Source organism: Scardinius erythrophthalmus (assembly GCF_964197995.2).
Source record: "Scardinius erythrophthalmus genome assembly, chromosome: 10".
In the NCBI taxonomy this organism is placed as follows: Eukaryota; Metazoa; Chordata; class Actinopteri; order Cypriniformes; family Leuciscidae; genus Scardinius; species Scardinius erythrophthalmus.
This window is the reverse complement of record NC_138230.1, coordinates 19,577,873-19,649,961: the sequence shown is the minus strand read 5'-3', so window position 1 is coordinate 19,649,961 and position 72,089 is coordinate 19,577,873. Positions and strand designations below refer to the sequence as shown.

At 40.6% G+C, this 72,089-nt stretch overlaps 1 protein-coding gene across 1 annotated transcript; it reads left to right on the top strand.

Annotated features, from left to right (window-relative positions):
• Positions 1 to 27,613: 27,613 nt before the first annotated feature.
• abhd5b (abhydrolase domain containing 5, lysophosphatidic acid acyltransferase b) lies at positions 27,614 to 71,503 on the top strand (the record flags this gene model as incomplete). Its single annotated transcript, XM_081376534.1, has 7 exons — positions 27,614 to 27,678; positions 31,550 to 31,635; positions 31,716 to 32,124; positions 32,439 to 32,587; positions 70,933 to 71,044; positions 71,146 to 71,332; positions 71,417 to 71,503. The coding sequence occupies 7 exons, from the start codon at positions 27,614 to 27,616 to the stop codon at positions 71,501 to 71,503; spliced, it is 1,095 nt and encodes a 364-aa protein (XP_081232660.1).
• Positions 71,504 to 72,089: the final 586 nt, after the last annotated feature.

The following is a 72,089-nucleotide window of genomic DNA, read 5'->3' as shown; positions in this document are numbered from 1 at the left end:
GACGGTCCGGCCGCGGCGGGATCCAATCGTCGCTTCTCTCCTCGGGCTAGGAGGATTTTGGAGGCTCAGGCTTCACCGCGATCCTCTGCCGGGGTCCCCGGGGAGGCGGCGGTCTAGCGCGGCTGGTCGAGCGAGAGCGAGGGCGGCCACCCTGTCGTCGCTGCGAGGACGGAGGTCGAGCTGGACGCTGGGCAGAGCTTTGTGCAGGCTGGTCGGAAGGACGGCGTGCAGCGGGTCTGGAGCGTCGAGGCAGAAACAAATTCATTGCCTCAGAAGTCGTTTTCACCTCCGAAAAGCGGTCGACGATCCCGCTAACCGCTGGGCCGAACAGGCCGGTGGGGGAGAGGGGGGCGTTGAGAAACACCGCGCGCTCAGACTCCCTCATGTCCGCGAGCGTGAGCCAGAGATGCCTCTCTGTAACTGACAGAGAGGCCATGCACCTTCCAATGGCCTGGGCAGCGGATTTCGTGGCGCGAAGGGAAAGGTCCGTCGCGCTCCTCAAATCTGTAAGGGAAGCAGGCTCCGAGCGCTTCTCGTCCAGATCACGGAGGAGGTTAGCCTGGAGGATCTGCAGTACTGCCATAGAGTGGAGTGCTGATGCGGCCTGCCCCGCGGCGGCGAAAGCGCGGCCGACGAGGGCTGAAGTTGTCCTGCATGCTTTGGACGGGAGGGCAGCCTTTGAGTGCGAACGAGAGGGCGGGCAAAGGTGCGCTGCGACCGCCTCCTCCACAGGGGGGATGGAATTATACCCCTTCTCAGCGGCGCCGTCAACCTGTGAGAGCGTCGATGAGGCATGTGAAGACACTCTCGCGGAGAATGGAGCATTCCACGATTTCGAGAGCTCGCTGTGAAGCTCAGGCAGGAAGGGTGCTTTTCTGGACGCCGGCTGTCGGCGGCGTTGGTGAAGGAAGCAGCCGTCGAGTCTGTTCGGGGCTGGCTCTTCCGGGGAAGACCAGTCAAGGCCCAGCTGTTCGACAGCTCGCGTGAGGAGGCGTAAAAGTTCCGCGTCCTCGCCCGCTCGAGATCGGCCTGAATCCTAGACTGACGAGGAGGCAGTGGACCATTCCTCGCTGTCAGAGGCCAGGAGAGAACAGCTGTCCGCGGCAGTGAAAAAGGATATGACGCCGGATAGCGTAGCAGGCACGGAAGGCTGAAGGCGGCGAAGGCGGCCGGCTTCTTCAGGCGCTGTCCTAGGCTTGCTGGTCGCTGGTTTCAACGGCGGCGGCTTCTCTAGATCCAGCGATGCGAAGAGCTTCGCTGAAGACAAGAAAATCAGAATTTTAGCCTGTGAGCGCTGAATATATACACGCTGGCCACGCCCATTCTGACGGTTAGAAGGGTGTGGAGGGCGCGAAGCGCCCTCATTGGTTGCCGCGTTCAGAGCGCTCACCGATAGGCTTAAGCAGTTGCAGCCGAGCAGCCAATGAGCACGCTTATACAGCCTGCCTAGGTCTGTCGGCTGCTGCACTGCGTTGACAATGAATACAAAATTAAGGATAATTTTTTGGCTTCAGATCTCGAAGAAAGAAGACTTTCCCGATGCGTAAGCTACTTACGCAATACGAGAGAACCTCTCGTAAGAGAACACGTTTGAGATTTGTGCTGGCTACTGTATACAGGCCACCAGGGAACCATAAAGATTTTATCAAAGAATTTGCGGACTTTCTATCAGAATTAATATTGACTGCAGATAAAGTACTAATTGTTGGTGATTTTAATATACATATAGATAATGAAAAATATGCATTGGGATTGGCATTTAAAGACATTGTAAACTCAATTGGAGTTAGACAACACGTGTCAGGACATACTCATTGTCGTAATCATACTATAGATCTAATATTATCACATGGAATAGATGTTGATGCCGTTGAAATTCTGCAGCAGAGCGATGACATCTCAGATCATTATCTAGTCTCATGTAAATTACATTTAGCCAAGGCTGCAAAGCCGACTCCGTGTTATAAATATGTGAGACCTATCACTTCTGCCACTAAAGATTGCTTTATCAATAATCTTCCTAATCAGTTTCATCATCTCAGCATCCCAGATAGCTTAGAAGAACTAGATATTGCAACAGAAACTTTTAACTCTCTCTTTTCCAGCACTTTAGACACAGTTGCTCCGTTGCATTTAAAGAAGATTAAAGAAAATAGTCCAATGCCGTGGTACAACGAGCACATTCAGGCACTTAGGAGAGCAGCTAGAAAAATGGAGCGCAACTGGAAGAAAACAAAATTAGAGGTATTTCGGATTTCATGGAAGGAGAGATCGATTACTTACAGAGAGGCTTTAAAAGCTGCTAGTTCTGCTTATTTTTCAACCCTATTAGAAGAAAATAAACATAATCCTAGGTATTTATTTGAAACAGTGGCTAAACTAACTAAAAAGAAAGCTTCAAGCCCAGAAGTTTCCAAGCAACACAGCAGTAATGACTTTATGAACTTCTTCACTTATAAGATTGATAATATCAGGGACAAAATTATAACTATGCAACCGTCTACTACAGTATCGCATCAGGCAGTGCATTTTAGTCTCCCTGAGGAAAAATTTTATTCATTTATTGCTATAGGAGAGGAATAATTTTGCAAACTCGTTAATTCATCTAAATCGACAACATGTATGTTAGACCCTATACCGACTAAGCTACTGAAAGAGATGCTCCCAGAGGTCATAGATCCTCTTCTTACTATCATTAATTCGTCTTTGTCTCTAGGATACGTACCAAAAACCTTTAAGCTGGCTATGATTAAACCGCTTGTTAAAAAAACACAACTTGATCCTACAGAATTAGTCAATTACAGGCCGATCTCGAATCTGCTTTCTCTGTCAAAGATATTAGAAAAAACAGTATCCTCACAACTGTGTTCCTTTCTTGAAAGAAATGATATCTGCAAGGATTTTCAGTCCGGATTTAGACCGTACCATAGTACTGAGACAGCTCTCGTTAGAGTCACAAATGATTTGCTCTTATCATCCAATCGTGGTTGTATCTCTCTATTAGTGTTACTTGATCTTAGTGCTGCATTTGACACCATTGACCACAACATTCTTTTAAATGGACTCGATCATTATGTTGGCATTAGTGGAATTGCATTAGCATGGTTTAAATCATACTTATCTGACCGTTATCAGTTTGTAGCAGTAAATGAAGAGATGTCTTATCGATCACAAGTTCAGTATGGTGTACCACAAGGCTCAGTACTAGGACCGTTGCTGTTCACTCTGTACATGCTACCCTTAGGAGATATCATTAGGAAACATGGAATTAGCTTCCACTGTTATGCTGACGATACTCAGCTGTATATTTCTTCAACACCTAACGAAACTTACCAATTCACAAAATTAACGGAATGCATAGCTGATATAAAAAATTGGATGACTAGTAATTTCCTACTTCTAAATTCTGAAAAAACAGAGATTCTAATTATTGGACAAGCTTCCTCACGTAATAACCTAGAATACTGTCTAACACCTGATGGCTGCTCTGTTAAGTCTTCGTCGTCGGTTAGGAACCTGGGTGTGCTCTTTGATACCAATCTTTCATTTGAAAGTCACGTGTCTAGTATCTGTAAAACCGCATTTTTCCATCTTAAAAATCTATCATAAATTACGCCATATGCTTTCATTGACAAATGCGGAACAATTAGTTCATGCGTTCATGACATCAAGGCTAGATTATATATGATATGCAGATATGTTTTCGCTTCTGAGCCAAGTTCATTCACTTCACTCCACAGCCAATTCTGAGTTCATCTCTACTTTTCTTCGAAATGAGCCTCTCTCCAGGTTTTGGTGTGACAGCGAGTTCCAGCGAGTGCACACTCCCTGCTTATCTGTGCAGTGATTTGCCAGTGTTTGTGTGTTCATCTCCCTGGTCGCTTCAACACTTGCGGAGAAATCTCCTTTCACAAAAGAGCATTGCACGTCTTTTTTAAGATGTCTCGCCCGTGCACTTCTGGTTGCGGTCGCGTCATATCTGATTCTGATGGGCACAATCGCTGTCTTGCGTGTCTGGGCGTTGACCACGCTCATCCGCACCCCGATCTACGAGCTCCGCGAGAGCTGGTACTTCGGCTGGCGGCCAGGGTGAACTGAGGGTTATGGTGTGGAACAAAGCGCCGACTATTCCACGCTCCACACCCCCCTCTAGCACAGTGCAACCCGCGAGCGTCCTGCGTGAGCCGGCGGTAGAGTCTCTCGGCGTGCCGCGGGTCTCATTCGGCGCTCCAGATGAAGATGAGATGTCGATCGCTGCATCACAAGGTGGGCGTGATGAGGAGGTTACGAGGTCCTGGAAGGCACCCCTGTCTTCCCGTGATCGCTCGGCGGCCTCCTCCGCCTTTCCTCCTCTCGATCAGGCGGCTGCCAAAGGTTACACTGGGGTTCCCCGGTTGAATGCTCTGTTGCCATGCAACTATGTCCTCAGAGTGCTTCTTCCCGCGGCGACCCTAAGCACCCCTCCAAGGCCTGTAGGTTCTCCTCCACCCTTGTGGCGAAAGCCTATAGAGCTGCAGGGCAGGCAGCCTCCTCACTGCATGCCATGGCAACGCTGCAGGTCTACCAGGCCCAGTTGTTGTGTGACATGCACAAGGGGAGGACTGACCCAGGGCTCTTTGATGAGCTGCGTGCCGCCACCGACCTTGCTCTCCGAGCGACGAAGGTGACCGCACGCTCCCTGGGTCAGGTTATGTCCACATGTGTGGTCCAGGAGCGACACCTGTGGCTTAACCCTCTGGGGTCTGGGGTGTTTTTGGGGTCCTTGAGATGTTCTGACATGCCTTGACATTTGTGCTTTTTTCAGTTGCTTATAAACATATCAATGGCAAAAAAAAATTACACTCTATTTAGTACAAACAGGACTACCATGATATGTGAGCCACATGTATGTACATGTTTTCATTTTTGAGAGAATAATGTTTATGCATGGTTATTGAAAAAACTAAAAATGAAAGTTTCTGAAATAAGGCCACAAAACACATACTAAATATATGTCAATAAGACTTTTGACTATGTCGTCACCTAGTGTTTTTTCTTCAAAATGATGTGAAAATCATCCTGCCTAATCATTCACATAAAACGATACATTGATTTAAGTTTTGCAAAACACTTTTAGTTTGGAAAGGCAATATGCAGATGGGGCGTAAACGATCATGCATATTTAGTAGTTCACACCTGATGAGACAATGCCCCTGCATACTTAATGAGCCATTCATTCAGGTGTGTCACCTATAGCTAACTTAAATATACAAGCTTCATAAAAATGATCATTCTAGAAGAAAATTTCAGATGGCATTTAGAGGCTTTTGCATCTGAACTCTTCATATACACACACACACACACACACACACACACACACACACACATTTATACACTGCTCAAAAAAATAAAGGGAACACTTAAACAACACAATGCAACTCCAAGTCAATCACACTTATGTGAAATCAAACTGTCCACTTAGGAAGCAACACTGATTGACAATCAATTTCAAATGCTGTTGTGCAAATGGAATAGACAACAGGTGGAAATTATAGGCAATTAGCAAGACACCCCCAATAAAGGAGTGGTTCTGCAGGTGGTGACTACAGACCACTTCTCAGTTCCTATGCTTCCTGGCTGATGTTTTGGTCACTTTTGATTGCTGGCGATGCTTTCACTCTAGTGGTAGCATGAGACGGAGTCTACAACCCACACAAGTGGCTCAGGTAGTGCAGCTCATCCAGGATGGCACATCAATGCGAGCTGTGGCAAGAAGGTTTGCTGTGTCTGTCAGCGTAGTGTCCAGAGCATGGAGGCACTACCAGGAGACAGGCCAGTACATCAGGAGACGTGGAGGAGGCCGTAGGAGGGCAACAACCCAGCAGCAGGACCGCTACCTCTGCCTTTGTGCAAGGAGGAGCAGGAGGAGCACTGCCAAAGCCCTGCAAAATGACCTCCAGCAGGCCACAAATGTGCATGTGTCTGCTCAAACGGTCAGAAACAGACTCCATGAGGAGCATGCGCGGCGTGAGAGGTCGTAAAGGCTAGAGCTCCTCACGGCGTGTGAAACTTTGGCTTAAAATGCATCTTTTTTAAAGTCCCCCAACTATTAAAACGTACGTCTAATAACAAGCAAACCCAGACGATTGACTGGAGGGGAAAAAAGAAGTGAAAAAAAGAAGGAAAGCGACCCTATGTCGAAAGGGAGACCGCACACAAGGCAACAACGACAGAGAATGGCAGGCGCGGGAGCAGCAGTGGAAGCAACTGGCCTCGACTACAACTCCAGGTTTGATGGTCTCGAGTCCAAACTCAACAAGCTACTGCAAGTTAATACCTCTACTAACACACTGCTTGACTCCGCGGTGAAGAGGATTGAGGCTTTGGAAAACCGATTTGAGAGCGCGATAGCTGAGGTGCATGATTACGGTGTTTTGGTGGAGGCGCAGGTGAGCCGCACAGGTGCGCTCGAAAAGAAGCTACAAGATGCTTTGGATCGTATTGACCAACTGGAAAATAGGCATCGCCAGAACAACCTGCGCTTGCTGAATGTTTTGGAAGGTAGTGAAAAGGATTTGCCCATGTCCGCTTTCTTGATTAAAACTTTTAAGAATAAGTGGAAGCTGGAGCTTAAAGGGATACTCCACCGTTTTTTCATATTAAACTATGTTATTCCCTTAACTAAGACGAGTTGATACATACCTCTCTCGTCTCAGTGCGTGCACTAAATCGCTCTGTCTTGCGGCGAAACTTTGTTAGCACTTAGCTTAGCCCAGTTCATTCAATATGGGCCAAGCAGAGAAGCTACCAAACACCTCCACATTTTCCCTATTTAAATACAGTTACTCGCGTAGTGTAACTCGACCTAGGACGGTGACACAAAACAAAACGTTGCGCTTTTCTAAGCGTGTAAAATGGATAACTATATTGTTTGGCGGAATACCATAGCAAGCGCTTGGAAGCACTTCGACTTCGGCGCAGTAATATCTTCACTAGAGGGAGCGGGGGCCGGTGAGAGGATTTTTCACGAGTGAAGATATTACTGCGCCGAAGTCGAAGTGGAGGTGGAGGTGTTTGGTAGCTTCTCTGCTTGGCCCATATTGAATGAACTGGGCTAAGCTAAGTGCTATCAAAGTTTCGCCGCAAGACAGAGCGATTTAGTGCACGCACTGAGACGAGAGAGGTATGTATCAACTCGTCTTAGTTAAGGGAATAACATAGTTTAATATGAAAAAACGGTGGAGTATCCCTTTAAAGAAGAGGACTTTGAAAGGGCACATCACGTTGGGGCCAAGAGAGATGACACCGGGTATCCACGCGCTATCATTTTCAAGCTGCACCACTATCAGAAGAAGTTGTATATTTGGAAAGGAACCCGCAGACAAATAGAGGGTTGCAACTTCAAAGTAGTGCCTGACATGTCTGTGGTGGTGCGGGAGAAAAGGAAGGCGTTCTGGCCTCTGAGAGAACAGCTACATCAGATCGACATTAAGACTTTTCTAAAATTCCCAGTGACGTTGTATGTGGAGGATGGAGACCTCGTAAATACTTTCACCTCACCGGAGAAAGCTAGATTGGAACTAAAAAAGAAGTACCTAGGTATAAAATGACTTGATCTTGCAGAACCTGGTAAGAGCATTTACTCTTAAATCTCCGTTGAAGAAATTAGACTGGATGTAAAGATATTAAATTTGAATATAAAGAATATGTCCTAATTGTACAGTTGGATGGGAAAGTGGTTGTTTATTTTTTATTTTATTTTTTTTTTTTGTCTGAGGCAACATGGGATATTGGCAAAGGTTTATGTAAAGCAGATTGCTACAATTATATTTAATTTGGTTGTACATTCCCTTTACTAGTCATATATATATATATATATATTTTTACTTTTAAGTCAATGTTTGTTTGTCTTTTTTATCATTATTATTTATTTAAATTTTTTTTTCCTCTTTATTTTTATTCTTTTTATTTTTTTTATTTTTCTCTTTTTGTTATTTCTGATTTTACTTATTTTTGGGGCGGTACTACTTTCAGAATGGTGTGGATAATTTGGGAAACAATCTGAATTTGGTAAGATTTTTATTTATTTACTTACTTTTTTCTGTAATAAAAGCAGTTGTTTTTTTATTTGTATTAATTTTACTTTTTTTTTTTTTTTTTGGTTGGTTTTTGTTTATTATTATTATTTCTTTAAAGGGGGGGTGGTATTATTTGAACTATTTGGAAGTCATTGTTTCTACGCCAGATGGAGTTGGGAGTTTAAGCTCTAACAAAGCATGTTTCCTGGGAAGGAAGGGAGGGGGGAAGGAGGGGGTATATGTTATGTGTTTATATGTTATATACTGGTATGGATGGATGAATGTTTGTTTGAACTCTTTAGGTGCTTCCTAGTATTTTTGAACAAAGTTATTCCGCAGATGGGGTTGGGCTATGCAATTTGGCCTATATCATTCCATTTACATATAAAAAATAAATACAAAATTATATAAACTAGTAATTAAAATAAAATAAAAATGCATATAAGGAGTATAAAAGATATGTTAAACACATTTAAAGTAGTAACTTGGAATGTAAATGGAATACAGGAGGGTTCAAAAAAACACAAAGTTATTTATCACTTGGAAAAAATGTCCGCTGACATAGTTTTTCTCCAAGAACTTCATTTTAAAGCCGGTCAAATAGAGTACTTGAAAAGAAGATGGGTGGGGGAGGCCTTTGAGGCAGTATATACTGTACATCCAGAAGTAGAGGAGTTGGGATACTGATTAATAGGAGAATACCCTTTAAACTAGTGTCACAGTATTCAGATCCGTATGGTCGATACCTTATAATCAAATGTGAATTATTTGGGGAATTTCATACGCTCTTGAGCATTTATAGGCCTCCGGTTTCAAATATGGCCTTTTTAAAAGATATTCAAACAAGATTGGATAGTTCACAAACAGGTCTGATAATTATGGGAGGAGACCTAAATAGCATCTTTAGTGTTTGTGACAGTACAACAAAAACTAGGAAGGCCAATGTTCCAAAACATCTACAGAAATTTTTTTCTGTCAATGCTCTTCAAGATATATGGAGGACCTTACACCCAAACTCAAAAGATTACACTTATTATTCAAGTCCTCAGAATAGTTATAGTAGATTGGATTATCTTTTTGTGTCTCAAAGGGGAATTAATAATTGTATTTCATGTGAAATTGACAATATTATGATATCTGATCATGCTTCAGTTGTCTGCACCATGACTCCGAAGGAAAACACCTTACATCATAGAATTTGGAGAATGAATAGGAAATATTTAATGGATATGGAATTTGTTGCCTATGTAAAAGAACAAATTAATATTTTTATTTTAACTAATGTGCAGCAACCTCATCCTCAAATATCTGTATTATATTGGACTCCTTTAAAGCATATATAAGGGGGGTAATGATAGCCTTCGCAGCAAAAAGGAAAGCTAGTTTTGAGCGGAATATGGCTAAAATAAAACAGGACATTAATTTAATGGAAATACAACTTAAAAATGGAGACCAAACAATAAAAAGTAAATTGCAAGAAAAGAAAATAGAAATGGACACTATGCTGATGGATAAAGTTAAAGACTTTAGACACAATTCGAATAAGCTTAATTATATCTCAGCTAATAAATCGGGTAAACACCTGGCATCATTGGTCAAAAGGGTTGCAAAGACTCAGTCTATATCTTTAAAAGAGGAAGAATCAGATGATGTTATTACAAACAATGATATTATCAATAAAAGATTTAAGCAATTTTATGAACATTTGTATATAGCAGAGGTTAAAGATGACTCAGATTCCTTTCTTAAATCGGTCAAATTACAGTGCTTATCAGATCATCAAAAGGAAGATATACGGAAAGTCTTTGCAACCTTCGAGATTGAAGCTGCAATTAAGGCATTTCCCGGAAAAAAGGCCCCAGGAATAGATGGCCTCCCTATCGAGTTTTACTCAACATTTTGGCCAAATATTAGATCTTTGTTCCTGGAGGTGGTGAATTCATTTGTTAATCAACAAAAGCTGCCAGAAACTATGTATCTTTCAACTATTTCTGTGATACCAAAACCAGGTTGTGAATGTAATAAGCCTTCTGATTTTAGGCCTATTAGTTTAATCAATTGTGACAAGAAAATCATAACAAAAGTAATGAATAATAGATTGGCATTAATTTTACCTAGCATTATCCACCATAACCAAGCTGGGTTTATTCCTAATAGGGATCTTAGAACTAATGTTAGAACATGTATATCCTTAACACAATATGCAAAAAAACCATAATATAGATTTGACTTTGATGGCGATCAATGCTGAAAAAGCATTCGATCGCCTTGAATGGTCATATTTGTATAAAGTGCTTGAAACATTTGAATTCCCAATAGAATTTATCAATATGGTAGAAACAGTGTATAGAGCCCCCAAAGCACAAGTCTACACCAATGGCATTCTTTCTGAGGCATTTTCTTTAAGCCGTGGTACTGCTCAAGGCTGTCCATTATCTCCAGCGCTGTTTGCGATGGCTAATAAACCCTTGGCTGAGAAAATAAGACAGACAGATAACATAACGGGTATTACTATAGGCAAAAATGAATATAAATTAAGCTTATTTGCGGATGATTTGTTGTTGTATCTAAGTGATGTGGACATTTCAATCCCGAGTGTAATTAATATAATGAGCAAATTCTCAAAAATTTCAGGTTATAAAATTAACAGTGGCAAAACCGAAATTTTGACTTTTGGCCAAAAACCAATAAACCCAGAAGCATTTAAACAATTTAAAGTACAAAGCTGTAAAATTTAATATTTAGGTTGTTATATCAGTGCAAATAAAAAACAATTGTATAAGAGTAATTTTTTAACACTGAAAAATAATCTAAAACATAATCTCAATAACTACAGTGATCTCAAGTTGAATCTAATTGGTAGAATAAATCTGGTAAAGATGATTTGGCTTTCTAAGTTTATTTATTTGTTTCAATGTATCCCACTGACACCACCAAAAACCTTTTTCAAGGAAATAAATTCCATAATTACATCTTTCATTTGGGCTGGAAAAACCCCCAGAATAAAAAGAACTCTATTGTTTTGCTCCAAACGGGAAGGAGGGTTAAACCTCCCTAATATGGAACTGTATCAGATAGCAGCCCAGATGTTTTATATTGATCGTATTATTAATAATACTAATGAAGACCCATGGCTGGTTATCGAAAATCATCAACTACACCCAAATATTTTATTATCCATCTTGTTCTCCAAGAAAAAAGTAAAGACTGATAACTTTGTTGTCAATAGTACATTAAATATGTGGAAAAAAACTAAGCAGATTTTGGGGATGGAGATCGGTACTCCAACACATATTAAGATTTGGAACAATCCGTCTGTTAAAATTCAAGGTACTAAATTAATGTGGAAAACTTGGATGAATGGAGGTATCGAAACATTATCAGATATTACTAGCTCAAATAATATATCCTCATTTGATACACTGAAAGATAAATTTAAATTAAAAGATTTAGAGATATTTAAATATATGCAGTTAAAAAACTGGGTCAAAGAGAACTGTGATATAGTGAACGATGTTCCGGAAAAGATAAAGACCCTTTTGGAACAAAGTAAGAAAAAGAAAAAATGTATAAGTGTTATGTATGATTATCTCAATAATGTCGTAATCAATTGTAATCTGCTAAGTAAAATATATGAAGGATGGGACAGAGATATAAAGGACTTCAATGCCAAAACAAAATGGAAGGAGTGCTTAAATCTAACATATAAAGCCACAACCAACGAAAATCTTAGATTGATTCAATATAAGTTAATGACTAGAATTTATTATAGTAGGGACAAAATTCATAAGTTTGATGCATCTCCCCCCCCCCCCCCCCTGCTTAAAATGCGGTAGTAGTGACTATCTCACTCATTCATTTTGGTACTGTGAAAAAATAAAGAAAACCTGGTTTGATATTGAGAGATGGCTCTCTAACATCTGTAAGCAGAGATTTGTATTTACACCAGAAGCCTGTTTACTCCAAAATGTAACAAAAATGAAATATCCTATGGGATGGCAATTAATTTTCTCCTCTTTAGTCTATAAGAAGCAGTTGTTACAAAATTGGAAAAACACAGATACCCCAGGGTTGGATAAATGGGAAAATGTAATGAAATATTACCTAAACATTGAGAAAACTCTGTCAGTGGACAAAAATAAACAAAAACAGTTTAACTCGGTGTGGAAACCAATATTTGATGCCCTGTAATTAGCCCAACGCTAACTTAATTTATTTTGTATTTTATTTTTATTTGTTTGTAAATCTAACATGGCAATGTTAAGTTATTTCTTCTTTTTTCTCTCTCTCTCTCAACAGTTCACTCAAGGAGCACCACCAGTGTAATTTGTGTGTGTGTGTGTGTGTGTGTGTGTGTGTGTGTGTGTGTGTGTGTGTGTGTAAATGAGACATCATTATTATTATTACTTTGGTTTGTTAGCTTGTTTTGTTTTTGTTTGTTCTAATTTGTCTTTTTTTTTTCTTTTTGTAAGTGTGACTTGTCCTGTGTGTTGTAATTTGTCTGGAATGTATCTAAATAGTTTTATTTATCTTGTTTTCTTGTCTATTGTCCCTTGTCTTGTGTGTTAAAAAAAGAAAAAAGAAAAAGAGTGCTGTATGTATAAAGTGAAGGGGAATGTGTATTGTGAATTATTCATTTATTTATTTTTATTTATTTATTTTTTTCCCTATTGCACAGAGGATATTGTTTAGTACTGGTTAATACTTGGATAGACTTGGATGGAAAACCAGGTTGACAAGGTTGTTTGTCGTTCTGTCTCTCTGTCTTTCTTTGTACTTGCATAATAAAAACAATTCAAAAAAAAAAAAAAAAAAAAATGAGGGTGGTATGAGGGCCCGACGTCCACAGGTGGGGGTTGTGCTTACAGCCCAACACCGTGCAGGACGTTTGGCATTTGCCAGAGAACACCAAGATTGGCAAATTCGCCACTGGCGCCCTGTGCTCTTCTCAGATGAAAGCAGGTTCACACAGTCTGGAGACGCCATGGAGAACGTTCTGCTGCCTGCAACATCTGTGAAGAGCACAGGGCCCCAGTGGCGATTTTGCCAATCTTGGTGTTCTCTGGCAAATGCCAAACGTCCTGCACGGTGTTGGGCTGTAAGCACAACCCCCACCTGTGGACGTTGGGCCCTCATACCACCCTCATGGAGTCTGTTTCTGACCGTTTGAGCAGACACATGCACATTTTTGGCCTGCTGGAGGTCATTTTGCAGGGCTCTGGCAGTGCTCCTCCTTGCACAAAGGCGGAGGTAGCGGTCCTGCTGCTGGGTTGTTGCCCTCCTACGGCCTCCTCCACGTCTCCTGATGTACTGGCCTGTCTCCTGGTAGCGCTTCCATGCTCTGGACACTACGCTGACAGACACAGCAAACCTTCTAGCCACAGCTCGCATTGATGTGCCATCCTGGATGAGCTGCACTACCTGAGCCACTTGTGTGGGTTGTAGACTCCGTCTCATGCTACCACTAGAGTGAAAGCACCGCCACCATTCAAAAGTGACCAAAACATCAGCCAGGAAGCATAGGAACTGAGAAGTGGTCTGTGGTCACCACCTGCAGAACCACTCCTTTATTGGGGGTGTCTTGCTAATTTCCTATAATTTCAACCTGTTGTCTATTCCATTTGCACAACAGCATGTGAAATTGATTGTCAATCAGTGTTACTTCCTAAGTGGACAGTTTGATTTCACAGAAGTGTGATTGACTTGGAGTTATATATATATGTGTGTATATTTATATATGTGTGGCACTTAAAGTTTTTTTGGATTGACTTTGTGATCGCTGATCGATTGCTCCTGTCTGCCTCGCTGCCTGCTGTGAGTGTGTTTGTGTGCTTCGGTGCGGTAAGCTCCGTCTTAGCCTTATATTTCTTTGTTTTGAACCATCATTTTACTACCATTTCTAGTTGTTTATACTACTACATTTTACCCAACATCTCAGATTAACCTGACATCGCTAGCTTTTGTTATTAGTACTACTAGCACAAAACGCTAGTAATTCGCTAGCCTGCTAACGCGCCACCCGTGCGCTCAGCTATTTTATTTATTTATTTTTCTCTCGCGCGTCCGTGCCTTTGAGTTCATAAAAAGCTCAGGTGAGTAAGAATCAGTCAACAAACACGGTGAGTAATGTCTTGTCCTGTTATTGTCACTTGCACTTCATGTCACATGTTTAGCATAGGCTTCTCTGTCGACAATATAGGATTTATATGTGATAAATGTAAGGAGACAGTTAGGTTGACAGAGAAGATTTCAGAATTAGAAACACGCATCCAAACTTTAATTGAGGATAGTAAGAGTGCTAGTGCTTTAGATGTTTTGGATGCGCATAGAATAGTGAACACTTTACATGGCGTGGTTCCGGCTGAAGTAGAGCCCGTGCAGCCGGGCAAATGGGTGACAGTGAGGGATCGCTCTAGTCGCGGATCTAAAAACCACTCTTCCGTTCTGATTACCATAACAAATCGATTTGCCCCGCTCAGTGAAACACCCACTGAGAATGATTGTGCCCTAGTTATTGGCGATTCTATTACACGGAACGTGAAAATAGAGACACCAACCACCATAGTCACATGTTTGCCGGGAGCCAGAGCGCCTGACATCAAAGCAAATTTAAAAGTGCTGGCTAATGCTAATCGTAAATTCTCTAAGATCATTATTCATGTCGGCACTAATGATGTTCGACTCCGCCAGTCGGAGATCACCAAAATTAATATTAAAGAGGTGTGTGAACTTGCAAGTACGATGTCAAGGACTGTAATTTGCTCTGGCCCCCTTCCTGTTCGCAGGAGTGATGAGATAGTTAGTAGATTGTGTTCGCTCAACGGTTGGCTGTCTCGGTGGTGTCCGCTTAATAATATAGAATTCATAGACAATTGGAAAAGTTTTTGGGGCAAACCTGACCTGTTGAAAAGAGATGGTATTCATCCCTCCTGGGATGGTGCTGCTCTTCTCTCTAGTAATATGGCTCATAGTCTTAGAGCTCAAACATGACAATCTGGGGCTCAGGTCAGGAAGCAGACAGACTGACTTAACCGACTGTCTGCTAGCGGCCTCACGTCACCAAGGTCAGATAAATCCCATCACATAGAGCCTCTTTCACCTAGCTATCTTCATATAGAGACTGTGTCTGTTCCCCGAATTTGGAAATCCAAAAAACGTTTAAACCCAACTAAGGTTAAAAATTTAATTGATGTTCAACAAATAAAAAACAGCTATATTACAGATGAGCAAATGCTAAAGTTTGGGTTGCTGAATATTCGATCGCTTACTTCAAAAGCACTCGTTGTTAACGATATGATTTCAGATAATAACCTAGATGTGCTGTGTTTGACAGAAACCTGGCTAAAACCAAACGATTACATTACTTTAAATGAATCAACTCCGCAAGATTACTGTTATAAACATGAGCCTCGTCTGAAACGCAAAGGGGGTGGTGTTGCTGTAATTTATAGTAATAGTTTCAAAACCACTAAGAAATCAAGTTTTAAATATAATTCTTTTGAAGCATTGGTGCTTAATGTAAAAATATATAGTGTAAACGATAAATCACGTTTGAGATTTGTGCTGGCTACTGTATACAGGCCACCAGGGCACCATACAGACTTTATCAAAGAATTTGCGGACTTTCTATCAGAATTAATATTGACTGCAGATAAAGTACTAATTGTTGGTGATTTTAATATACACATCGATAATGAAAAAGATGCATTGGGATTGGCATTTAAAGACATTGTAAATTCAATTGGAGTTAGACAACACGTGTCAGGACCTACTCATCGTCGTAATCATACTCTAGATCTAATATTATCACACGGAATAGATGTGGATGCCATTGAAATTCTGCAGCAGAGCGATGACATCTCAGATCATTACCTAGTCTCGTGTAATTTGCATTTAGCCAAGGCTGCAAAGCCGACTCCGTGTTACAAATATGTGAGACCTATCACTTCTGCTACTAAAGATTGCTTTATTAATAATCTTCCTAATCAGTTTCATCATCTCAGCATCTCAGATAGCTTAGAAGAACTCGATATTACAACAGAAACGTTTAACTCTCTCTTTTCCAGCACTTTAGACACAGTTGCTCCGTTGCGCTTAAAGAAGATTAAAGAAAATAGTCCAACGCCGTGGTACAACGAGCACACTCGGGCCCTTAAGAGAGCAGCCAGAAAAATGGAGCGCAACTGGAAGAAAACAAAACTAGAGGTATTTCGCATTTCATGGAAAGAGAGCTCAATTACTTACAGAGAGATCTGCTTATTTTTCAACTCTATTAGAAGAAAATAAACATAATCCTAGGTATTTATTTGAAACGGTGGCTAAACTAACGAAAAATAAAGCTTCAAGCACCGAAGTTTCCAAGCAACACAGCAGTAATGACTTTATGAACTTCTTCACTTATAAGATTGATAATATCAGGGACAAAATTATAACTATGCAACCGTCTATTACAGTATCGCATCAGGCAGTGCATTGTAGTCTCCCTGAGGAAAAATTTGATTCATTCGTTGTTATAGGAGAGGAAGAATTTACTAAACTCATTAAATCATCTAAATCTACAACATGTATGTTAGACCCTATACCGACTAAGCTACTGAAAGAGATGCTTCCAGAGGTCATAGATCCTCTTCTTAATATCATTAATTCGTCTTTGTCCCTAGGATACGTACCAAAAAACTTTAAGCTGGCTATGATTAAACCGCTTGTTAAAAAAACGCAACTTGATCCTTCAGAATTAGTCAATTACAGGCCGATCTCGAATCTACCTTTTCTGTCAAAGATATTAGAAAAGGCAGTATCCTCACAACTGTGTTCCTTTCTTGAAAGAAATGATATCTGCGAGGATTTCCAGTCAGGATTTAGACCGTACCATAGTACCGAAACAGCTCTCGTTAGAGTCACAAATGATTTGCTCTTATCATCCGATCGTGGTTGTATCTCGCTATTAGTGTTACTCGATCTTAGTGCTGCATTTGACACCATCGACCCCATTGTCTTTTAAATAGATTAGAACATTATGTTGGCATTACGGGAAATGCACTAGCATGGTTTAAATCATACTTATCTGACCGTTATCAATTTGTAGCAGTAAATGATGAGATGTCTCATCGATCACAAGTTCAGTATGGCGTACCACAAGGCTCAGTACTAGGACCGCTGCTGTTCACTCTGTACATGCTACCCTTAGGAGATATCATTAGGAAACATGGCATTAGCTTTCACTGTTATGCCGATGATACTCAGCTCTATATTTCTTCAAAACCTAACGAAACTTATCAATTCACAAAATTAACGGAATGCATAGCGGATATAAAAAATTGGATGACTTGTAATTTCCTACTTCTAAATTCTGAAAAAACAGAGTTTTTAATTATTGGACAAAAAACTTCCTCACGTAATAATCTAGAATACTGTCTAACACTCGATGGCTGCTCTGTTAAGTCTTCGTCGTCGGTTAGGAACCTGGGTGTGCTCTTTGATACCAATCTTTCATTTGAAAGTCACGTGTCTAGTATCTGTAAAACTGCATTTTTCCATCTTAAAAATATATCTAAATTACGTCATATGCTCTCATTGACAAATGCGGAACAATTGGTTCATGCGTTCATGACCTCAAGGCTAGATAATTGTAATGCTCTGCTGGGTGGTTGCCCTGCACGCTTAATAAACAAACTACAGCTAGTTCAAAACGCAGCAGCTCGAGTTCTTACCAGAACCAGGAAGTATGACCATATTAGCCCAGTTCTGTCAAAACTGCATTGGCTCCCTATTAAACATCGCATCAATTTTAAAATATTGCTGATTACTTACAAAGCACTGAATGGTTTAGCTCCGCAGTACTTGAGCGAGCTCTTAACGCATTATAGTCCTTCACGTCTATTACGATCTCAAAATTCCGGCCAGTTGATAATACCTAGAATATCAAAATTGACTGCTGGCGGTAGATCCTTTTCCTATTTAGCACCAAAACTCTGGAACAGTCTTCCTACCATTGTCCGGGAAGCAGACACACTCTGTCAGTTCAAAGCCAGATTAAAGACACATCTCTTTGACCTAGCATTCACATAATACATTATAGACTTCTATAATTTAATGTTAGGCTGCATAACATTATGGTGACTTGGGGGGATGGTGACTTGTACTTTGGGATTGCCCTCTGGCCTGTCCAGACTGACGCCATGTTGTTGACTTCACCTGACTTCAGTTTTTTCAGCTTTTCAGAGTAGTTATTTTTAGCCACTCTGATCTCCTTTGTTAGTCTGTTTCATCCTGGTTATACACAATTTTAACCCCACTTCTGTAAGCATTATCTTTGGCATGACGAAGCTGTTTTAATTTCCCAGTAAACCATGGTTTATAATTACTGAATGATAAGAATGTCCTGGTAGGAATGCACATATCCTCACAGAAACTGATGTATGATGTTACAATCTCTGTGAGCTCGTCCAGATCAGTGGCAGCAGCTTCAAAAACATTCCAGTCAGTGCTATCGAAGCAGGGTTGTAAATCCTGCACTGATCTTTTTACAGTCCTTGTTACAGGTTTAGCTGATTTCAGTTTTTGCCTGTAGGCCGGTATACGATGAACTAGTCAGTGATCAGAGAGCCCCAAAGCTGCACTTGGGACAGAGTGATATGCGTTCTTTATTAAGGTGTAACGTGCTTGTAATGTGCAGTCTGTATTTTGGCAGTTCACGGGAGAGATTTGCTTTGTTAAAATCCCCAAAATTGATTAAAACTGGGTACCCACTTTTGCTCCATTTCAGTTATTTGTTCAGCAAGTTGTTGTAGCGCCGCGCTCAAAGATGCATCTGGAGGGATGTACACATTCACGAGAATTAATGAGGAAAACTCCCGCGGCGAGTAGAAAGGTTTGCTATTTATGAAGAGCAACTAACAACGCCATCACCAACTTTCTTTAATCTAGAAATACAATCCAACACCTCTCGTTATCCCCGTTAACTCTGTGATGCGATATGCTCAGAACAGCTGGAAGCCCGGCAGATATAGTGCGTTGTCCGGAATAGATTCACTCAGTCAGGTTTCAGTGAAGCACAATGCAGCAGAGTTTGAAAAGTCCTTGTTAATAGTCCTTGTGAGGAAAAGAAGTTAATCCCTTTTGTTAGGAAGGGATCAGACATTCGGAAGATGAATACTTGAGCGCAGGGCAAAAGCAGCGGTCGCGAAGCTTAACCAGTCTGACCGCACGTTTGTCTCTGGTAAAACGTATAGAAGAAGTATGACTAAACACAGAGCACACAAACAAAAACAACAAAAGAATTGGAGAGCTCCACGGCGCCATCTTGATCTTCAAGTTGCACTTTGCGAGTCAGTTTTCAAATTGGAGCAGAAGGCAGGAGAGGCCCCTGTGAGGCCGCCAGAGTATGTGAATGGAGTGGAGCGGCAACAATTGACCCTTCGCTAAGCCATGCCTGAAAACCACCACAGGCCAATCGTGGCTTAGCAACCGTAACTTGGCGCGGGAGGTCTGGCAAGCTTTCGAGCGAGGGAAACATTTTCCCTTTCCGAAACCTAAAACCCAAGGGGAGAAATGTCGGGGGTGGATCAAGCAGTGTGGGAGGCCCCATTCACAACTAAATGTCGACAGGATTAACAAAAACACCTATGTTTGCTCCACGACGTGTGAGCAGTAGCCTGGTGCGCTAAAAATATAAGCGGGAGAATGTTATCATCTCAAAGTGGTCAGGCTAATGTCTTGTGTTTAATGTCCACAAGATTTATGGATAAGCTGTTTGATTTATAATGATTAGATTATTTTTAAATTTCACTTACCCTGCTGTGCATGAACATAGCTGTTCCTCAATTTGTGTGTTTCCCATTTGAACGGTCAAGCGTATGAGGCGGCTGCTGCTTGCGCTTGGGACCTATAGGCTTTAGCTTCAATTCTGATTAAATTATTCTCTAATCGGTTGCATATTATGTCGTGGATATATCCCTCGAATGCATACTGCAGTCCTTTTGTCTTGCTCTCTCAGATATTTCACCTGTTTGCCAAAAATTACTAATTATCTCCTTGAAAATGTCTGAAACCGGTGCATACATACTGTAATAGACATGCCAGGCGCAAAAGCTTGTCAGGCGTAGCAACGGTAACTAAGGAGGGCAGGGCTTAGCGAAGGGTCAATTTCCCCTCTGGGCTCTAAGCATTCAATAATCACTCCACTCCAGGTTCACCATTACACGCTCCTCGCTCACTGATATCAGAAACACCGCTCCGTCTTCGCTCCCAGAGTATATTTGCGGCTAAAGTATTTAAGTATGCTTTGAAATCTCACAAAAGTTCTGTTCATATACATTAAATTTTAATACTAGGAAAATAGTTTCAATGTGGTTTATTGGAACACTAGTGTGCAAAATGTTTTCCTATGACATACCAAGCTTATTACATGGTTGTCAGCATTAAAAGTTATATATCATTGCTGTTTTTTGCAGTGCAAATTTTGTTTTGAAAAATGAAAATAATAGTATGTTTTCATCAGTTATTTTAGCTACGAGTCGCTAGATTTCTTCCGGATTTCTGCTCATTCGAAATCAGATAGCCTACAGATAATGTAGCACTGTAAGATTACATTTGTTTGAATGTATTAGTGAGAGCTACTGCGTGTGTGATTAAGTGCTGCTTGTTTAAAATGTGCTTTCACCCGATCATTTTCAGTAGCCTATCTAGAAGGTACAAACAAATTCCTTGAGAACTATAACCTCCCGCTCTTGTCCATTGTCGTCATCATAACCTTCATATTCTGATTTGAGTGATCAATCTGTATCACCTAACCCTAACCCATCTGTTAAAACCACGACGGTCTTCCGACTTTTAAAAAATATCCTGTAGTGTGAACTAGCCATAAGGTGTGGAGGCAGCAGCCTGGATGGAGGAGAGTGGCTCAAAAAAGGCAGAAAGTGGGAGGAGACAGAGAAGCTTGGGGAGACTTGACACAGTAATATCATGTGCTTGGTCTTCCCTTAAGCCCTTGTCTTCTTCGTCCTTCATCCACATCGGCCTTCATCCACATCGAGGCAATAATGATGGACAGAGGGGCAATGGGCAAATTTTGTCCAGGATGCCAAGGTTACACCCCTACTCTTTTTCAAAGGACATCCTGGGATTTTTTATGATCACAGAGAGTCAGGACCTCTACCAGTGGCCAAGTGAAGACTGGGCAGTTTGTCTCCTTACAGGCAAGGCCAGGAGTGATTTTGTGGCCATGAACTTCCCAAACCCATGACTAGTACAAGTACAAGATCAGTCCTGAGACTCATAGCGTATGAGGTTTTGTTCCCTGAGCACCCCAGATGAGTCACCACGAATCACTCTACACAGCTGCAAGTGGGCCCAGTTTAGCCAAAACAGTGAAGATCACATTATAGAGATTATTGTTCTTGAACAATATCTGTGGGTGTTGTACCCAGAAGTGACTTGAGTTTGGCAACACAATCCAACCACTGCTGCACAAGCTGCTAACCTAGTACAGGCCTACATTGCTGCAAGGAGGGGTCCCGGAAACTTCTGTAATGCAGGTGTAACAAGTGTAAAATTGGCTTAATTATTTTCACACAAAATCCTCCCTTTCCTTTTTGAATTAAAAACGTTACGTCGGATGACGACGAATGGGGTTTCACTTAGAAAGCCTATCATCTTCGAGTATATAAAATGAGCCAATGGCAATGAAATGTCATGGGTCTGCGGAATTTGCATAGCGTAACTCCGCCCCACCCTGTGGGTATATAAGGAAGTACGCTGGCAACATGCAGATATGTCTTCGCTGAGGAGCCGAGACTGAACTCAGGCGTTCCAGCGGTAAAGCAGAAGTGGCAGGTAGACGTAACGTCTCCGTTCCCTACTCAGGGAACGAGGGTTACATACGTAACTGAGACGTTCCCTTTCGTGGTCACTCCGAGTTACGTCGGATGATGACGAATGGAGTCCCCAGTCTAATCACGCCACCTCGGCTGTCTTTCAGTGCCCTGCGTAAGTCTGAGCTCCCTGTCGTGAGACTAGCACGAACGAAGGAGTCCTACTTAACCCTCTGAGGTCGACAAACGCGCGGGCGCGTTTTGCTGGATTTTCTCCACATTGTAGCACTATAAACTTAAATTACTCAGTCATTTATAGTCATACAGAAAAAAGAAATATAAAAAAAAGAATCTGTGATATTTCTCCTTTTGTATGTGTCCACTTACAATCACACCAAAACATTGTGCTTTTGTAAAATAAAGAAAATAAACAGGGTGTGCGTTCTGCATCTCTGTCGCGGTGAACTTTTTTTTCTTGAGCACGTCTATATACTGAAACAAAACTCAGCGAATACTTGTCACACATTTATGAGCCATATACCTTTATAAACATTTAAGTGTGTACTTTTAAATGATCGGATTCAAAACGAAAACAAATATTCTCTAAGTAATTTGTATAAAACCAACAAGATGTCCAGCTTCTCAAACGCTTCCTCATTACAGTTAATTTGGCCACGCCCACTCGCGCAAAAGAGATTCACATGCAAATCTCCACATGGAACGCGGACTCGCTCATTACCTCAACAACAAAACACTTCACTTCACTTTTCATCGAGTTTGAAAGATGTGCCTGAGCTTACATTGGATTTAGGCTACCTCAGAAGAAGAAGAACGCGATTTGAAGACAAGAAAGATGTAAGGTAAGAAATTCTTACATATTAGTTTGTTATTGTTGCATAAATGTCACGTTGCAGTTGAACTGTTGCTAGATATATGGGGAATATTATAATATTTAGACCCGTGTTTACTGTTACTGTGTTTGTGGATATCTGCTCAAACGTAGATATGTATATGGTAACCATAATGTTTTATATTTGAGCGCGATCGCGTTTGAATGTAATTTGATAGTGATCGCGTTTGAATGTATCATATTTTTGATAGCGATCGCGTTTGAATGTTTAATATTTTGCTGCGCGATCGCGTTTGAATGTACTGTATCATATTTTGGATGAAAGCAAAACGCACCAAACGGCTTCATGTTTTTATTATTATCTCATTTCTTATCATCATAACGGATGGAAACATTTGAAGTAACATGATAATCAATATATTTTTCTCTAGCTTAGTTGTTACTGAAATCTTTTGGAAGATTTATACTGCTATAGGTTATTTATTGTTATTATTATTTTATCCGGCACTGCGCATATACCTTATGCCTACAAGGCACAACAAACCTGGTGTTCATTATATTATATATTGTTGGAAACATTTGTGTGTGTGTTTGTGTGTGTGTGTGTGTATTCTGTGAATTTTAAAAAGGAATTTTAAAAAGCAATTTTAACCAGAAAAATCTAATATTTATTTCCAAAATCGTGCAGGCCTTTCTCTTGATATCAGTATGTTAAACTTTTTTTTTTCAGGGCCCAGATGCCACTGAGGACTTCAACATTCACATCAGTCTCTGTACGTGAACACGGTAAAGTGAAAATCTTGGAAATGAAAGGTATGTACAATGTTTTTAGGAATGGCACAAAGGTCTCTGTCTTTGAAGTGCTTTTTTGGCATTGTTGTGTATCTTTGGATTATGTTGTGTTGTAAATAAATCCAAACAATTTAAAAGCCATTCTTTTTTAAATCTCCTCATTTACAGTATTGTGCAAGGTTGCTCAGAATGAAAGGGCCTGATAGCTCCTAATAGGGCCGTTAGGGGAGGTTCTTTATCTTTCTCAGGTGAGAAAAGCTTACATATTAATGAGCTCCCGTATAAAGCTTTCTAACACAAAACACGTCGTAAAATTTTTAAATCAATATATTGTCTTATCTGAATGAGCAGTCAGGGTGATTTTCACATAGTTTTGCAGCAAATATTCTAGGCTACGTCATACAATTTTCAAAAGTCTTGTGAAAAAATAATCAGTATGGGTTTCATTGCCTTATTTCAGTGAGAATTTTTTTTTTGTATTTTCACAAACTACGCATAAATGTCATTATCTCAAAACTACAAACTTTTACATACATGCTGCTGATATATTATTGTAGCAGAGTTTGTGCTGAATACAGTGTAATTAGACTTTAGCCATGAAAATGTCACAAGTAACAGAAAAAAACAGAAATGTCAGAGCATGTCAGAACACCTCCAGGGCCCAGAAAACAGCTCAGACCTCAGAGGGTTAACACAGGAATACCAAGGTACACTGGGAAGCATATCTCAGTGGAAATATGCAATCATGCCCAACCCGAAGGGGGGGACTTGGAATACACATATGACCCCGAGGGTCTGCATATGGAGTAACACTGGGGTGTCCAGCCGCAGGTGGAATATTTCAACCCTAGGGGTGGCAAGGTGGCTTGCCGAGGGAAAGACACATGCTCAGAGAGGCTTACAGTGGAAATACACATGTGGGGGTCGCCCAGAGGGGGAACCATGCACATGGAGGCACCTAGCCAAGCGCGAAAGCTGCCGGTGGCATAACTCTGGCGTTGACGTCAACAGTGCTGGAGGAGACTCAGGGCTTATTAGGCTCACCTGAGGAGAATATCGCACGTATCCCGTCAGTGAAGAGGAATGGCGTGCAAGTGAAGACACCTGAGCAGAATCTAGTACCGGCTAGTTGAAGCGAGTACATGAGAAGAAACTGGCTGAGTGGGCTGTCACACCAAGGGGCATGGTCAACCTTGCTGCTGGTATGCCAAAGCAATGGCGTCCACTATCCAGTGAGACAACCTTTGCTTGGAGAGAGCCTTTCCCTTCAGCTACCCACCATAACAGATAAAGAGCTGGTCTGAGGTCCTGAAACACTGCGTTCTGTCTATGTAAGCACGGAGGGCGCGTACTGGACAGAGCAGTGCCAAGGCTGGGTCTGCCTCCTCCAAAGGCAGCGCTTGCAGGTTCACCACCTGGTCTCGAAAGGGTGTGGTGGGAACCTTGGGCACGTCTCCAGGCCGGGGTCTCAGGATCATGTGAGAGTTAGCCGGCCCGAATTCCAGGCACGCTTCGTCAACCGAAAATGCCTGCAGGTCCCCTACCCTCTTGATGGAGGCCAATGCAACCAGGAGCGCTGTCTTCATTGACAGGAACTTAAGCTCCTCTGATTGCAGAGGCTCAAAGGGAGCACTCTGCAGGGCAGTTAGTACCACTGAGAGGTCCCAAGAGGGTACGAGAGGAGGGCGAGGAGGATTCAGTCTCCTCGCTCCTCTCAGGAACCTGATGATCAGGTCGTGCTTTCCAACGGACTTACCTTCAACTGCGTCATGATGTGTGGCAATGGCGGCAACATACACTTTCAGGGTGGAGGGAGACAGCCTTCGTTCCAACCCTTCTTGCAGGAAGGAAAGCACGACACTGATCGGGCATTTCGTGGGGTCTTGTTGTTTAGAAGAACACCAGTTGACGAAGAGGTCCCACTTCAACGCATAGGCATGTCTTGTGGACGATGCTCTAGCGGAAGTGATGGTAGCCACCACCGCTGGTGGTAGGGTATTCAAACCTGCCTCGTCCCATCCAGGAGCCACACGTGGAGGTTCCAATGATCGGGACGAGGGTGCCATAGGGTTCCCCGTCCCTGAGAAAGCAGGTCCTTCCTCAAAGGGATTGGCAAGGGAGGTGCTGTCGCGAGGAGTACTAGTGCTGGGAGCCAGGTGCGGTTGTGCCAATATGGGGCAACCAAAATGACCTGCTCCTCGTCCCCCCTGATCTTGCGCAAGGTCTGCGCAAGAAGGCTCACTGGGGGAAACGCATACTTGCGGAGGCCCCACGGCCAGCTGTGCGCCAGTGCATCCGTGCCGAGCATGCCCTCGGTCAGGGAATAAAACAGGTCGCAGTGGGACGAGTCGTGGGAGGCAAACAGATCTACCTGTGCATCCCCGAACTGATCCCAAATCAGCTGAACCGACTGGGGATGGAGTCTCCATTCTCCAGGGAGAGGCCGAAGCCGAGACAGCTCGTTGGCCGCACGGTTCAGGTCTCCCGGGATATAAATGGCTTGAAGCGACCTCAGATACTTCTGACTCCATATGAGGAGGTGGCGGGCGAGTTGCGACATACGGCGGGAGCGCAGACCACCTTGTCAGTTGATGTACTCTACTGTCGCGGTATTGTCTGATCGGACTAGTACGTGCTGGCCCCTGAGCACCTGAGACGTACAGCCAGCAACTCGAGGCAATTGACATGCCAAAGGCGCTGGGGTCCTGTCCAGGAGCTCGCGGCAGCATGTCCATTGCACATGGCGCCCCAACCCGTGGTGGTGGCATCTGTCGATACAACAACATGCCTGGAAACTCATTCTAAGGGCACTCCGGCCCGAAGAAAACTGAGGTTCGTCCACGGGGTGAAGGTCTGACGGCAGGTCGGAGTCACTGGGACTCGGAGCGTGCCGTGTTGCCATGCCCACCTCGGGACTCGATCGCAAAGCCAAAGCTGAAGGGGTCTCATATGAAGCAATCCGAGCGGCGTTACTGCGGCTGCGGATGCCATATGCCCCAGGAGCCTCTGAAATAGTTTCAGTGGAACCGCACTCTTGCCCTCGAACTGACGAAGGCAAGTCAGCAGTGACTGCGCGCGCGCGCTCGCTCGTAAGCTGCACGCACATGGCGACCAAGTCGATTTCCATACCGAGAAAAGAGATCCTCTGCACGGGGCAGAGTTTGCTCTTCTCCCAATTGACCCGAAGGCCCAGACGAGCTAGGTGCCGGAGCACTAAGTCCTTGTGTTTGCAAACCTGGTCTCGAGAGTGAGCTAGGATCAGCCAGTCGTCGAGATAGTTCAGGATGTGAACCCCGTGTTCCCGTAGAGGAACAAGGGCTGCCTCGACGACCTTCGTGAAGACGCGAGGAGACAGGGCTAGCCCGAAAGGGAGAACCGCGTACTGGTATACCTGCCCCTCGAAAGCGGTCTGTGTCGAGGAAGAATGAAGACATGGAAGTAGGCGTCCTTCAGGTCGATCGCTGCAAACCAATCCTGCGGCCGCACGCATTCGAAAATGCGTTTGGCCGTGAGCATCTTGAACGGCATCCTGTGAAGGGAGCGGTTCAAGACGCGCAGGTCCAGGATCGGTCGTAACCCACCGGATTTCTTTGGTACAATAAAGTAGGGGCTGTAAAACCCGGACTTCATTTCGGCTGCAGGGACAGTCTCGATTGCACCCTTCGCCAGTAGGGTGGCGACCTCCGCTGTCATGACAGGGGCATTGCCACCGACCATAGTGAAGCGGACTCCCCTGAAGCAGGGAGGAGCCTGCCGCGTAGCCGAGCCTGATGGTCCTCGCGACCCAGCAGGACAGTCTGGGAAGCTCCAACCAGGCTCCCAAGAACTGTACCAGTGGGGTCATGCGGACCACAGACGTACCCTCAGTGGTGCAACGACGCGGCCCGGGTGAAGGCTGCTGCTGGGGCCGTGCGGGAGGGGCGGAAGCCGTGGCAGGGCGCCCTCTGCGGTGAGCGGACTGAGGCACCTGTGCCGACGGCTGGGTGGAGGCAGCAGCAGGCCGTCGGGGCAGGACATGTTTTAAAGCCTCAGTCTGCTTCTGAGCAGTCGAGAACTGCTGGGCAAAGTCCTCGACTGCACCGCCGAAGAGGACAGCCTGGGATATGGGGGTGTCGAGGAACCCGGGTTCGCTCGGCCTCCCGCATATCAGCCAGGTTAACCCCCTGAGGTCGGCGGTATCGCCGGCGATACCAGCTCGCTTTGTTTTTATCAGTGTAAAAGAAACTCATAAATACTCTGTTGACTTTGATTTTCCATAGGAGTTTCATACATCAATCGATTCTGTTAAATGTGTATTATTTTTGTGTATACTCACAATAAAAACAAAGTGTTGTGCTTTTTGCCAAATAAAGAAAAATAAACACGAAGCGAGTTCTGCCTTCTCTCTGTCAGTTGTAGTCCATTCTGAAACGCGTCCGAAAATGAACAATAACTCAGCGAATACTCAGTCAAACAGACATACAGACACACAGGCATGAAGCTTGAATTCTCTTCTTTTAAATGAAGTAATTTATATAAAAAACAAATATTCTCATCTTGTGAAATCTGTATTAAAAGAGAGCGATTCCAGTCGAGCTCATTACAGCTGATTCAAATGTAATGTGACACGCCCACGGAGAGCGCGCGCTATTCAAACGCAAATGGCTGAGGCAATCCACGCAAACCTGTGAACGCCCCCATATCAGCTCGAGAAAACACAAGTTTATTCAGATCATTACTTGTTTACACCGTCTCGCAGCGCTGTGAGGAATAATAATAATGGAAAATGTCCCTCAGAAGTGCAGGTATTTCGAGGAGCAAGGATCAGACTGAGCTGAGGAATACAGTAGTATTTTTTTTTCCCCTTCTCACGTGAATCGGGTTTCTGTTTATGAATGAATGAACGGCAGAGATGCGCGCTGTTTACCACAGCTCGCAAAAGACAGTTTAAATTTAAATCGCGTGTGTGAATGAATGATGATGTTTTAGCAAACTGTATTGCTATACTGAGATGAGTAAAAATCGACTGAAATATGTTGAAATAAAATGTAGGCTATTTGTATAAGCAACGTATTAAACTGCAAATTAACATTTATATGCCCTAATATTTCATAAAGACAACGTTACTGTCAGGCGAAATATGAAAGACAACATTTTGTTGAGTAGATTTGGGTACAGTTTTTACTGTAGAATATACTGTAAGATTACACTTGAATTGTTGTTGTAATTGTAACCTTTTTAATAAAAAAATATATTTACAAGGTAGATGTAAACAAACTATTAAAAGGTAAATATAATTTTTTTCTTTAAATAATTTGTATTGTGTTTTATTAGTAACAAATTTGGGGAGAGGATAAATATTCCAAAACTGAAAATACAGTATGAGAATTAACTGCACAATTACTAGACATGTTTACCTTGGATATTATACAATTTGCAAGCACAATGTGTGAAAAAATAAAAATAAAAAAATGTATGTATGTAAAATATTTGTGTATAAATATATACAAGTCAAGTCATCTTCATTTATATAGCGCTTTTAACAATGTAGATTGTTTCAAAGCAGCTTTACAGAGATAAGCGTATAATTTAAGGTAACAGAGATTGTTTTGGCTTTATAGCAGAGTTAAGTTATTTCCATCTAAAGTTAGTTTTAATTGATTTGCTTCTGTCGCAATGATCATTTGTTATTAAATTAGGGGCCGCTAAGACGACACCATTCTCTCTACACAGACTTTAAACGCGAACCTGTGAGAAACGCTGATGGCGTTCACATGCGCATTTAGAATGGGTTCTATAGTTATGTGCGTTTGAATATATGCAGGTTTGGAATTCCCTACAAGCCAAGCCTAAACAAAATACTTGTCTTTTCTTATAAATTTTGATAAGGAATTATATTTTATTTGTTGCTTTGGGGTAGGACCGCAAGACGAATTTTCCCGACAACGCCTTATCTGTATAGTGGTAGAGGGATCCTCCATAGGGAGAGACTAGTTGGCACTTCAGCACTGCGTTGAATCTTTGATGAGGTTTATTTTCTTGCAAGAAAAGGCCAGCAGTCGTACAGTCACACAGTGTGGCTGCAGAGTGTGACAGTGAAGGGAGGGCATCCTTTCTCCTTTATAGTGTTGACTCCCAGAATGTTATCTTTCTAGGCAAATGATGGTATTTCAACCATATGTGGAACATTCTTAGACGTATCCATCATATTGTATCCTTGAGTGGAGGCCCCCCTGTTACGTCCCAACACTCTTTACCATTCCAATACAATTCGAATTCCATATTAGAATATGGTTTGTGTGTGCTCTTTTACTGTCATATGTTGGTCACACACATCTTATTGTAAGTAAATATAAAATAAAAATAAAAATTAGAGGAGAGAGTAAAAAAAAAAGAGTAAAAAAATATATATTTTTGTGTGTGTGTGTTTTCTGTGTATGAATAAAAATGTGCCAATGTATCCACTGGTTGTGTCTTTTGTGTTCATCATGTGAAAAGGTTTGTGATGGGGGGAACCACAAGCAACATAACTTACCAGATTTGTGTTTATAGTTTTGAGAATACGAGGCATAGTTTCAAGAAATGTGTTTAAGCAATCGAGAAAAACTGTAAATAGAGGGGGGGGGGGGAATTATGATAATTTATGATAAACGTAGACTTTCAAAAACATTGGTGTTGGAGGACACAAGTTAATAATAGCAAATGCATAATAGCAAATGGCCCTTGTGGCCCTACAGATATGTGACCTCTATCCGCTATAAATGAAAATGAATATGTGCTTTAATCAGAGTGGGTGAAAGGTGCTTCTTTGGCCCTTTGGGATCTTCTTTGACCACTTCCCTATTTGCACTGCCTGTGTAGCAAGATCACATTCTCACAAAAATAATATGTCAGTGATGAAAGAGGAACAATGAGAACAAATCAAGTGGAATTTGTACTTACAGATAGGAGGTAAGCTGTGCATGTAAACAACTCTGTATACATGCATGTTTCTGAAATAAATAGATTCAACAAGACAAAAATGTTAGCTCATGCAAGTAGAACAGTAGTAGTAGTAGTAGTAGTAGTAGTAGTAGTAGTAAATGCTTTTTGTGCATCCAAAATATAATTTCTTATATATTTTTATACATAATACATATTTTCTTAAATTATTTAACATTTTTAAATGACTTTTTCCATTTTGTTATATATATATATATATATATATATATATATATATATATATATATATATATATATATATATATATATATACATACATACATATATATATAGTCTATTTAAAATGTTTGATCATTTTAAGAATTTAGATTATAGTAGTAAACCATCAAAATCATCAATGAGAACAGAATATGTTACACATTGTTAGATTGGATGGATCTCCACATCAGAAATATCAGATATATTTATTGAATTTATTAAATAAACTTTGTTGCATATGTGTTTCATTGCTCAGACTTCGTCTGGATGTTTCAATACTCAGACCTCGTTTGCATGCACAAATCTAACAAGCTTTACCACAGCAAAAACAATGGAAAATTACTGCTTGTTTACTGCACAATCATAAGATTATAAGACAATCATAAGATTAAACAACAAAAACATTGCAAGAGCAAGTAAAAACATAAAGTTACATAAATCAAATAATAATACTAATAATGAATAAATTATTAAATGATGAATCAAATGACAACATAAATGACTAAAGATTATAAATGATTATAAAATTAAAACAAAGAAAACAAAGAAAATAAAACAACACAGATGGTCGCTCTCTTAAAAGACATACACAGGTTGTTATCCTTAGATCCTTCAACATTTAGGTTCAGGATTGTCATCATGACATTTGAAAAATGCAGATAAATAAAAGTAGGGATCATGTAAAAACCCTTGTGAAATACCAGAAGGGCATGTCTTAGTTGCCTGTTGGACAGAAAATGTTCTGAGACAAGAGCCAGAGGGATGATGAGAAAGTCAAGGGAAATAAACTAAAAACGGAATAGTTCTAGGCTTCATTATGTCTTCTTGTCAAATGGGCATTTGTTCACTGTACATTATAGATCAGGGTGTATCTCCAGTTGGCTGCCATCCTGGTGTCCCACCTCACTCTCCCATCTTATAAAATCAGAAGACAGAATCCTGAAACGTAAGTATATATGTGTAAGCGTGTAACTCCTAAAAAGATTCTGATCTCCATACAAACTATTCAACATATTGTATTTTCAGCCATCAAACTGAAGTTTACTCAAGGACATGTTCCAATTTCGTATGGCAACTACATTTGGACTCTGGGCTTTAATGAAACAGAGAGCTCATCTGACCTGTCAGCCTCTGGGGTGCAACACCTTCAAGTTCCTTTAGTGCTACTACATGGTTTTGGGGGTGGAGTGGGTCTCTGGGTGAAAAACCTGTCTACCCTTGCAGGGGAAGGAAGGCCTGTGTACGCACTGGACATGCTGGGTTTTGGACGCAGCAGTCGACCAACCTTTGGCAGGGATGCCAAGGATGCAGAGGACCAGTTTGTAGAATCCTTGGAGGACTGGAGAAAGGCAGAAGGTTTGGAACATATGATTCTCCTGGGCCATGATCTTGGAGGTTATGTGTCTACTGCCTATGCCCTGAAATATCCTAATAGGTAAATGTGTGTGTGGTTTTTAAGTAAGGGATAATCCACGGCTATCTGTTTTATCTATTTTAATGCACAATGTGTTGGGCAGTTGCCTCCATGGAGTGCATTCAAATTGTTAAATTCACAGTGAGCTTTGGATTATCCTGTTTATACCATGGTCATTTGCTAGCATTGACAAGTTAATACTGTCAATGATGTTTGCAGCTCTAAATTTGACTGGAAGGGTTAACATGTTGGTTAAGTTTGTCAGTTACCACTTGTTTACTATACAGTTACTCAATGTCTGCTATAAAGAATATTGTCTAAATTAATTTACACAGATTGAAGCACTTGGTGTTGGTGGAGCCATGGGGTTTTGCAGCAAGACCAAATGTTCAGGAGCGTTGGGTTCCCATTTGGATTAAAGCCTTTGGGACAGCAATGAATCCATTCAACCCTCTTGGTCCGCTTAGGCTGGCAGGCCCACTGGGTATGAAACTGTTGTTATTGTTTACTAATTGTTTTACTATTGTTTGATTAAAACTATTAAAAATAGTTTTCAATCTGAAATGTAGCTGAAATAAAATAAAATATAAATATTAAATGAAAAACATAAACTAAAAAAACAGAAATGTTGCCTTGGCAAATAAATGAAATAAAAAAGTACAAGTTGAAGCAGGTACATCAAAAGGCCAATTTTAAATGTTAATTTATGAAAAGCTAAATAAATAAAACAGATTTTAAACTGGGCAAAATTGTTTGTCAGCTGTTTACTGTCATGATTCCTGTCCTGTGTTTCCCTTGTCTTGTGTGCACTTTTGTTATTTCCTGTTCTGTGCCATGTTTTGTAGTCTTTCTTGTTTATTAGTCTCCCCAGGTGTTTCTTATTAATCACGCCCCCTTGTTACTTAGTTAAGCTTGTTTGTCTCTGTGTATTTATAGCCCTTGTGTTTCACTTGTTACCTTGTCAGTTGTTGTACATGTAGGGGTGCTTCTAGTTCGGTCCTTCTCATGGTTTTGTTTATGTCATGATTCCTGTCCTGTGTTTCCCTTGTCTTGTGTGCACTTTTTTTTATTTCCTGTTCTGTGCCATGTTTTGTAGTCCTTTGTAGTCTTTCTTGTTTATTAGTCTCCCCATGTGTTTCTCTGTCACGAAACTGCTCCGAGACTCGAAGGTGATGATCCAATTGCAGCTTTATTAGAAGGCGTAATCCAGAATCGTAATCAACACAAGCAGAGGGTCAAACACAGGAAGGCAGTCCAAACAAACAAACAAACAAACAAACAAACAAACAAAACAGGCAGGGGTCAGAGGCAAAAGAGTAATCCAGGGAACAGGCAAGACATCCAAAAACCAAGAGACACGAAACCAGGGAAAAACACTCAGAAATGCAGTGCAACAACATACAAAACTTTGCAGTGAGTGATGGGGTGAACCAGGCTTATATGGGGTGAACTAAACAAGAAGATGAGATACAGGTGAATGTGATAATGAGTGCTGATGAGTCCAGGCAGAGAATGATGGGAGATGTAATCTGTGAGTGAACATGAAAGTCTGGTGTGGAGTGCCCTCTGGTGGCTCTCATGGGCACTCCAGCTGGTGACCGTTACATTTACATAGCAGTTAATACTTTTGTAAAATCACTAGTTAGTAGTTAGTTAATCAATCAATCAGTTGTTAAAGGAGACAAAAAAAAATAATTAATACAACAAACACTTTTGGTTTTCTGTCTGATTTGCCTACAAGTAGGCCTAGGTATTGTTCAAAAATGTTCAGTACTGACACTGATACCGATACAATAATAATAATAATAATAATAATAATAATAAGTTTAATTTATATAGCGCCTTTCCCAAGCTCAAGGACGCTTCACAATGACAATAAGACAGTAAATTACAAGCACTTTACAAATAAACGGACAAAGGACCATGACTTTTGATACCGGTTCCTGAACGATAACAATTTTATGAACAGCTAATGTTATAGCAGGGGCTGTTACATTAATGTGAAGAGGGAAAAAAACAAGAAAGCTAAACTGTTAATGCAGCTCACCTTGAGGATAAGCACACTTTCCAAGATGCCTAGTTTAATGTGAGTTAATTCCATTTTTCCCGTTAAAATTCTTCTGGATTCCGTCTGGATTCATAAAAATGTTCTGGTTGGTTAAATAAAATGTTATTAATCAAAAATCATGTGTGATTCATTTAAATCATGAAACTTGTTCAATTTAATAGAGCCCGACCGATATGGATGGGGGCCGATGCCGATATTAGGTATTAAAAAAGCCGATATCGATATAACGGCCAGTATTATTTATGTGTATATTATAATACAGTAGCAATATTATTTATGTGTATATTATAGTTCAGTATCAGTCAAAAGTTTGGACACACTTTCCCATTTGTGTGTGCAAACTTTTGACTGGTACTGTATATAGAATACAGTATACATAAACAGAATATATATAAACACATTTTTTGCAATGATCACTAGTTTGCATTGCATGTTATTCTATACTATATTCTAAATACTGTTGCATAATCTTCACTAATGACTTTGTCTTTTTATTTAGTCACGTTATATAAAAAAATACTTTTATCAATAAATTTATCAAAAGTGACACTGGCAAAACCTTGTTATCTTCTATTATTAGTCTTAACTCCACTAGTCTCTACCAGTGGAGGAAGTGCTCAGAGATCTTTTTACTAAAGTAAAAGTAATAATACCATAATGAAAACATGTTTAATTACATGTACAGTAGGCTACTTTTACTTAAATACTATTTTAAATAAGTAAGTAGTCAGCAAAATGTACTAAACGTGAAACTGCTCATTATGCAAAATGGCCCTAAAGTGTTATAATTATATAAATTATTGGAATGTTGCTTGATGTTGTAACGTAGCGTTATAAGCATAATGGGCTTTAACACTGTCTACACCGGACTTATGGGATTATTTTTGTGCCTTTAAAATTGAACGAACTTTTCAAGAAATGAATGAAAATATAAATTGAAACTTAAAAAAAATGTATTTAAAACAGGAAAAAAATAAATCGCAGGCAAAATTTTTACTTTGTTTTTAATACACTGCATGTTTTACTAATTGTTTTCTCTTTTTTCTTTCACTGATCTGTACTTACAAATATGCTTCTGAAGTTTTCGTTTACGCTCCCTGAGTTTTTGTTTGCCAATCAGGCACATAACTCTCGTGGGGGCATTGCTAATAGCGGTGTGTTCTCATTGGCTAATGGGTTTTTGATTGACAGATGCTTGACCTGGAAGTGAAGTCGTCAGTGTTGTGTTTACATGTGAGCGGCTTCCCATTTAATTTTAGTGATATAAAGTTAGTTTTGTTTTTTAATTGTATCTGTATTTATCTTCTACTACTACAATGTCAGCATAAGCTTTCAGGAGCAGTATTTGTCTGCGCTAGAGAGAATGAATGTCTAGAGGTATAATTGTCGTAGGCTACATTAAAATATTGTATAATAATGAATAATATCCAATTTTTGCAGAGAATATTTGTTTGTTCCTGATAATGTTAAATGTTATTTTTTTTAATGCATTTTAGGCTTTTATTAGATTGTGATGTAACAATTTAAAGAGAACACTAGTGTCATATACAAGTGTGGGATATGTTCAGCCATCAAGAAAGTCTCACGCTAACCTGATAATCAAAGTTAGCAACCCTGGCCATCACGCTACCCATTGTTAGCATATGCACCATCACAATTAATGATCACTTAATTCTGAAGAATTCAAACAATATGAGAATTGCAACTAGACATGTGCCGGTATTTGGTAATGCGATAAATCGCGGTAATGAATATGCACGATATTGTTATCGTGGGCACTTCAAAATACCGTGAAAAATAATAGATCAGAATTTATATTTATAGAACGCGCATTAGCTTATTTTCCATCAACCGCTTAAACAAACACTGCGTATATGCTGCGCGAAACACGTGCGCACTCTGATGTAAACAATCCCCACATGAAGCACTGTGTGCATGCGGCGCAGTGCGCACTAGAGTCTAATGTAAACAATCCTCACAAGGAGAAGAAGCATGGCGGAAGAAGGAACGCTGCTGTCGATTTATCCCCCTTCTAAAAGCAGGGCTGCCAACTCTACGCATTCAGTGTGAAGCCGCTTGTCCACCAGCGTCCGATCAATTTTTGTTCCGACGCGACGCCTATGACGTTTTCGCTGCTTGGGGGCGGGGTTTGTGGGCTGGACGTTGTACGTTTAAATATGAAACCACACTGTAAAAAATAATTCTGTGGCTTAGTAAATATTACAGAAATTTTTTACTTTATTAACTTAATAAAATCTCTGTATATCGTTTACTTGATTTTTTGAGTTAAACATACCAAAATAATTGAGTAAAAATCCAACAGTTAATTTTATCTCAAATTTACAGATATATTTAAGTTTTTTTCAATAAAATAATTAAGTATTTGACTAACCAATTATTTCTTTATAATATACTTAATATATATGTGAAATTTCTATCAAAATATTTGAGAATGTTTAATTAAACTGATCTGTTTCAAGAAACAAAAAAATTACTTAATTCAAATCAATATTATTAATATATTTAACACGCTCTTAAAATTGAGTAAGTTTACTCAATTAAAACAATGCCCCCCCCCTCCCCCACCCTCTGACGTGACGAAAACTCGACGGTTGGAGTGAGCGTGGCTGTTTGAACTCTCCAGTCTCCAGAACAACAGCTCTCTTCTCAGCGTCGCAGATTTGGTGCATTTTCACTGTGAAATTCAGGTTGGTGTATGTTTTATTTTATCTATAAAATCATTACTGTGCTTTAAATCATATTTAATGCAAAACAACATACAGAGGCGTAATTCGACACCTAAACGAGACGAGAGCCGCGTTTGTCTTTTTGCATGATTGAAACGCTTTGCATAAACACATGACTTTCATAATGATAATGAATATAATTATTATCATTTGGATGATAAAATGTCCTCAGAACTATCACTTTTTGTTTATTGGCAGGTTATGTCAGTCGCTCGCAGTATCTTTCGGCTGTGCCTCAGCCTCAGTGACTGTGAGTGAAACGCAGGACGGCGGTATGAAGTTCAAAGTTCACCCGCAGAGCGCGAGTCTGTCTCCGGCACGAGGACCAGCGCAGATTCGGTGGATATTGGATAACAGAGTGGTTGATTACACTTGAATTAGGCTACCTGAATGTTTAAATATTTCATTTTTACTTGTTAAATAAGTTTAAATGCAGGCAATATTGTATACATGAAAAAACAGTCTAAAATGTGCTGTATTGCTGTACTCATTGAAAATAAAGGCCAATGTAATGTATAATGGTGGTTGTCTGGAGTACTATTTTACAAAGGTTTAGAGAAAATAAAAAAGTTAATATTACTCATTAATAAAAACAGTTAATATTACTCATAAATATTGTTTTTTTAATGTTTAAATGTTAAATTATTTCTACTCAATTTTATTTGTTAATGTACCAGATGCAGTTACTCAGATTTACTTAATTTTTTTACTTGCATTTACTCAATTCATACAGTATATTTCATTGATTTCACAGCTTTAAAATTTACTCAATTTTTTTGAGTGTAAAAATGTTTCACCAATAAAATTGAGTAAATAATAGTTAAACTTTTTACAGTGCATAGCAACACCCCATACACAAATTCTCGCCGCCGAGTTTCCATTGGCTGCTGCCCCGCATTTTGACGCTCTCATTTGCATAAAGTATCCACCGAGATACTTTTTTGCAGCGCCGCTGTTGACCAAATCGATGCGACGCGACCCATCATGCTTTGCGGGGCGTTTTTGCTGCCTGACGTAGTTCCATAGGAAATGAATGGGCTTTGGCGTCTTGTTAGAAAATGAGACGTTGGTGGACAAGCGGCTTGAGACTCACGCAATCGACACTTTTCAGACGCTCTCGCGCCACACATAACATCCATTTTCTCACACAGAGAAAAACTGCGGAGCAAAGACACTGATCCCGACAGACTAGACAGAGCAGGTTAGTTTTGATATGAAAATAATTCTCAGCTCTCATGTTCTGTCCATTTTATTATGAAATTCAGACAATAAATACCGTTTTGGCGCTTGTAAATGTGACGTGAACCGCAAACCGATCAAGCAAACCGATCATCTGTTACTTTTTATTTAAAGATACAGTACAATTTACCGAAAGGTATTTATGCCTCATACATTAATATCGATCAATCAGGGTTTTTCAGCCACGGAAAGAGGTCAATAAAACTGAAGGACAACAATTATGTCACAGAACCTTACATTTACCTCAGGAAAGCCATTTAATGACCAACACGTTAGTTGACTAGAAAAAATAGCTATAGATATAGAGGAGTATTTAGCTAAATATGTGCACTATATTACATTTGTATTATATTTTTACTTGTGTCATAATTGTTATTATAATGAAAACCAAATTATATTTAATTTAATTTGTTATTTTTAACCTTTAATAATACCAGCTGACAGAGCTCTCTGTATGTTTACAGCATTATGTGAGATATATTTTTTCTTGAGAAAAATTAACATGTAGGCTATCTACTGTAGCCTACCTAATATTTATCCAAAGAGTCAATATTGAATCAAGATTGAAATCAAATCCCAAGAATTGAATTGAAATCGTGAAAACTGTGTAAAATTCTGTTTAGTTACCAAATGTTTTGACAATTGTGATGCAAGTTGTTTTTTTTCTACATCCCCCCCACAATCCATCCGTTTCTCTTGAGCAATTAAAATATCGTGATAATACCGTATACCGTGATAAAAGCTCAATCACATAATCGCAGCATGAAAATTTGATACCGGCACATGCCTAATTGCAACCAGATGGTGGCTTGCTGTCAGATGGTACAGACCTTCAAGGATATTTCATTATATTCTTTATTTTCGCTATACTTAATTATGAAAGTGAAAGTCTTGGATTTTGTAACAGTCCGACCTCAGTATTCTCATAATACACATATAGTACTAAAAATGCACAAGTACATAATATACAAAATTTGTGTAAAATTAATTTATATTTTAAATTATGCAATGATCATTTGAACAGTTCTTGTTACAGTAAATGTAAAAAAGCAGTGACTGGGTACATTGTAATGAAGTATACACAAGTCTAAATAGATACTCCAAACAAAAAATTAAAATTCTCTCATTCTTTACTTACCTTCATGCCATCCCAGATGTACTATATGACTTTCTTTCTTCACATTAACACAAACAAAGATTTTTCAGAAAATATTCCATCTCTGTGAATCCATATACAGGTAGATTGTAGCCCATGTGCGTATGACAGTTGGTCAGAAGTGATGGTTAAAACAGTTTCAATTATTAATATTTTTATAATCTATTGTTTTACTTCAGAAGACATTGATTCATCCACTGGGGTTGTATTAATAACCCATTACAGTCACTGTGTGGGGTTTTAAAAGTGTCTACTTTTAAATACCCATTCATTTGCATTATATAAACTCACCGGATGGATTCTCTTCATTCGTGTTTATCTGAAAAAAGAAAGTCATATGCATCTGGGATGGCATGAGGGTGGGTAAAAGATGAGAGAATTATTATTTTTGGGTGGACTATACCCTTAAGACTTAGGCTTATAAGAATAAAGTGCAACCTCTTGTGTACTTGTGAACTGTGTTTGTTTTAATCTAGAGCTCCAAAGAAATTAAAATAGTTGCATTATATCTGGTGTTGTTGTGGTTTAATTATTTTCAGGGGAATGACTTCAAAGATATTTGACATCAGAAAAAATTAGACTTTATTAACAAACAAAGCCGAGTGTCCCTCTGCAGAAAAGACCCTCCAGAAAAATTGCCCAGCAAACGTATATACCCTCTCCTTGTCCCAAACATGGTAATACATTCTATAGGTATTTTGAGAAATAGTTTTGTACCATGTGACATTACTGAAATAGAATTTTCTGCTGTAACAACACCTTGTGCACTCAGGTTCCAAAGTCAGCCAAAGTCACCCACAGACAAGGAAATAATAGTGTACAAAAACCAGTTAAATTACTTATTTTCTAAATAATAAAATCTTCAACATTCCCTCCTCTGGGGCTTATTTAAGCCCCACATTCGCTATCCTTTTCCAGAGTGTAGTTTCAAAATCCAGTCCCCTCAGTTATACTACCTTAGTGACTAAATTAAGTCACTCATTCTTAGTTCCAATGACTGAAATTATGCCACCACACTCCGGTGGAGCAATCGAGCCAAACATCTTTCTCCATACATTTTTCTCTCTTTCAGTTGTTTTTTCTTTTTCAATGGAGAAAGTAAAAGACTCGAATCCTCCCTAATCAAAAATCAAACATTGTTACAAGTGTGTGGATGAAATTGGTTCAGCATTGTCTTATTGTCACAGTTATGTAGAACATGTCAAACACAAAAATCCCTTATACAGTTAAGAGTTCTCTTGCGGTGTAGATATCCTCTTCGACCCAGACACTCAGGATCTGGCTTATTCATTTTCTTCTTCATCCTTATCCGAGGTACTTCAATCAACGTCCAATGATTGTAAATCTTAATTTGGTTTATAAGCTCAAATATATGATTTGTTGCCCTCTCAAATTAGTTTTCATTATCTTCTTAATATGGGAAGTACACAACTGAATAATAACCCTCTTTTAATATTGCAACTCCAAAAAACATTTCTAATTTTTTTAAATCAAGTTTTCCTTAACTTTTTTTTTTTCAATTGTAAAGTCATTCTACTTTTTTCATGTAATTGTTTTCATTATAATAAAGGCAAATCATTACAAAAATCTCTGCTAATTATAGTAGAATAATTGATTTATTTTGCATGTTTATTTCGCATAATCCTTATGAATTTTTATTTAATATAGAAGTGGGTAAACATAACTTTCTCTCTTATTTATTCGCTTTTTATTTTTAAAGAATCAATCTTTTAGTCAGTCATTTTTAGTTGATGAACAAACATAACATTGTAGTGCATCTTCTATCCATTAAATCGCAATATGCTTCGTTATAACGTTTTACATTTCAAATTCTGTCTACTTTATTACCAAATTTAAACAATAAATACCTCACGTGTTGCAGCTTCTTCTCATTATAGCTCCTCAGTTCAAGCATACCTTAACTGAATACCTTTTCTTCCTTTCTACTAATTTCTAAATGAACTACCATGAATAAACTTAATTATGTCACATGTAATCACTCAAACTAAGAAAGCTTCAAGAGCAATGTTACATTTACTTCATAAAATTGCAAAAAATGCCTTTTATTTAATTTTCCTTATTCTTTTCCTTATTCTTAATTTAGCCTTTTAATTATTCTCCTTCCTTATTCTTTTAATCCCTCTTTACTCCCCCCTTTGCGCACTAGTTGAAAACTATGCGCGTATGGATTTAGAATATTCAAAAAGTATGTCTTTGTGCAATAACTTGTCATTCTTACCCCCCTCTGGTACCATATAGATTGTTCATAAGGCAATAATTTACATGGTATTGGACAGTCTATATGCTATAACAATCTTTTTGTATTGAATTTGAACAATTTCCATCTGAGGTGGTCGTTCTATTAGCACCATTTAAAATACATTTAATTAGTCAAATAGCATATTGCATCAAATCATAATTCAAATCATAAATGAAATCAAATATTTGTTAATAGCCAGTGTTAATCTTTCTTTAATTTTCAACTGTAGCCTTAAATTAATTATGTATACCCGTTTTATTGGCAAATTACATTCGAGTACCCATTATGATCTATTTTAAAATGTCATTTAGGTCTATTTGTATTTTCCTTCATGACTTGTCTTAATTCGCACTGTGCTATGACAGTTACTTGAATTAGTCGCTTATCATTCATTATTTTCATTTGTTTTCTGATTTTTCATTATCGTTTTTACGTTGTTTTTGATATATTCTTTAATTCAATAATTTTTCTCTTTCTGGTGGGGTTATTATTAAGTTGTTACTAGTGTATTCAAGGGCTTTAACATTAAATTTAAAGACAGTTTGGTTGATGTTGACTATTGTTTGAACTTGTACTCATCTCTGTTGATTCTCTCTTCTTTGCACAACTCCTTGAAAGTTTCTTATTCTGCAACTTTTCATTTAAAGTTCTTCTTATCATTTGCTTCTTTTTCCATTCATGTTGATCATTCTGTTAGCCGTCTTAACCGTCATTACATGTTTCACCAGGGTGACTCTTTACGAGCCGTTGCATGGACTTCCCTCGGAGGTGAGGGGGCTGTTACTAGCACAAGCCCTCTTGATCCCTCACTTCCTGTTGTGGCGAGTAGAGGCTTGTTGGTGTATCTTAAATTGAGAGGCATGGACTCAAATGTCACTTTGCTGATCAATGTTCAAGATTCTTCTGAGATGACAAAGCACAGTCACTGGTTCTTTTTGTTTGAATCGTCCCAGAAACCTTCCTGGAACTGAACTGTTCTTATCTGTGAATGAAACCTTCATTATTTCTGTTAGTTCAGTTAGTGACAACAACATATATTAGATCATCTGCTCATCTGGCCCATTGTCCTTCTTGGTGTCATCTGTAAAATGATCATGTGGGCTGAGTGGTGTTCTGGCCTCTTTTGTGTGTTTTCTGCTCATTAACAGTAGGGCTTTACCCCTATATTACTTTTTACAATTAGTCAATTCAGCTCAGTTATCTCATTGTTTTGAGTCCCACTATCAGCATACTAGTTATCAGACTTGGACAACACTCAACCCACTTTGCTAAAAGACAAAAGTTACAAGACAATATTTCATACTTTTGACAAAACGTCAGCTCCTTCATGATATGCTGAAAAGAAAATCAGATGTGTTATTCTCCATCATGATATTCTGAAAGGAAAGTCAGATGTTTTAGGCGCTGCGCAAAATATAGTACTGTTTTGTTTTCTTTTACAAATTTTTTCCCATTTTCTTTTTCTATTGTCACTACAGTTTCGACTTGGATATTAACCAAATCCATCCATGGTCATTATTTTATTGGGCAGAATATGCCCTGTGGGCCCACATATGAAATTTAGATACAGCTGTAGGCAAAATAATTGATTTGCCTTGGTGTACACCATCTCTCTCTCCATTCATACTCAGTCACTCATCGGCCATCACACATTCTTCTTCCGCAGGTTGTGCTCTAAATGCGGAACTTACAAATTTAGCTGTGGAATTCCAAAGGTCTGACAGACAACATCACAGCACAGCTACGCACCACTATTCAGAAGTGTCAGTTATCTTAAGGTTTAGTTTACCACCGTTGTTATAATCCTTTTTTTCTTGTTTTTTCCCCAAACTCTAATAGATTAAATATTTCAGAATAATAGGCCTTAGTATGGTGCAGTTGAGAGTAAGACAGCCAATTGTAATTTCTCAAATGCATTTTGTCATTTGTTTGGTCTACTTTTTCATATTCTTTTTGTTTTTTGCTCATGAGCTTCTTTAAGAATACAATTGGAGATCTCTGCCTAATCTTGGATCCATGGCCAATAACATTTCCATCTCATTTTCCCAGTTTTGACAGCATTTTTAATTTCATTTTTTTTGTACTTGGAGTTATTTTCCTTCTCCAATCTATCTCTATAAAAAATATTAAAACAAGATGGAGTGACCAGTACCATTGTTTTGCAAACAAAAATAATCATTCTCTGACATTTTGTGTCTTTTTCTTTGCCAGAGAATAATTCTATCATGCTTTTAGCCCAATAGTCTAATATAATAGCCCTCACTATACCAAATCCAGCCTCAGTTTTAACTATTTTGTGAGTTGAGCACCCACTTCTCTGTATTTTCTTTTCTTATAGAGCTGGAATTGTACCTATTGAAAGAGCAGAGAGGGTTAGTTTAGCAGAGAATATAAAGAATTGCCATGAGACCAGTGAATAATCAGAATGAATTAAGTTAATATAATAATGAACTAAATTTGAAGCAGTCTCTAGAGTGTTCATTAGGTTTGTCACACCTGTGTGCCCCGTAAGGGTCAGTTCTTCTTTTTTTAGATCAGTGTCTGTTGACATGTTTTTCAGCCTTGCTGTCACTCAATGGCCATTGCAGAGTGGAATATAGGCTCTGCTGCTTCTCTGTCTCTTCTCAGTTTGGGATTTTGATCAATCCTGTAACAGTTTTGCATCTCAGGATTTGTCTTTGTTTTCAGGAAAAGTCTCAAGTGAAAGATTCACCTTTTCCAGTCTTTCCATTAACTCAGTCTTTTTGGGTCTTTTTGAACTTCAGGAGGGGAGCTGAGAACCCCTCACCCACTCTCTTCTTCTCTGCGTCAGTGTCTCTGCATTCATGTCTTTGCCCTTTGCCCTCTTGTTGCTTCCACAGGGCTCTGTTTCCATCTGCAATTTGAACACTCAGAGATCTGCATGAATCAAATTGAACTTTTACATATAAGCTATTAGCTCTTTATCTACATGCCACTTTTTTAACCTGCATCTTTTCACTATTTCTTTTATATAAAAATCTCACTGGTTGACCATAGCATTTCCCTTATTCTATTAGTAAGCAGTTCTTCATTGCAGGAAAAAGCAAGCTAGTTCTGTTTTTATATATCAGCAATAATATAACTCTGATGATCTGAGAATAATTCAATTAAATAATTTTCCCTATCATAAAATCAGACTTCAATCTTTCTTCTATATTTGCATGCTGTGTTCACAATAATCTAGTATGTTTCTCAACAATCATCAAGGAATTCCTCTTATTTTTTACTCTCATCAACTTCTGTAAAGTATTTTTGACTTTTGAAACTTGGTCACTCAATCTTGCTAACCTTCAGCACACTGCACCAGTTATTTTTCTCTTAACACAAACTTATTTATCTGTAATGGAATACTTTTTCCACACTGTCTTCAGGGATAACGAGATACAAATTTTAGACGTCTTCAGATATAATATATAATATATTAAGCACGTGCAATCTTATTTATATTCATCTATTAATATTTATCATTACATTTATTGATTAACCATATATCTTATTATTTTAACTTATTTTATACTACTATATTCTTTATAGTTAATGTCTTGAAACAATTGTTTTCCCTTACTTTTCTTTCTTTCTTTTTTCTAATACACACCATTTCAGTCCCTTCATTCACAGGTCAGTCACACATTCTCTGTCCCTCCAAGCAACCAGGGTCAGAGGTCACTTATTTTCAACCACAGGCACAGTCACACAAGACACAGGATCCCATAAACACTTACACACACACACTATTCTGTACTCCCTGTCAGATCTGAATAATACATTAACAGATTCACTCATCAACACAGTGACACTTTTAACTATCCTATATAATTTTAGTAACCTGAGCAGTCCCTCGCATTCGAGGCGGTAACCGTTACTTTAAACCTATAGACTTTTAAAACCTCTATTTTTTCCAGCTTCACCCATAGCAGTCCTTCGCTAAAACTTTGTTTAACAAAGCGGTATCCGTGAGCTAACCATCTGTGCACATGCTATACTTCTCAAAGTAAGCACAGATAAACCACTGATATCCTTATCAGTACACTTGCCATCCTCTAGGCCCTCTTGACAAGTAACACAAAACTTAACTGATATCCTTATCAGTGAATTCAAACCCTCTGTGTGCATGCTTTTTGCTCATCATCCTTCAAGGCCCACTTGATGAACAAACACAGAACCTTACGTACGTACGTCAAAACTCTTTGCGCTAAATCAGCATCACCAGTAGTTATAGAATCCACTCAGGATTAAACAAGCACTGACAAACACTATCGGGAGCCCCTTTACCAACTACTTGACATACAAAGACAATACATGCAATTTTTTCTGACATCAAACATCCCTTTTCACTTTTTTAAGTTCTTTAAATTTGGAGAAGCTTTTCTTACCACATCCGGGCCACTGGTGACTAACACACACCTTATTCAAAAGCAAAAACTGCTCACCTCAAAGTACAGCGGCCACTGTTGTCTGTGTGAGTCACCAGCGATCCCTTTGTGGCTCCTTCAGCTCCTAAGCCAAGTCCTGCCGGGGTCGCCATTTGTTGTGGTTTAATTATTTTCAGGGGAATGACTTCAAAGATATTTGACATCAGAAAAAATTAGACTTTATTAACAAACAAAGCCGAGTGTCCCTCTGCAGAAAAGACCCTCCAGAAAAATTGCCCAGCAAACGTATATACCCTCTCCTTGTCCCAAACATGGTAATACATTCTATAGGTATTTTGAGAAATAGTTTTGTACCATGTGACATTACTGAAATAGAATTTTCTGCTGTAACAACACCTTGTGCTCTCAGGTTCCAAAGTCAGCCAAAGTCACCCACAGACAAGGAAATAATAGTGTACAAAAACCAGTTAAATTACTTATTTTCTAAATAATAAAATCTTCAACAGTGTCTGAAGATCAAGATCCCAGTCATTCAAAAGTGATGTGTCGTGTCTGAAGAAAGTAAGATTTCTGTCTGATGGGGACAGTGGATCTCTGGTACTACCACTCCACCCTCTGGGTCAGCATCTTATGTTCTTAGGTTTTTGTACCTATGAAAAAGCAAACATTATGATGTAATCGAAGAAAGACTGTGTAATTGTATGCAGATAAGGTTGTGTAATGATTGGGCTAAATAAAGTCAACACTGCTGTATAATGTTGTGGGCTCTGAATGAGCTCTAAAATATTTCTCCACCTTTATAACAAAAACAAATGACTGACTTACCGCGAGTCTCCAGCATCTCGATTATCCTGATAATGACGATTGATGATAATGATGATATTATTTGTCTGTGCTATTTCTAGGAACTCATCTCAACCATGTAATGTAGCAGTAGATAAATACAGATAAAAAATAAAAAGTCAAGTCAAGTCATCTTCATTTATATAGCGCTTTTAACAATGTAGATTGTTTCAAAGCAGCTTTACAGAGATAAGCGTATAATTTAAGGTAACAGAGATTGTTTTGGCTTTATAGCAGAGTTAAGTTATTTCCATCTAAAGTTAGTTTTAATTGATTTGCTTCTGTCGCAATGATCATTTGTTATTAAATTAGGGGCCGCTAAGACGACACCATTATCTCTACACAGACTTTAAACACGAACCTGTGAGAAACGCTGATGGCGTTCACATGCGCATTTAGAATGGGTTCTATAGTTATGTGCGTTTGAATATATGCAGGTTTGGAATTCCCTACAAGCCAAGCCTAAACAAAACACTTGTCTTTCCTTATAAATTTTGATAAGGAATTATATTTTATTTGTTGCTTTGGGGTAGGACCGCGAGACGAATTTTCCCGACAACGCCTTATCTGTATAGTGGTAGAGGGATCCTCCATAGGGAGAGACTAGTTGGCACTTCAGCACTGCGTTGTCATCGGTCCAGGCGAAGGTCCTTCGTCAGATCTGGATACGGCCTGGATCCGGCAGGCTGCAGGAAAACCTCGGGATAAACACAGACACTAAAATTAGCGTAGATGCCATTCTTCTCATGATGTAACGAGTACATCAGGATTTTTGGGAAGTGTTCCCGGTTCCGGCTGACCTACTATATGCAGCCTAACATTAAATTATAGAATTCTATAATGTATTATGTGAATGCTAGGTCAAAGAGATGTGTCTTTAATCTGGCTTTGAACTGACAGAGTGTGTCTGCTTCCCGGACAATGGTAGGAAGACTGTTCCAGAGTTTTGGTGCTAAATAGGAAAAGGATCTACCGCCAGCAGTCGATTTTGATATTCTAGGTATTATCAACTGGCCGGAATTTTGAGATCGTAATAGACGTGAAGGACTATAATGCGTTAAGAGCTCGCTCAAATTAAAATTGATGCGATGTTTAATAGGGAGCCAATGCAGTTTTGACAGAACTGGGCTAATATGGTCATACTTCCTGGTTCTGGTAAGAACTCGAGCTGCTGCGTTTTGAACTAGCTGTAGTTTGTTTATTAAGCGTGCAGGGCAACCACCCAGCAGAGCATTACAATAATCTAGCCTTGAGGTCATGAACGCATGAACCAATTGTTCCGCATTTGTCAATGAGAGCATATGACGTAATTTAGATATATTTTTAAGATGGAAAAATGCAGTTTTACAGATACTAGACACGTTACTTTCAAATGAAAGATTGGTATCAAAGAGCACACCCAGGTTCCTAACCGACGACGAAGACTTAACAGAGCAGCCATCGAGTGTTAGACAGTATTCTAGATTATTACGTGAGGAAGTTTTTTGTCCAATAATTAGAAACTCTGTTTTTTCAGAATTTAGAAGTAGGAAATTACAAGTCATCCAATTTTTTATATCCGCTATGCATTCCGTTAATTTTGTGAATTGATAAGTTTCGTTAGGTTTTGAAGAAATATAGAGCTGAGTATCATCGGCATAACAGTGAAAGCTAATGCCATGTTTCCTAATGATATCTCCTAAGGGTAGCATGTACAGAGTGAACAGCAGCGGTCCTAGTACTGAGCCTTGTGGTACGCCATACTGAACTTGTGATCGATGAGACATCTCATCATTTACTGCTACAAATTGATAACGGTCAGATAAGTATGATTTAAACCATGCTAGTGCATTTCCCGTAATGCCAACATAATGTTCTAATCTATTTAAAAGAACGTTGTGGTCGATGGTGTCAAATGCAGCACTAAGATCGAGTAACACTAATAGAGAGATACAACCACGATCGGATGATAAGAGCAAATCATTTGTGACTCTAACGAGAGCTGTTTCGGTACTATGGTACGGTCTAAATCCTGACTGGAAATCCTCGCAGATATCATTTCTTTCAAGAAAGGAACACAGTTGTGAGGATACTGCCTTTTCTAATATCTTTGACAGAAAAGGTAGATTCGAGATCGGCCTGTAATTGACTAATTCTGAAGGATCAAGTTGCGTTTTTTTAACAAGCGGTTTAATCATAGCCAGCTTAAAGTTTTTTGGTACGTATCCTAGAGACAAAGACGAATTAATGATATTAAGAAGAGGATCTATGACCTCTGGAAGCATCTCTTTCAGTAGCTTAGTCGGTATAGGGTCTAACATACATGTTGTAGATTTAGATGATTTAATGAGTTTAGTAAATTCTTCCTCTCCTATAACAACGAATGAATCAAATTTTTCCTCAGGGAGACTACAATGCACTGCCTGATGCGATACTGTAATAGACGGTTGCATAGTTATTATTTTGTCCCTGATATTATCAATCTTATAAGTGAAGAAGTTCATAAAGTCATTACTGCTGTGTTGCTTGGAAACTTCGGTGCTTGAAGCTTTATTTTTCGTTAGTTTAGCCACCGTTTCAAATAAATACCTAGGATTATGTTTATTTTCTTCTAATAGAGTTGAAAAATAAGCAGATCTAGCAGCTTTTAAAGCCTCTCTGTAAGTAATTGAGCTCTCTTTCCATGAAATGCGAAATACCTCTAGTTTTGTTTTCTTCCAGTTGCGCTCCATTTTTCTGGCTGCTCTCTTAAGGGCCTGAGTGTGCTCGTTGTACCACGGCGTTGGACTATTTTCTTTAATCTTCTTTAAGCGCAACGGAGCAACTGTGTCTAAAGTGCTGGAAAAGAGAGAGTTAAACGTTTCTGTTGTAATATCGAGTTCTTCTAAGCTATCTGAGATGCTGAGATGATGAAACTGATTAGGAAGATTATTAATAAAGCAATCTTTAGTAGCAGAAGTGATAGGTCTCACATATTTGTAACACGAAGTCGGCTTTGCAGCCTTGGCTAAATGCAAATTACACGAGACTAGGTAATGATCTGAGATGTCATCGCTCTGCTGCAGAATTTCAACGGCATCCACATCTATTCCGTGTGATAATATTAGATCTAGAGTATGTTTACGACGATGAGTAGGTCCTGACACGTGTTGTCTAACTCCAATTGAATTTACAATGTCTTTAAATGCCAATCCCAATGCATCTTTTTCATTATCGATGTGTATATTAAAATCACCAACAATTAGTACTTTATCTGCAGTCAATATTAATTCTGATAGAAAGTCCGCAAATTCTTTGATAAAGTCTGTATGGTGCCCTGGTGGCCTGTATACAGTAGCCAGCACAAATCTCAAACGTGATTTATCGTTTACACTATATATTTTTACATTAAGCACCAATGCTTCAAAAGAATTATATTTAAAACTTGATTTCTTAGTGGTTTTGAAACTATTACTATAAATTACAGCAACACCACCCCCTTTGCGTTTCAGACGAGGCTCATGTTTATAACAGTAATCTTGCGGGGTTGATTCATTTAAAGTAATTTAATCGTTTGGTTTTAGCCAGGTTTCTGTCAAACACAGCACATCTAGGTTATTATCTGAAATCATATCGTTAACAACGAGTGCTTTTGAAGTAAGCGATCGAATATTCAGCAACCCAAGCTTTAGCATTTGCTCATCTGTAATATAGCTGTTTTTTATTTGTTGAACATCAATTAAATTTTTAACCTTAGTTGGGTTTAAACGTTTTTTGGATTTCCAAATTCGGGGAACAGACACAGTCTCTATATGATGATAGCTAGGTGAAAGAGGCTCTATGTGATGGGATTTATCTGACCTTGGTGACGTGAGGCCGCTAGCAGACAGTCGGTTAAGCCAGTCTGTCTGCTTCCTGACCTGAGCCCCAGATTGTCATGTTTGAGCTTTAAGACTATGAGCCATATTACTAGAGAGAAGAGCAGCACCATCCCAGGAGGGATGAATGCCATCTCTTTTCAACAGGTCAGGTTTGCCCCAAAAACTTTTCCAATTGTCTATGAATTCTATATTATTAAAACAACAACAACAAAAAAACTCCTAACTTTATATCACTAAAATGAAATAGGAAGCCGCTTACAGACGCTCATATGTAAACACAACACTGACGTCTTCACTTCCAGGTCAAGATCCTGTCAATCAAAAACTCAGTAGCCAATGAGAACACATCGCTGTTAGCCCCGCCCCCACAAGAGTTATGTGCCTGAATGGCGAACGAAAACTCAGGGAGCGTTAATAAAAACTTCAGAAGCGTTAAATGAAAACTCTGGAAGCACATTTGTAAGTACAGATCAGCAAAAGAAAAAAGAGAAAACAGTTAGTAAAACATGCAGTGAATTAAAAACAAAGTCAAAAATTTTGCCTGCGATTTATTTTATATCTCTCTGCGAGACATTTTATTAAGTTTCAATTTATATTTTCATTCATTTCTTGAAAAGTTACGTTCAATTTTAAAGGCACAAAAATAATTGCATACGGGCACTGCCGTTGCTGCTCGCTTCGAAATAACTGTTTACCCTGGATGCAGCAGAGGTTTACAATGCATTTTTCCTTTGCGTCAGTATGTCATAAATAGAATGAGGCATCAGATTTGTCGCGCGCGTCGCATCCATTGTAGACAACATCACTGATTATAATGGGTTCAACTGTCTTTTGTCGCATCGCTGCTCGCGTCTGGTGTATTGTTCAGGCAGCAGCAGACAAACAGTCAAGCTGTCTTAACGGTAAGTTGCTAACTAGTTACCAGTGCGGTGGTGGCATGAGTCTGTTGAATGGTGATTTGACGCTGCGCTGTTACCTGGTGAGACGCAATGCTATAAAGTAAATAAACAAAGTCCCCGTCTTTTACTCTCACAACGAGCTTATCATACTCGTTTGCTACATTAGCTTGCTAGCCATGTTTCATACCTTGTGGAGTGGAAGCTAATGTGTGCGCATTTTACACGGTGTCTGAAGAAGAGACCTCCTTTTACTGAAGTTAAAGGGTTGGCTGGTGTCACTACAGTGACATGGGTCGTCATTAGCAAACAACGGAGCGTGTTCTGCTGGACAAACCACATAGTTACACAATTTACAAGCATTTTATCCGCGTTATATGTTTTGTAAAAAAAAATTCATAGCGGCGGCATATCTGCGCCATATACGCCGATACCGATATATCTGTGACAGGCTCATATCAGCCGATAAAATCGGCAGACCGTTAAATCGGTCGGGCTCTACAATTTAACAGCAATTTATTAACAGTTTAAACAAAAAATACATTCATAATGGTTTTAATTTCTTTCCAAAATCCATTTTATTTGTACCCAGTTCTGTGCTTTCCGTTTAATTTCGTCTATATTCCATTTTAATGGTTTAATCAAAAACATATCTAATTAATTGAATTCATAAAAACAACTTAAGTTATTAATTTGTATACAATAATAGGGTCTTATGAAATTATTTATTTATTTATTTATTTGTGCGTGTATTTAATTTATTATTTTTTCTGGTAATCAAATGAAGGCATAAAACATAAATTTATCTTTTATTAAAATAAAAAATTTAACAAGCTCTTTAATTTTTTGGCAAACAAGTGCTACATAACAGAGGTTTACTGTAAAAATAATAACATGAAAGACATTTTTTTTAATAATATTTTTATTTTTATTATTAGTAGTAGTTTTAGTAGTAGTAGTATTATATTAAGATGAACATTATACTGTACAAGAGTAATATATTTCTATGGTTTCTTTAAGTTAAACCAAACTTTTTATTTTGACGGGTTGCCGTCTAGACATTCTTCTATGATATGATGATAGTTTCTCTCAAATGAAATGTTATCAAAGTGAGAATATTAAACCGCAAAGGGACCATTTAAATATGAATCCTGGATGTTCTGCGTCAATGAATGGCCCAGATGCGCGGTTCCCACTACACAGCACGTGTGACGCACGTGGTGTTTGTCTGCGCCATTCATTGAATCGCACACTGTTGCTATCAAGCCAACGTAAACTAGTGTTTTTTCTGGATGCCTTGCCACAGCTAGCACTTGATTTGCGCATATCATACATGATGCATGCTTATTGTTTCACTGACGTTGACAAGATTAACCCCTCAGGTATCGAAATTTTGTTCCGAATGACAAGACATTTTTTTATATTTGATGGTATGGAGGCAATTCGGTCGGTCCCTAAAAAGTATCGAAATCGATACCCAGCCCTACCTACAACAGAAACGTCTTGGTTACGTACGGTAACCCTCGCTCCGGGAGGAGGGAATGGAGACGTGCGTCAGAAATGATTCTGACAAACTGGGGTTCTCGCTTGAGAGACCAATCCACTTATAGTGTAAACTAAACAAGCCAATGCACATTGGCATGTGATAATTGCAACAGCTGCTGTGCATCACGGTGCAAGCATATAATGAGCAGTGGGTGCATCACATCTTTGTTTTTCTGCTGAGGAGCCAGACTTTGTGACTCGGCCATACAGTGGAGGCTCAGCAACCGTGGCGACGGGACGTACGTCTCCGTTCCCTCCTCAGGGAACAAGGGTTACCACACGTAACCGAGACGTTCCCCTTTATCAGTCACTCTCTACGTACGTCAGAGTTGATTCTGACAAACTGGGGATATCTACCAACAAGCCACTGCTGCTGGCCCTTCCAGCGCTCCGCTTGAGTCTCCTGGCCTGACCGCAGTGTTGGGCAGAAAGTAGGAGCTCTAAGCAGAGAAGGTCAGTCACTGCTGTTCTGCAAGACCTACTCAGTGTGACTTATTGGATAATGCTGGGAAAGCGTGCCCTTGGAGAAGGGGACGCTGCAGAAGCCACATCCTCCCCCGGAGGGAGGTACTGTGGTAGTAACACAAATGGACTAGCCGAGCAGGGTAGCACAACATATGGCAGTCTCTGGGGTGGTTCCAGCCTAGTTCTATGGAGGAAAGAACACCAGCAGAGACGACAGAGTGGACTCTGTTGAGGGAAAGACATGGGCTCGTCCGCAAAGGAGCTGATCGTGGAAGAATGCACATATGGGGTCACTGCAGGGACCACTACATATGGACACCCAGCCTAGCACAGGTTCCACAAAGCATATGAGTGTAGGCCTGGCGTCAGACACTCCGCAACGTCTGACTGCCGCAGGGGTGACGGAAGAACTTGACAGGGTTAGCCATTACTGGGGAAAACCACTGGAGCAAATAGACGCACGTATCCGTCCCAGCAGGCGGGAATGGTGTTGCAAGCCGTCACTAAGAACAGGTCCTTCGCGCTACTGGCCACTGTGGCGAGTACATGGGAAGATGCCGGCTATACACGAAGGCAATAGAATCTAGCGAATGTGTTGGGTGTTGCCCAGCCCGCAGCTCTACATGTATCTGTCAGCAAGGCGCCTTGAATCAGCGCCCAGGAGGAAGTAACACTTCTAGTTGAGTGTGCTCGCAACCCGAACGGGCAAGGCATGTCTTGGGACTGGTACGCCAAGACAATAGTATCCACTATCCAGTGGGCTAACCTCTGCTTGGAGACAGCCTTTCCCTTCTGCTGGCCTCCGTAACAGACAAAGAGCTGGTCTAAGGTCCTAAAGCTTTGCGTTCTGTCCACGTATAACCACAAGGAGCGGACGGAACAGAGAAAAGCCAGGGCTGAGGCGGATTCAGTCTCCTCGCTCCCCTCGTCATCAGTGATCAGGTCATGCTTTTCCAATGACTTACCTTCAACTGCATCATGATGTGCGGCAATAGTGGCAACATACACTTTGAGGGTGGAGGGAGACAGCCTTCGCTCCAACCCCTATTGCAGGAAAGAAAGCACGACTCTGATCGGACATCTTCGGGGGTCTTCCTGGTGGAAAGAAGGCCATTCAACGAACAGGTTCCACTTCAGTGCATAGAGGCGCCTCATAGAGTGATGGTGTCTACCACCGCCTGGGGTAGGTCACCTAGAACCTCCACGTCCCGTCCAGGGACAAGACATGGTCCCGAGAAGGCTCACTGGGGGAAACGCATACTTGCGCAGATCCTGGGGCAAGCTGAAACAACTGGCAATGGGTTGAGTACGGAGAGGCAAACAGATCTACCTGTGCAGCTCCAAAGAAGGGGACCGCCTGGGGATGGAGTCACCACTCTCCCGGAAGCGTAGGCTGTCGTGAGAGCTCGTTGGCTGCACGTTTGACACTCCTGGGATGTGAATGGTATGAAGCGACCTCAGATGCTTCTGACGACAAAGGAGGAGATTGCGGGCGAGTTGCGACATGCGGCGGGAGCGTAGACAACTTTGACAGTTGATGTATGCAACGGTCGCAGTGCTGTCTGCACGGAACAGTACATGCTTGCCATGTAGCGGCCCCTTGAGAAGGCCCAGCGCAAGGCGTAATGCAAGCAACTCGAGGCAATTGATGTGCCAATGCAGTTGGGGCCCTGTCCACAGACCTGAGACTGCATGCCCATTGTGCGTGGCCCGCCCAGCCGGTGGCAGAGGCAGTTTAACACCAAATGATGTTTCATTAACAAAGTTTGGGAGGAGCATGTTTAAATAATCAATCAAACAACTCGTCATCAAACAATTACCATGTCTACCCTATCAGCATGAGAGGAAGCATATATATATTCACACTGTCAACTCACCTAACATTCCTTGACAGTTTTCAGCATTTGGCCCCGCCCTACCTTCCTAACATTTCCGAAATGAGCTCTCCCGTCCAATGAAGAACCTTTCGTCCTTCAGGAATCTTTGCAGCAATCCTCTGGTGTTATCTCGCGGGCGTCGGGCCCAAACAAACGGGTCCTCCTCGCCACCACGAGCGAAACATCCGCAATCTCCTTTCGCGCATTTCTCTAAACCGGACCATTCAATAATTCCTGCAATAGAGAAATGGACAATAAGGCCCGCCGAGCACCATGCTCGCATCTCGGGCAATGCCGCCCTCTTCACACGAAGAAACGGGCCTTCCTCCAGGACCAGGCCGCTGCAGCAGGACCTCAGTAAGCCGCGCCGCAGATTCAGTCCCGGCCGGCCAGCTCACACTCTCAACCCCCGCTGCCACTCGACTCCGTGAGTGCTCAGCTCAAAACCTTCCCGTTTTAATGTATCTGGTTAAATTTCGCATCGCTTCAGTCGTTGAGTCACAAGCACAGTTATGCCATCTGGATATTCATTTTGATCGGTGGAATACACGCTTTGGTAACACTTTATTTTGATAGTGCGTTTGTTGAGACTTTACTAGTTATTAGTAGCCATTCAGTAGCTTGTCAACAGTGCATCAGTTGACATTCAACAACACTGTTTCAACAGACAAGTAACTTACGTTCAACTGACTGCCTATAGACTATAAGGTACAATTCAAGTGTTAATCTACAGATTTTACAACAAAGAGCCTGTTGACTGTCAATATTATTTTGCAACAGGTTATTAACCAATTGTCGACTAACTTTCAATTGTCAACTAACTTTCTGTAGATTGAGTACCAACAACTCAAGATCATTCTGTCAGTTAAATGTCAAAAGTCATGTCAGCATATGAAGTATATGATACTGTATATCCTACTCAAGGGGTCTGATGTGCATCAAATTAATGATTATTTTAGCTGATTTAAAGCTGTTTTAAAAATTGTTAACCATTTGTAGATAATCTGTTGATAGTCAACTAAAGATTAGATCTGTTGCTTGTCAACAAAGAAATTGTTTATGATCAGTAGACTATTAATAGACATTCTCAACTAAGCATTAGTAGATATATTTTAGGACTATCTAATTAATGTGAAAAACAGTTGATATCAGTAGAAAGTCTATAACCTATCAACAGATTGTAAACATACTTTTTTTGTACGTTTGGATAGATGCTGCAACGTATGATACAGACATGTCTGCAACGTAGAATTATTACGAATTCACAGCTACAAAACGTTTACGAATCATAAAGATATCTGTATCATTTCCCTTATACTGTTTTATAGATAAATGTAAGTTCCCTTAACCCTACTCCCAAACCTAAATATAAATTACTCATTTTATACAGAATATAAAAAGAATAAAACACTTTATGGACAGAGATGTGTAGGGAAATGCCAGTTTTATTAATAGCATTAAAATATATTTTGAGCCACTAACATTAATCCTACCCCTGCTCCTAAACCTACCCATAACCATTTCTTAAAACTATGCAGGCTAAAATTATGAAGAAAAACAACAGATGAGTAATCATAATAATTTATTGCGAAAATGTAAATCGGTACCAAAAGTCGCTCAAATGACGATGTGTTGCAGTCCTCTTTGGCAGTATATAATAGTTTTGTATAAGAGACAGAGCAGAATTTAAGTTATTAATCCATGGAAATGTTAACCCAGCTTCCCTCTGCTTGAAGACGGCGCGCGCTTCTGCATTTCAATGTTGTTTCAACTGAAACACGGCATGCTGCAATCTGTGACGAAGCAGGCGAGAGCCAATGAGCGTTTGATATCACTGCCGTAAAACATGTCGTAACGCTTCTTGAGGGCGCAATTTTTGAATTTAAATTCATCACGAGCGCGGGATTTGACATACGGTCGCTGCTGAGAATGGAGATGGAGATCGCTGGATGTGGATGAAGGGCTGAATTTGGATCTGTTTCTTGCTTGCGTATGGATTATAAAGATTTGGATTACATCTAACGTTATGTTAGCTAATAAAAATGATTTATTTTGTTAATTTATATTGTGTTTTGGTGTATTATGGTTCTATAGGAGAAAACGCCATTTGTGTCTCACCGTAACGTTAAATAAACTAAATGTTACAAAATGGTTAAACGATTAAAAAAGGTATTGTTAAGGGTTTAAACTATAGTCTTGTCTGTTAATCCTCCGAAGCGAGTTTGCAGCAGGAACAGAGATTATTTCTTAAATGAGTAACTGTTATTGTTAAACTGCATTTAATAAATGCAATTTTCTGTAAAACTTACTGTCATGAAAGGCTAAATGTATTAATTAATAATTATTGTTATTTGTTGTTTATAACTTTTGATCTTGGCCTTGGGCATTTGAAATGATGTAAATTAGACTATCGAGAGTTTTTTCATTTGGAATGCTCAATATAATTTTTTTTTCACATAATCAGATGGTTCAGATGTGATCGTGATATCCTAGTAAATAATGGGTTGTATTATTTTTTTTTTTTTTTTTTTATTTAATAAAAGTGATTTTTTTCTCTGATGTGCTGGCCATAGTGTTTGTTCTACTTCAGTCAGGTTAGGTATGCAATCTGTTGATAGGTTATAGACTTTCTACTGATATCAACTGTCTTTCACTTTAATTAGATAGTCCTAAAAGATATCTACTAACACTTAGTGAATAATGTCTATTAATAGTCAACTGATCATAAACAAAATATTAATCTGTTGATAGGTTATAGACTTTCTACTTATATAAACTGTTTTTCACTTTAATTAGATAGTCCTAAAATATATCTACTAACACTTAGTTGAGAATGTCTATTAATAGTCTACTGATCATAAACAATTTATTTGTTGACAAGCAACAGATCTAATCTTTAGCTGACTATCAGTATCAACAGATTATCTACAAATGGTTTACAATTTTTAAAACAGCTTTAAATCAGCTAAAATAATCATTAATTTGATGCACATGAGACCCCTTGAGTAGGATATACAGTATCATATACTTCATATGCTGACATGACTGTTGACATTTAACTGACAGAATGATCTTGAGTTGTTGGTACTCAATCTACAGAAAGTTAGTTGACAATTGAAAGTTAGTCGACAATTGGTTAATAACCTGTTGCAAAATAATATTGACAGTCAACAGGCACTTTGTTGTAAAATCTGTAGATTAACACTTGAATTGTACCTTATAGTCTATAGGCAGTCAGTTGAACGTATGTTACTTGTCAGTTGAAACAGTGTTGTTGAATGTCAACTGATGCACTGTTGACAAGCTACTGAATGGCTACTAATAACTAGTAAAGTCTCAACAAACGGACTATCAAAATAAAGTGTTACCCACGTTTTAAATGGTTTCTGTTCAAATTATTTGCCGTCATTAACGCGCTGCTTCCTTGTGGCATAAACTCACGCGTACAAACAGTAGCTCGCACATTACGTGCAGATTGCACGCACACAGAATCATTAAGAACCTATCGTTAACGCTGTCTTGAAATTTATGTATCTACAAAAATCGCTTAGAAACTTAGTTATAGCACAGATGTATTTTTATTTTTAAAGTAATTTAAAACCAAAGCTTCACCATTGGTAAAAATCTGATTTAGAACGAACAAAATCGGCAGGTAATGTGACCCATAGAAATGAAGAGAAAAATTTTAATAAAAATTCATACAAGCAGTGTTTTTCCATGGCAAAGTTAGTAGTGATTAGTGATTTTCAAACACAACTGGATAAATTCAAGGCGCAAAATTCTATGAAAGCTCTTTGTCTTTCACCATAAGTGAGTCTCTTTTGAACTTCATTAAATAAATGAACCAGTAACAGATAAAGGAACAAACGATCAAAACGACAAACGATCGTTTCCGGTGAGCCTTGGATTCCAGTCACCCAGGATAAACCATGGGTCTAGCCACATCCATTGAATTCTGGGCATTAACTTGGATACAGTTAATTTCCAGGCCGCACTGCACGAGGATAAATCAAAGGATATTTCTGGTCTCACCCACCTTCCCAGACATTTTAAACTGTCCTAAATGTGAACTGATATCTTTGCTCGGCCACTTAAACTTCAGATGCGCATAATTGTGCAAGGCTGCCCTCTAAACTCTAAACCTATAAGCTCACCATATCCACCTTTCCCCACCGTTCCCGCAGGATTCCACTCGCTTCTCACATTGCCACAGCAGTGTCATCTCCTCCGCTCCCACAGGAGCTCCGTCTATGGCGTTCCTCTGGTTAACCTTCTTCAGTGTCACAGCTGTCCATTCTGCTCCCACTGGAGTCCAGTTTCTCTGGCTAACCTTGCCTTCACTGCCGCATCAGTGATGTCCCCTCACGCTCCTGCAGGAGTTCAGTTTCTCTAGCTAATGTTCTCCACTGCCGCAGCAGTGATGTGACCATCGGCTCCCGCAGGAGCTCAGTTTCTGTCTAACCTTCCTTAAACAATGGAACGGTCTGTCCTTTTTTTTATAATAATCTGATTTCTCTCCCTGTGGATATCCAACTGTTCACCGACGCTGCTCCCTCTATCTGTTTCGGGGGATTCTACCAAGGCCGTTGGTTCACGTTTACATGGCCCGCCCAGCTGTTAGACTCACCGCAGTCACTAACATTCTCAGCGCTGTTCGAGTTGTATCCTTTAGTGGTAGCAGCTTTCCTGTGGGGTAAAGAATGGTCCACTAACAGCATCATAGTGCACTGCAACAACGAAGCAACTGTGCATTGCGTCAACAAAGGCTGCTCAAATTCCCCCGCACTAATGCCTCTCCTAAGACGTCTTATTTGGATTGCAGCCTGCGATCAGTTCATCATAACTGCAAAACATGTTCCCGGGTCCAAAAATCAAATAGCTGACTCTCTCCGTTTTGCTTTCCAGAAATTCAGGTTGCTGGCACCAGACGTGGACCCATTCCCAACCTCAGTACCTCACTATTCAGACCTGATATCCACATAAACCACCCATTGAAACCACTTCTTTACGCCTCTCTTAATTCCATTCTTCAAGCTGTTTCACCCAGCACCCTCCAATCCTACTTAACTGCATGGAAGCATTTTAAGTCTTTCTACTTCACATACAACCTGCCTTTTCCCAATTTTTCTCTGCTCGCCATCACTTCATCTCAATCCTATCTCAACAGCATCAAGAACCTCAAAGCCTGCTCCATCAAGGGTTATCTAAGCGGAATCCAATTCTTCCACAAACTCATTTTTGGTTCGCCTTCCTCAGAGATAGCAAACTCTCAAACATCGATGCTCATCAAAGGCATCCAAAAAAAACAACCTACTCGCCCAGATGCCAGACAACCAATAACGTTAGACATACTTACTATATGCATCTCCACCCTCTGCCGAGGCTACCACTCCACCAACACTGCCCGCACACGGGACGCAATGTTCATAGTGGCTTTTTTCGGTTTCCTCAGATGCTCAGAACTCACCATCACTTCCAGCTTTAACCCAAAAGTCCACCCCACAATCACAGATCTAGCAGTGCTAGACAACGAAACCATCTCCTACTTCATAAAGCAAAGTAAGACAGATCAAACCAGGAAAGGCCATTTCATATACCTTTTCAATCTCTCATCACCAATCCAACCATACCAAACTCTCTCAGCCTACTTGCTTTTCAGAAATTCACAGACTAAATCCTCTTCCGACCCACTTTTCGCAGACAACTCCAACCACCCTGTCAGACGTTTCTGGTTTTAAAAACACCTTAAGTCTGTTTTGCTCCATTCAGGCATCCCAGCAGACCACTTTCCCAGCCATTCATTTCGCATAGGCACAGCAACCACAGCTGCCCAAAAAGGCCTCTCTCAGCAGCAGATCCAAGCACTTGGCCGCTGGTCATCGGAGGCCTTCGAGAGTTACATCCGCTCAAATCGTTTCCATATCAAAGAACCCCAACGAACCCTCATCAGCTAAATTCTTTTTGTCAACTTCTCATACACCCAACCCTACAGGCCACCACTCCTGCAGGAGCCACGTTCCCCATCCTAACTCGCTTTACTGCCACAGCAGTGCTATTTTCCACTCCAACAGGAGCTCAGATCTCTGTCCCACTCACCTTTTGGATCACAGTGTGAAAGCAAGTTGTTTCCAACACCACAGCAGCATCATCTCTTCCTCCTACAGGAGACCATTCTCCACCCAACTGGCTCATCGGACAGTTAAAAGCAAGTCAAAACCAAGTCTTTCTACTACAGCTAATCTACTCCGCTCCCGCAGGAGCTCCGTTACTCTGTCCAAACTTGCTCCACTGCCGCAGCAGTGTCATCTACTCCACTCCCGCAGGAGCTCAGTTGTATGTCCAAATTGTTTTGGATATTTAAAAGCAAGTTGAAAAGCAAGTTTGGTCCATTGCCGCAGCAGTGTCATCTACTCCGCTCCCGCAGGAGCTCAGTTCTGTGTCCAAAATTGTTTTGGATATTTAAAAGCAAGTTGAAAAGCAAGTTTGGCCCACTGCCGCAGCAGTGTCATCTACTCCACTCCCGCAGGAGCTCTGTTACTCCGTCCAGACTTGCTCCCCTGCCACAGCAGTGTCATCTCCTCCACTCCCGCAGGAGCTCCGTTTCTCCATCCAACTCACTTTCACTGCCGCAGCAGTGTTTCCTCTTCCGTTCCCACAAGTACTCAATTCTCCATCCTTTTGCATCAGATAGTTGGAAAGCAAGTCGAAAGCAAGTTTGATCCACTGCCGCAGCAGTGTCATCTCCTCCGCTCCTGCAGGAGCTAGTTCTCCATCAAACTTGCTTCCACTGCAGCGGTTATACCATTCTCTTCCGCAGAAGTACATCACGTACGACCATTCCCAGCCTACCATCTGAGAGGCACACCCATCCAACGTCATGACAACCAACTCCCATCCAATGTTACAAGAAGCCTTCCAGCGACTAACCCCTTCCCACGCCTGATACCTTAAGCTTTGCACTCCGCAAGTTTTTGGGGGGTCATCAGCATCATTCTGGTGGCTGTCCTGCATTTATTTGCAGCTTTTGGGGGAGTACTTTGGGTTCGGGCCGAATACTGAGCCCGGAGCCCTCTCCTCGGACAGCACGCCAAATACACATTTATTCTATCTGACTTATGTGTGAACTTGTGAAATGATGTTTCATTAACAAAGTTCGGGAGGAGCACGTTTAAATAATCAATCAATCAACTCGTCATCAAACAATTACCATGTCTACCCTATCAGCATGAGAGGAAGCATATATATATATTCACTCTGTCAACTCACCTAACATTCCTTGACAGTTTTCAGCATCCCTCCACCACCCCGACTCCTCACTCTTGGCTTGTTCTTTCACAGCCAGGAATACGGGGGGAGTACTCTGGGTTCAGGCCGAATACCGAGCCCAGAGCCCTCTCCTCGGACAGCATGCCAAATACGCATTTATTCTATCTGACTTATTTGCAAGTGTGAACTCGTGAACCGGATGCGCTCCTTTGCAGTCGTGCTGTCTGGTTGACTGAGTCTAACTCCATACCGAGTCAAGTCAAATCAAGTCACCTTTATTTATATAGCGCTTTTTACAATACATATTGTGTCAAAGCAGCTTCACAGTGATAACACAGTTAAAATAATACAACAAAGTTTGTTTTTAGAAGAAAATTGCGTCATCGTCCACCTTAAGTAAGGAAGATCAATAATATTGTTGAATATTAAATGTACTCAACTAAGCAAGCCAAAAGCAAAGGCAACAGTGGCAAGGAACCAAAACTCCATCAGGTGACAGAATGGAGAAAAAAACCTTGGGAGAAACCAGACTCAGTCGGGGACAGTTCTCCTCTGGCCAACGAGCGAACAGTGTATGATTATGATTCAGGTAGCATTACAGGTCAGAAGTCAGATTGGATCAGAACATTCAGAATATTTATCTAGTTTCATCTGGTTGGAAGTCGGAGTCATCATGCCAGTATGGAGACGAGTTTGTTGAGTGGGGTCTGAGTGTGCTTTGCAACACTAACCTGGTTCCAGGGTGGGCAGAGGGTGCGTGAGAAGGCCTGGTGGTGTCCCCGAACCACACACTGCTGCCCGCTGGCGATAGAGGAGGGGGACGGGAGTGGCAAGGCATGGAAGCATCACTCACTGCCATCCGCTCCCTTTTGAGACCCAGAGATAGAGAAGCTGCTCTTACTGAGAATTTGGGTACCACTGACTGAGACACCAATGGCGGAACAGAATTTGATTACACAAAAGATTCTCCGCCCGGCCCTCCACCAGGGAAGAGCAGCTGTGTCCAACTCTGGGTCGCACATCTCAGGCTGCTGAGACAGGTGGCGCCGTCTTCCTGCGAGGACTCAACGTCACAGTAGAGTTGGCTGTGACAGAGTTTTTTTTTTTTTTTTTGCAGGGGACAGACACCCTTGGTGACAAACAGTCGGAGGGGCAGCCACAAATGACTCTGGTAGCACATCGGGACAAGCTGCAAGCTTGGTTACCTCAGCCTGCTTCTGAACTGTGGAGAACTGCTGGGCACAGTCTCCAACAGTGTCGCCGAAAAAGGCCACCTCGTGAGATGGGAGCATCGAGAAAGCGAACTTTAGCGATGTCTCGCACCTCTGCAAGGTTTAGCCATGGGGCGCTTATGGACCACCAGGGTGGACATTGTCTGACCGAGGGCCAGCGCTGTGACTTAAACCACGGTCAGTCACTATGCGCAGCTCAACCCCGACTCAGAACTACCCTCGTGCATTGAGTGTTTTGGCCTTCCACAGACTTGTAGGATGGCCATCACATGCAGGGAAGAGGCAGTCTGCAATTAGCACAGCCGCCCCACCACCAAGGGTAGTGAGAGAGGAGAAACTTTTTCTGCAGATTTTGGCATGTTTGGCTTGCCATATTGGCGCCAATATGCTTCCATACTGCCAAAGTTTTTCACAAACATCCGGGCAGGCACGGAGGCGGGGCAAGGCGATTACGCGTCACACTGCGCCCCCAGAGTAGCCCGCGAAAGTATGGCTGTCAAGTCTGAATCTGATTCAGCATGACCACACCCACCATTATAGTGTGAACTCAGCATCATCTTCATTTCCAGAGCGTAACAGCCCTCTCTCCGATGGAGCGATCGACATCTGATCCTACCCTGGAGCCCAGAATGAAATGCTTGGTCCCTCATGAGAATGACCAGTAATCCCATCTGGAAGCTGCCAGGCATTCGAGACAGTGAACGTGGTCGTCAAACTTGATGGCACACTGCATGCTGAGCGCTCAAGCCCTTATGAGAAAGGCAAGGACAACCACGTGCCAACGTGATCATGCTCACATGAGAGAGCATAAACCACACATTCGAGATGTGCTAGAGGAGTGAGGGGCCCGAGGAGGTGATCTCGCCGGGGAACGCTCACTGTAATCCTCAGATCACCCGTGCTATTAGCCAAAGTAGCCCTTTTCTGGTGGCCACCAGAAGAGGAACTAGATCGGGGAATAGGCAAAGGGACTCCACCTCATTTGAGGCACTTGAGTCTCGACCGTGCATCTAGAGCGGCGAACAACGCACGCTGGGTTGCCATGCCGTGTCAGCTGGCAGCTCGATGGCACACGCACGCTGAATGCTCAAGCCTTTACGAGAAAGGGTAGACGAACAACATGCCGACGTGGTCATGCTCAGATGAGAGAACATGAACCACCCACGAGCGCAGTTTCAGCATGCTTAGGCCCAGGCATGTGAAACAGTGATCGTGGCCGTCAAATGAGGACAGGAAACGACCGCATCCAGAACCACACGGTTTGAATGACATCTTAAAAAAGACGCAGTGTCAAACCGTGAATGCTCTTTTAGGAAACTGCTCTTTTCTGGTGCTGAAGCACCCAGGGATGGCCACGGCAACACAAACAGGACGATAGTGCAAGCCTGCTGTGAGCACTCACATTCTCATTGAAGGCGCAATACTGTGAAAACAGCTGTTTTGCCGGCTGTCTGTGAGATTGCGGCCAGCGCTGTCTGCGCTTGTAACACCAACACCAATTTGAAGAGGCGTTCTCCTGAAGAAGCAGACTCGTTTTTTGAAATTAAAACACTCTCAGATAAAATTGCAGAGCAGGAACAGCAAAGATGCGACACAATTGTGCAATTATCGCATGCCAATGTGCATTGGCTCGTTTAGTTTACACTCGAAGGGGATTGGTTTCTCAAGCGAGATCCCCAGTTCGTCACAGTCAACTCTGACGAACGTAGAGAGTGACTGACGAAGGGGAACTGATGCATATTTTTATATATTTCTATATGTAATCAGGATTAATGAAAACTTCCGGACAGGTTCAGGAGCTAAACTCTTAATGAAGAGGAATAAACACCTCTGAGCTATGGCCATTAACTATCTCAGATCATTTTCTATTAAAGTTTATCTTGAAGAATAAAAGAGATTAGTTTTTTTTTTTTCCAATGAAAATTTCTTTAAGAGAAAGATCAAACCAAAAATGAAAATTCTGTCATCATTTACTCACCCTCAAAGTATTCCAAATCTGTATGAGTTTCTTTCTTCTGTTGAAAATATTAAGAATAATAAGTGTTCTTAATATCATTTGCCCGGAAATTAAACAGGAAACATAAACTAAGGTCAGGGGAATTTTTGCTATGATCAGTACAGTTCACTCTCCATCCAGACACAGGCCGTTCTTTAAAAGCCACACAATATCACTTAACTGGGCTGAAAACTTGTTGTACTAGTACATGTGTATTTGATAGTAAGTTTATGATAAATCATGAGCTGAATTTGATAAGTAGTTACCAGTGAATTAATTATGATGTGCCCCCTCAAGATAACTCATGACACAGTGACTACGTTTACATGCAACCAAATAATCCATTAGTAATTGGATTGACAGCTCAATCGGCCTGAAAAGCCTTCATGTAAACACCTTAACCCTCTGGGGACCAAGGTGTTTTTGGGGCCCTTGAGAAGTTCTGACATGCCTTGACATTTGTGCTTTTTTCAGTTATTTATAAACATGTTAATGACAAAGGTGTAAATTCACTCTATATAGCACAAACAGGGCTACCATAATATGCAAGCAACTTGTATGTAGATGTTTGTATTTTTAAGAGAATAATGTTTATGCGTGGTTATTGGAAAAAATAAAAATGAAAGTTGCTGAATTAAGACCACAAAACACATATTAAATATGTGTCCACAAGACTTTTGACCAATGGATGTGGTCCCTTTGAGTTCTAGCTTCAAAATTATATGAAAATAGTCTTGCTTTATCGTTCACAAAAAAAAAATACATTGATTTAAATGGTGTAAAACAGGTTTTGCTTGGAAAGCCAATATGCGAGGGGGAGGAGTAGTTCACACCATCCATCCATCCATCCATCTTCTACCGCTTATCCGGGGCCGGGTCGCGGGGGCAGCAGTCTAAGCAGGGATGCCCAGACTTCCCTCTCCCTAGACACTTCCTCCAGCTCTTCCGGGGGGACACCGAGGCGTTCCCAGGCCAGCCGGGAGACATAGTCTCTCCAGCGTGTCCTAGGTCTTCCCCGGGGTCTCCTCCCGGTGGGACATGCCCGGAACACCTTCCCGGGAAGGCGTCCAGGAGGCATCCGGAAAAGATGCCCGAGCCACCTCAACTGACCCCTCTCGATGTGGAGGAGCAGCGGCTCTAATCTGAGCTCCTCCCGAGTGACCGAGCTTCTCACCCTATCTCTAAGGGATCGCCCAGCCACCCTGCGGAGAAAGCTCATTTCGGCCGCTTGTATCCGGGATCTTGTCCTTTCGGTCATGACCCACAGCTCATGACCATAGGTGAGAGTAGGAACGTAGATTGACTGGTAAATCGAGAGCTTCGCCTTGCGGCTCAGCTCCTTCTTTACCACGACAGACCGGTACAGGGACCGCATTACTGCAGAAGCTGCACCGATCCGCCTGTCAATCTCCCGTTCCATCCTTCCCTCACTCGTGAACAAGACCCCAAGATACTTGAACTCCTCCACATGAGGCAGGAGCTCTCCACCAACCTGAAGCGAGCAAGCCACCCTTTTCCGACTGAGAACCATGGCCTCGGACTTGGAGGTGCTGATTTTCATCCCAGCCGCTTCACACTCGGCTGCAAACCGTCCCAGTGCATGCTGGAGGTCCTGGTCTGATGAGGCCAACACGACAACATCATCCGCAAAGAGCAGAGATGAAATCGTGTGGTCCCCAAACCCGACCCCCTCCGGCCCCTGGCTGCGACTAGAAATTCTGTCCATAAAAATTATGAACAGAACCGGCGACAAAGGGCAGCCCTGCCGGAGTCCAACACGCACCGGGAACAAGTCTGACTTACTGCTGGCAATACGAACCAAGCTCCTGCTCCGGTCGTACAGGGACCGGATAGCCCTTAGCAAAGGGCCCCGGACCCCATACTCCCGGAGCACCCTCCACAGGCCGCCGCGAGGGACACAGTCGAATGCCTTCTCCAAATCCACAAAGCACATGTAGATTGGTTGGGCAAACTCCCATGAGCCCTCCAGCACCCTGTAGAGGGTATAGAGCTGGTCCAGTGTTCCACGACCGGGACGAAAACCACACTGTTCCTCCTGAATCCGAGGTTCTACTCTGCATAATGACTCTGCCTAATGAGCCATCCTTTCAGGTGTGACACTGACTGAGCCACAATACAAGGACAAAGGATGTATTTAGAAGAAGACTTATATTGACCATTTAAGATTTTGCTTACATCTCTCTTGTAAATATGTTTTGCTATTTTATTAAAAATGTTACAATTACAACAATAATTACAATTTCAACAATATTTCAAGTGTACTCTTTCTTTGTAAAAAAGAAAAAGAAAAAAAAGATTATAGGCCTACATTTTATCATATGTATTCATTAGTTTGAATATAGCCGCATTGGAACATCTAACATCTTAGTCTATGACTTTATTTTTGACAAATATATATATATATATATATATATATATATATATATATATATAACGTTAGATATGAGCAGAAATTGCTAAACAAAAGCTTTTTTATGTGGCAGTATATTTTACAGTAGCCTAAAAACTGTACCCAAATCTAGTCAACAAGTGACTGACTGTAGCGTTGTTTTTATGAAATATTAGGGCATATAAATGCTAATTTGCAGTTTAATACATTGCTTGTACAAATACATTTTATTTCAACATATTCTAGTCGATTTTTACTCATCTCAGTAGGCTATAGCAAAGCAGTTTATTCTTTCACACACAGACGCGCGATTTATATTTAGGCTAAACAGTCTTTACAAATATGTACCCTTCATTCATCTCACAGAAAGGCGAGTCATATTATAGAAATGCGATTCATCTTTTTGCGGTTTGCATAGGCCTACACTAACGTTATTCCATAACGTTATTCCACACGTGAGAAAAGAAAACAGCCTACCTCACTCCTCAGCGGGATCTGCTCCTCATATCAGGATATATTGTTCCTCATATCAGCACTGTTCTGAGGAATCTTTTCTCCATAAGGTAGGCTATATTATGCCTCACTCGATCGCGACGCGCTTTGTTTACAGCTGATGTGGGCGTTTCACAGATCTTCAATAGTTCTCAGAATTTGCGTTTGAATAGCACGCGCTCTCCGTGGGCGTGTCACATTACTGTGAATTAGCTCGTAATGAGGTCGACTGGAGTCGCTCTCTTTTTATACAGATTACAGAAGCTGATAATATTTGTTTTTTATATAAATGACTTCATTTAACAGATGCGATCTCAAGCTTTATGCCCGTGGGTCTGTTTGCCTGTTTGACTGAATTTTCGCGGAGTTATAGATCATTTTCGAACGCGTTTCAAATGGGAGTTTACGGATAGAGAGAAGGCAGAAATCGCATCATGTTAAAGTTTCTTTATTTGTCAAAAAGCAAAACACTTTATTTTTATTTTGAATATACAGAAAAAAAATAGAAACTGAACAGGATCGATTGATGTATAACACGAAAACTAAAGATCAAAATTAACAGAGCATTTTGTGTTTATTTTTCATTGCTAAAAAAAAAAACGAGCAAAACGCGCCGGCGCGTTTTTGGTCCCCAGAGGGTTAATCGATCCAATTGAAAGGGGGGGGGGGTATTCCTTTTCTAATCCGATCGAGAGAACATGTAAACACTTGATTGGATTGAAAACCGAAACTGAAACGACTGCGCATGTGCAATGACGTAGAACTAGCTTAATTATGTATGATGCGCGGGTCTTCCTGTTGAATATAGGGTCATATAAATGAGTGTCTCGTCCTGTCATTATAAAGTTTTCTTTTCACTCAGCGTCTGTGAAGTGAAGCAGGACAACATCCAACCAGTCCTTGTTTCAGATTCTCATCCAGAGACGATTGGTTTTAGGCACAGGGAGAACCGTAAAAGACAGAGAAGTGACATTGTATGGGGCTGGGAGAAACCCACCCAAATTAGGTTCGGTTAAACAGGCGAATAATAATTTTGGTAAATGTGTAAGCTAGATTTATCCCTATTTTTTCCCATCTTCATGGACACCACAATGATTTCCCTCATGTGGAATATTTTTCCTTGCAATTACGTATGGTTTGCAAAAATGGCAACTGCTGTATCTGTGTGTAGATGAGAGAAGCAAAGTGTATGTGTGTTGTGCACACGCTCCATTATGGCCAAGCATGCGCTCTTAAAATAGCATCTGAACGCGCCACTGAAAACGGAACACGCCTCCTCTTTTCGCTGAACCGCCCCCGGGAGCGCAAGTTCATTCCCTAATTTACCGATGTGCGTCTGTCGAGGGAAAAGTCCACTGTGCGTCGGGTGCAAAATAGGAATGATGCGGTGTACAAAGTCTATTGCGCTGGGTGCAAGATAGGGCCCTATAACTTTCAACACACTCAAATGCAGTTTAGTATGATGTAGACCAAGTGAAACAGCGCTGCGTTACCTCACAATTTTTAATTTGTTACATAAACTGAACAGTTTGAGTATTAATTCAGCACTTGCAGGTAGTTCGGTAGAATGCAATGTCCTCATTCCTTTATATCCACGGGACTCGCGTGTGACGCTGATATCTGTCTCTCATTAGCAATTGCAACATGTTAAAAAACTTAATGTATTCACTCAGCCATTATTTCCCATAAACATTATTAGATCCATTGGCATGATGACAAATTCCATGATTCCGCTTATTCACTGCGTCATCAACCTACGCCTTTGTTATTGTAAGAGGTTAGAATTAGAATAGAATAGAATTCAACTTTATTGTCATTGCACATGTCACAAGTACAAAGCAACGAAATTCAGAATTAGCGCCCCCTAGCGGCAAAAAAAATAACTTATTGCAGCTTTAATTCCGGTATTAGTACATGTTTATTCATGTACTGTTATTGTAAAGTGTTACCAATATTTTTAACACGCTAACATTGACAGCACTAAGATGCATCTCAACTGCGGAGTAGTAATATTGTGAGATGTAAGATCACCACCAGAAATAAAGAAATCCCATAGGCCTAATACGGTATTTGATCTTTATTTACAAATGTATTTCTCTTTCAGGTCCTTTGTTGCTGCAGCTTTTGCGATCAGATTTTAAGCAGAAATACGCTTCTGTATTTGCAGACGACACTGTGGCTGATTACATATACCATGTGAATGCACAAACGGCCAGGTAAACTGTGAACCCGGGCAGAATACAAGCTATTTTCTGACCTAACAGACAGAGGTTAAAATAAAAAAAAACTTTTACAAATCTGTCTTGTGATTGGGCAGTGGTGAGACAGCATTTAAAACCATGACAATCCCATATGGATGGCCTCAGCACCCCATGATGGACCGTGTGGAGATGATCAGTCCCTCTCTTCCCATGACTTTCATCTATGGATCACGTTCCAGCATAGATGGCCAATCAGGAAAAGCCATTCAAGAAATGAGACCTGACTCGCACACAAAAATCATAGTGAGTTTTATTCCATTGATCCATTGATTTTATTTCCCCTCAAAAACTCTAAACAGTAACAGTTTTCTTTTTAATTCCTTCAAGGTCATCCAGGGTGCAGGTCACTATGTATTTGCAGACCAATCAGAAGACTTCAACCAGGCTGTGCTTAAGATATGCAATAATGAATAAATAAAGGAGAGAAAATATGAGTCAGGTGTGAGTTAAAGGAGGATCAGATGAAGGTGATAAGGGAGAGATAGATGCCTGAAAGGTACTCTTTAAGAGGAAAAGGAGGCAGAAAATATGAAGGAAAGGAAGGAGGAAAAATTGCATGATCATTTATGGCTTTCTACAAATGTGCATTTAAAAATTAATATGTATACATGAATAAAATTGTGCTCATGAACTATATTTAAAATGCATCTGCTATATGAAAGTGTGATGGATTTTTAAATTAATCATAACTAACATTTGTTTTTCTTGCAGGAACAACATTCATATGCTTTTAAATGCTTCCCCTTTTGGTGAAAACTTTGGCTGTGTGAGTGTAAAAATAACAAATATGGGAAATGAAACTAGACAGATGTCTAAACTTGAAACCTTGTGATTATGAAGTAACAAGAGGGCTTGTCTATGAAGAACCAATCAAATTGTAGGGAAATTATGTAATGTTTCATGTCATTTTTCCTATTCTATAAAAACTGTTGTATTTGTGTTTACTGGTGGGATTCTCAATGAAATTTGCATGAGATCCTCCGGCCATGATGTATTCTTC